Source organism: Nyctereutes procyonoides, unplaced genomic scaffold (assembly GCF_905146905.1).
Source record: "Nyctereutes procyonoides isolate TBG_1078 unplaced genomic scaffold, NYPRO_anot_genome, whole genome shotgun sequence".
Taxonomy (NCBI): domain Eukaryota; kingdom Metazoa; phylum Chordata; class Mammalia; order Carnivora; family Canidae; genus Nyctereutes; species Nyctereutes procyonoides.
The window spans coordinates 14,111,546-14,174,087 of record NW_026575126.1 but is presented as its reverse complement, the minus strand read 5'-3'; the positions used below and the strand labels follow the sequence as shown (position 1 = coordinate 14,174,087).

The 62,542-nt window shown below is 39.7% G+C and overlaps 1 protein-coding gene across 1 annotated transcript; it reads right to left on the bottom strand.

The window, feature by feature from the left end:
* Positions 1-9,197: 9,197 nt before the first annotated feature.
* On the bottom strand, positions 9,198-50,043 carry SAMD13 (sterile alpha motif domain containing 13). Its single transcript, XM_055339770.1, has 6 exons — positions 49,868-50,043; positions 49,224-49,806; positions 48,975-49,152; positions 44,603-44,687; positions 26,643-26,754; positions 9,198-10,302 (listed from the first exon to the last, which is right to left on the bottom strand). The coding sequence occupies exons 1-6, from the start codon at positions 50,041-50,043 to the stop codon at positions 10,159-10,161; spliced, it is 1,278 nt and encodes a 425-aa protein (XP_055195745.1). The 3' UTR covers positions 9,198-10,158.
* Between the last annotated feature and the right edge of the window lie 12,499 nt (positions 50,044-62,542).

Below are 62,542 nucleotides of genomic sequence, written 5' to 3'. Positions count from 1 at the left end.
ACTATATACACTTATGGTCTTGGCAGAGGACTACATTAATCTCCTACTTTTTGTGTGTGGGACCTAGACCATCTAGACACTCCACAGACCATCACATTTGTTCATCATACCAGTGATGTTGTGTTAATGGAATCATAAAAGCAAGAAGTGGTGCTTGTACTTTAGAGAATGGTAGAGAAATATATCAGGAGCCTCCCATGTTAGTGAAGTTTTTACGAGTCCAGTGGTCTAAGGCAGGAATAGGAAAAATCTATCCTACCACCTGTTTTGGTAAGTCAATTTTATCGGAACACAGCCATGCTCATTTGCTTGGATATTGTTTATATATTGAGTTGCTGCAGTCAAGACTATTTGGCCCACAAAGCCTAAAATATTTACTTGCAGGCCTATATAGGAAAAATTTGGTGACCTCTGGTCTAGGGGCTCCAAGATATCCCTTCCAAAGGACAAATTACTGCATCTCAAACTTTCTACCACTAAGAAGAAAGCACAATGCCTGATAGTCTTTCCAAGTTTTGGAGGCATCATATTTCACTGGAATATCTGAGTGGGAATACTGATCCAACCCATTTCCTGGGTGACAAGAAAGCTTTTCAGCTTTGTGTGGGGCCTAGAGCATTAAAAGGCTCTGCAGCAGGTCCCAGCTGGGTGCAAACATTCCTGCTGCTTCAGCCATATGAATTAGGAGACACTATACTTTTAGAAGTGTACCTGATTGAGGAATATGTTATATGGGGTTTATAGAAAGTCCCAATAGGAAAATTACAACAATGACTCCTAGGGTTCTGGAGCATGCCATCTATAGCAGATAATTATTCACTATTTGAAAAATAGCTTCTGGTGTGTTATTGAGTCTTGGTAAAGACAAATGTCTGATTATGGGACATGGAGGGACTTTGTGGCCAGAGCTGTTCATCATGAGCTGGTTTCTACCAAACCCACCAAATATTAGGGTCTAGTGAGCTCAGCAACAATCCACTGTAAGATGGAAATGATAGATCTGGAATCAGGACCAAGTAGGGCTAGAGGACACAAGAAAGGTTTGTGGGTTCTGACCTACATGTCATCCACTAGTGTGTCCCCAGCACCTTTTACATTTATGGTCATTGAAGGAGGGTGGCTCTTATGACAGCATTGAAGGAAAATCCTTTCAATGAGTAAAGTTTTAGGTAAGGCATCAAAGCGTCATCTAAGAAAGAAAAGTATGGAAAGGAAAGTGGACCTAGGTAAGAATATATATAAATTTATGGGCAAATAGCTTGGTTGGTTGGTCAGGCTCCTGGAAAGATAAAGATTGGCAGGTTGGGAAGAAGGAAGGGATCTGTGAATGAATGTATATGTATTAGCCATACTTTTTATTCTCTGTATTTTATGGTGTTTTAACATCTTAGTGGGTCTTATAGACCCAGCAAGATTGCCCCTCCCAGGAGTAGCTAATTCCCAAAGAGAGGAAAGTTACATAGGAGCCTCTCATGTCTGATCCAACCACCTCCTTTATCTAACTCATGCACTAAGCCAATATTCCTTCTGTCCTAAGTCAACCCAGGGCCAGAAACCAGATAGCTAGAGAAGAGACAGCTCCTATGCCCCAAAGCCTGACAGAACTATTCAAACCAGCCAGTCCTAAGCTCTTCCCTGGTTTGCCTTTCTCAGGGAAACCTCAATAAAGGTTCTGTTCTAGGCTTCCCCCTCACTCCTGCTCTTGCTTTCTGACCAAAACCAGAAGCTTCCCTGGTGGCATGTACACTTTTCTCAGGAAACGTAAGCAACAAATTCTTCCTTCAGAGGCATTGGCTTCTCCATTTTATCACTCAGTCATCTTTAAAAATTGAGAATTGGACACAAGTCACTGTGGGAGTGGATATTAAATGTGAGGATCTTTGTATTCCATAATGTCAATCAAAGAGCACCAATCATGGAAGAGGCACTGACCAATGAAGTAGACAGAATGACTTGGCCACTCGATGTCAGCCTTTGTCTCTGGCAATCTCAGTGCTGGTATAATGAGCCCATGAGTAGAGTAGCCATGACAGCAGAGAATGGGGCCATCCATACATGGGCCCTGAAGCATGGGACACTACTTTCCATTACTGATCATAACTATTACTAACAAACATCCAACTTTCCAGCAGTAGAGACCAAAATCAAATGAGAACATGATATGGCACTGATCCTTGAGAACACTAAGCATCTACTTGGCAGTGAGTCGAGTACATTGGACCCCTTTCACTCCGGAAGGGGCAGTGACTTATCTTAACTAGAATTGATATATATTTTGAATGTGGCTTTGCTTTTCCTGCCCATAGGGACTCACTTGGCAGCACTCGCCAAGGGCTTACACAATCCTGCACAAAATTATTCAGATCAAGGGACCATGAGACCTACTTTAAAATAAAGGAGAAATGACAGTCTGTAAATGTATATGATCCACCCATCCTACCACATACCATCTGGAAGTTGCTGACCTGAGAAGAGCGATAGAATGGTCTCTTAAAGGTACAACTGAGGTGCCAGCTTGGAGATGATACTATGTGATGATGGAGTACCATCCTCCAGCATGTGGTATACCCCCTAAATACTTTACTCTTATATGGTGCTATGTCCCCAGAAGATAGAACACATGGATCTGTTAATAAAACGGTAAAAATAAGAATGGCCTCTCTCACCATCATTCCCAGTGACCCAGTTGGGAAATTTGTGCTTTCTCATTCCCTCAACTTTAGGCTCTCATTGCATAGAGGCCCTATTCTTAGGGGAGGATACTTCCACCAGGGGACACAGTGAGAGCAATTTAAACTTAGGGCTGGCTATAGGGTTGTGCAACATGCAAACTTGACAATTTTCAAGAAAAACAGCTGTTCCCTGCCCACTGAACAGCCAAGAGAGAATCAATCAGACTGAAATCTTAGAACGTTTGTGAAGGAGAAAAGGAACTGTAGGACAGGACAATGTTATTTTAACTGAATGGTAGAGAGAGCAGTGACACATACAACTTAAATTATTTGATTCTTAGAAAAATCATAGAAATTGAATGCTGAACTAAACTTCTAGTTGGACTTGTTTATTTTACATAGGAGGCAATTGAACCAACAGAAGTTAAGAGACTTGTACAGGGTCTTACAGGTAAGTCAGTAGCGGATCTGGGATCACAGCCCAGGTCTGCTGACCCCTAGTCCAGTGTTCCCTTCCTCCTCCAATGTGGATTCACAGCTTGTTTTCCTATTTAACTCTGTGTGGCTCAGGCTAACATTAATTTACTCTGCATTCTGCATGCACACCATTCAGAAGGCTGATGAATAACCTACAGACATTAGGGTAGCTGGGAGAAGTCACCTTAGCATTAAAAATTCATTATGAAATCTGCCCAAATAGATAATTAAACAGTCTGATGTCAACCTAATTGGCCCAAATTAATGAATGAAGATCTACTTATATTTTTAAATTAAAAGTTTTTTTTTTGATGTTTGTTATTGACCCACACATGTCTTCATTAAAATCACAAAGGTATCAGAGGTCTCCCTTGTGTTAGTCTCACAAAACCATTTTGAATGTCATTGAATGTTCATTTTGAATTAGGGATGAGATGTATTTAGAATGCACCAAATGCCTCAAACTAAGTTCTCCAGGTCTTTGGGGACCAATAAAAACTTATATGCATTTTGCTCGGCACATTTCCCTTAACTCAGCATAACAATTTTTCACGGAGCTTAAATAATGCAAGTTTTTTTTCTTTTATGTGCTCTTATAAAGTATCTAGAACCACCCAAAATCTAAGGACTTAAGAAAGTAATTGTTTTATCTTTTAGCAATATTAGAATGTATCAGATGAACAGCATTTGGGTTGAGCATGTTGGTTAATTCTGTGGCTGGTCTGGGCTTGAAAAATGGGGTGAGAGCATTGTCATAAAATCATATTTTAATGCACTTTTCCTGTTATACTAACAACTGTGCTATGTATTCTCATTCAATTCCCCATCAATCTTGAGACTGGTATTATGGACGGCTTACTATCTTCCCCACAATATCCACCCTCCTGTCTTTGTTTAGCTGAATACACAGCTGAGAAACAGACTCTACAGCTCCCAATCTACCCTGCGGCTAGGTATGGCCAAATGACTGTTTTTGGTCAAGAAATACAAGTAGAAGTGCTGTATGCAACTTCTTTTGTTTTTTTTTTTAATTTTTTATTTATTTATGACAGTCACAGAGAGAGAGAGAGAGGCAGAGACACAGGCAGAGGGAGAAGCAGACTCCATGCACCGGGAGCCTGACGTGGGATTCGATCCCGGGTCTCTAGGATCACGCCCCGGGCCAAAGACAGGCGCCAAACCACTGCGCCACCCAGGGATCCCTGTATGCAACTTCTGACAACAGGTCCCCTTCTTTCCTTCGTGGCTGGAATACAGTTGTGATAAAAGACACTTAAGCAGCCACCTTGGACCACACAGGAAGCTGTGTGTTGAAGACGCTGGAGGAACACCCTAGAACGCTGGGACCCGACAATTGTGGAGTGGCTATCCTGACCCTGATCCGCTTACCTTTGGACCTCATTGATACAGTGGGGAAATCCTACTCGTCTAAGTCATTGTTACTTAGGTTTTCAACTGAAACTAATATTAAGTAATATACTTGAGCTGTTCTGTCCTAATTGAGATGTGCTATAAGAGTCAGATACATGGTGGCTTTTGAAGATGTATCTTTAAAAGATGGTAAATCATATCAATAGTGTTGATATTATGTATGGAAGTGGTAATATTTTGGGTATATCAGATTACATAGATTATTTAATTTTCCTGTTTTACTTTTAAAAATGTGACTATGAGAAAAATTTTAAATGACTTATTGGCTCACATTCTATATTTATTGGACAGTGCCAGGCTTGTGCTGCTCTGCCCTGCCTCTGTCTCTGCACTAGAGTATAGGTGAGGCCCCTGAGGCCGAGAGGAGCCATAGAGCTACCCAAGTTCCCATGTCATGTAAATGGTGGAGCTGGACTCAAGCTCAGATCTATGTGAAGCAGCCCCAGTGCTCCCACCTACTACAATAGTGTATCTCAACCCAGTGGTGTCATTGGGTTCTGGCACAGGAGAGAACACTGTCCCAAACACTAAGTCTAATTTATTTGTATGTATGTACGTATTTATATTCTAATACCGTTGTAGTTAACATACAGGGCCAAACACTAATTCTTAAAGGCAGGAACTGCTGGTTGCTTGAAGAGTTTTACTGAGTGTCCCTCAAAATATGTTTATAATCTGATGAGTGTTATAGTTTTATTTTTCAAATTTTATATTTCCCAGCATGTAAAAATAGAGCGTAGGCCCTCGCAAAAGGAAACGGAACACAATTTACTGAAAGATTCTGTTATCTTTAATTTAAAAAGAAGACATTTAACTTGCAAATGTTGCCATAGAAGTCTCTGCCCCACAGATGACAGAGCTGGAGAAACTTGTGGAAGATATTTCCTTGGTTGCTTTACCGGACTCTTCTGGAAGTTTCAGGCCTTGAAGCTCTGTGATCTCAGCTGCTTAGATGATAGCACATTCTACCTTGTTTCCTTATTTTGTTATTTGTAAATCTCGCTTCCCCAGCCCATGATCTGCCCCTCCAGGGAACGTAAGTTCAGTATTATTTATACCTTTGCTCACTAACGTCTTTTCCACCTCCACTATGATAAAGGTGGTAGCTCTGCCCAGGCACCTAATCTGTGGAAGTGGGGCACACTTATTTGGAGATTGCCTGGCATGCCCAGCATTCCTGATTTCTCCTTGAAGATAGTGGTAGACAGGAACACTCTGCCTACCTGGAGTAAAAAGACATCAGCCCACCTACCTACTTGTGGGTAGCCAAAGACTTCCCTTGCTTTTACTCATGGGGTCCTCCATTACTCTGTCCCACAGCTAGGCTGGACACAACTCTTTTCTTGAGGTTCTCAAAGATAGAACACAGCAGCGGTCACCAAGTAAACTGAGATGTGATCATTTTAATCTCTTTCCTTCTATGTAGCACTGCCACGACTGGCCAGAAATGGTACCCAGACTACTTAATTGCCTACGGAGCTACAGCATGAAACTAATGAGCTGCTCATTAGTGCGCCCATTGCTTTCTCTTTCCTTCCTGTGGCTTCTGTTCCTGGTTTAGAAGCAGAATTATCAAGTTTTCTCCTAAGAAGCCTATCTGTCCTACAGCAGTCAGCTCTTTGAACATTTAACTTCATCTTCCAAATCATTACAGAAAACACTTAATGGCTCTGTGCCCAGACCTGACCCCTGCAGATCCCATTTGCAATGACCGTCAAAGGCAGATGGATCACCACCAGTAAGTACTCTTTGCATTTGGCTTCCAAATATAGGAGTGGTTGGGCAACTGAGGGTCATTAGACTTTTCCAAATTAAATTCCTTCTAAGATCTATTTCTCTGATGCCACAGAAGGACAGTATGTGCTCCTGACAGTGTATGTTAAGCTTAGAGGGACAAAATCCATGCTCACATAGGGTATTTGTTGAGGAGAGAACAAGAAGACTGCCACCAACTGGGCTCTGAAAATGGAGATTTTCCTATTCATCATGCCCATTAGGAATCAAAAATGATGCTCAAATCTGTTACACAGTCCAATGCAGTATGCCACCTTGTTTTCTTTTCAACTAAATCTACCACTAAGCTGTAGCTGCTGAATTAACTTACTGTAAGGAGGCTCTCCGTGTGGTCTCTGCTTTACATCAGGGGTCTCAACTTCATATACCTTGTAACAACAGTGTAGAAGTGTGCAGTTGCTGGCTCCAAGGTATTAGGGAATTAAAAAGATTATAATAAATTGGAGCTTTCAGCTTCACCCAGAAGAATGCAAATGTAGTCATAAGAACACACACATACTGCACTGGCCAAAGGAAAACATGTCAGCTTAGATTCCCCTGAAAAGAGACCAGTTTGTGACCTTGCCTTCAAATCAATTCATTATATGTCCTTTGCAGAGCATGAATCCAAGGCTGAAACGTGGGGTAGGGAGGAGAAATGGAGTGGCAATTATTTTTTAAAATCTCTCATGATTCTGAAATCCCATCTGCCCCTCTGGTTGAGAATAATCAAATTCAACATTAAACAATTCTCACATAAAACATATTGGCCTCAAGGCATGCTCAATTCCCACTTACACTCATGAAGTGCATCCCCACGTGTGTGTGTACTTGCTACTGGTTGCAGACCCAGATCACATTAATAGAAATCTGGTGTGATCTGAAAAGAATCAGATGTTTCTGGCTTTACGTCTTTTTGGAGATAAAGACTGCCTACCTGCTGAATTTCAAGTACTTCCAGCCTCTCCCAATGGCCTTGTTTTGATAACACTCTTTCCCCAGAATTGGAGATGGGGTGGGGAGAAAGCACCCTCTGTTATTGCCAAAGTATTATTCTGGGTGTAAAGAAAGGCAGATTATCTTTGATTTGCTAATTTTGCCTGAAAGCTGTCTACCGAGGGTGAAGAAACTGATTCTTTTCAGTTTGCTTTTCAATTGAGATATTTTTCTTTCCTTTGCATTTTTCCCCCCTGACAAGCACTTATGGAGCAGCCCAGTTCTAAGGCTTAGTTGAGTCAGGTTGGGGTTGGTGAGCAAGGCTTCCCATAGTTGTGAAAGGTGCTTCCAGAGATGGGAGTATAAGCCCAAATTCAGATATAGAGGAAAATATGACTGAAGATATACTTTCAGTGACATTTCTCCAAGTATTCAATGGCCAGCTGATGGTGGTGACAGGACATTGTCCTCTAATATCTGATCTCCCTTATTTGTAGAAGAATGGGACTTTTGAATTTTAGTTGGGCCCATGGGCTGTAAGGAAAAGAATATTTCAAGCCTCCCTTAGCAGCTTTGGTATGGCAATGTGTCTGAATTCTGGACAGCAAGATATAAGAGGAAGTAATATGTACAATTTCTCGAAAGTGTCCCTAAAGGGAGGAGGTATGTTCCTTTTCCCTTTTCTTCTTCCTGCTGGTTAGAAGTTAAGTGGTGGGGCTGGGGGCGGGGTGGGGAGAGCTGAAGCAGCTAGCTTGGGCCATGAAAGGATTCTGGGAATAAATAGCATGCACCATGGAGCAAAAAGGGAGGAATCCCTAACATCAAGGAGGGCCATGCCGTCTGCAGTCCCCCTGGACATTTACATGAAGACAAATGTCTTGTTTAGGGGGTGAAGGCAGGGAGGCAGTTTTATATTACTCACAGCCAAATCTTTCCTAGACTCGCCCACAAAGTATCGGGTGGATGCGCCGAAGCCAGGCTGGGACGTTCTCCTGCTATCCCTTTGAGGAAGAGAGAGTTCAAGCGTCATCACTATTTCACTTGTGGGAAAGTCTTTCAGAGGGGGAAAATTCAGTTCTTCATCCCATCTTCCTTCTATTGTATCTGTGGCCCTTCTTTCCCACCCACGTCTCTAGCAGGTGCACCTCTCACTTTTTATCACCGCCACTCCCCACGGTACTTAACTGTATTCTTTTAGTTTAGCATGTTCTACAGACTGCAAGAACGTGGGGATGGAGGGCATCTTTTGCAACCCCTTCTCCCACTTTTCATACAAAACAAAGCATTAAATTTCAGTCACTCCATGATCGAATTAATTTGAAATGCATTTTTTTAACCCCACTCATCACACCACGTTCTATGTTATTTTTTTCCCACTCTCTTGAGATTTTCTGTTCTTTAGAGAAATTATCTTCACAGGAGACTGAATTATAACACTCTCTAAAATAGTGGCTCTTAACCTGAGGAAGGGGAAGACAGAAGAACTTTGGGGAGTCCATCAACCCTGCAAAGTTCTGTATGTGGGAATATGAGCTTTTGCCTGGAGGGAAAGTACATAGCTTTCATCAAAATCTCCAGAAAATCATGACCCCCACTGGCCTACGGAAAAGAAAAGAAAAAAAGAAGAAAAATTCTTTGGCTAAAATGACACCTAAAATTGGTTTTTGGATGGGGACAAGAGAAGGAACAAAGCCTACTTGGACAACGCAGTTTATAGAGAAGATAAACCCACAAATAGATCAAAATGTTTTATATATCTAAAGTTGCTTTTTTTCTTTTTCAGGCTTAACTTTCTTTCCAAGGTTTTGAGGAATGACCTCAATCCTTAATCCCAACTGAAGAGGCAACCAAACAGAAAAGATCAAACATACACCGGGAATAAACTGAAGCAATGCTTTATTGCGACCACAAAGCACCAATTCAACAAGGCATCGACACACAGAGATTTGAACAAATGTCTCTTTGAACAGAGATGTAGCGAGCTCACTTTTTTCAAGTTCTTAAAAACAAGTACTCAAACCAGGAATCAAACAAAGCATCAGAGCAATTAAAAAAATACTACACCATCATGAAGGAATATATAAAAATATTCTGTACTAGTAACAAGGCTTCTTGATCTATAACTCTTGGCAAATTCCTTCAGAAACAAATCAGTATAAATACAACCATAAAGTGAAAAAAATGCTTTCTTCTTCAGAAACAAAAAGCCAATTTGAAAGTAAATCTATGCAGAAAATACTATTACCCCCTGTGAAAGAAGCTGAATGTGGATGGAGGTTCCCAAGACACAACAGAGATTCTCTTTTCAGAGGTTCTGCTCCTGTAGGGGCCGTGACACACGTTCATCTCAAACATCGCAGTATATCCCAGTGAAACCTTAATAAGGTCAAGTGGAAGACCCTCTATAAAAGAGGGTGTCGGCAATTCCATCCAAATAACACAAACTCTAAGGAGCAGAGGGATTCAAGGGAGACAGCAATCTCTTTTCTCCCCTTCCCCAAGTTTTCTTGTCTTTAATCTCACTACATCTGTAACCAGAGGATCATTCCATTCAACCCTTTTTCAAGGATTTTGGGAAAGCAACCTGAAGAAAATCCCTTTGGTGGGGAGGGGTGTCCAACCATGTCAAAGATCACTCTGTTTGACAAGCTCCACCAGGAAAACCATGCTGTCCACAAATCATCCTTGCTCCTCCTGGCTGAGTTCAGGTCAGCCGATGGATTGCCTAGTCTATCCCATAGGATAACGTTTCATTTGACTGAAATTCTTTACATATACACATGTATGTATTGTTTACAAAGTTTCATCACATGAAACTAAATTATGTCATAATGTATTTCTTGAGGTCTAAGACCCCAATTTGACTGTACTATGAGGAGTTGTTCTTTAGATGCTTTGTCTGCAGAGGTTTTACGTGATATTCGTAGATTTTTAGAGCAGGCCCCAGTTTTAACTGAAGTCCTGTCAACACGTCATTTCTTGTCATCAATAGCAGGGATTTTCCGTCAATTTCCTATAATGGAAGCAAAGGGTAAAACCAACATTAAGTCCAAAAGCTCAAGGATAATGAAGAACAAAAGAAGTTCAAAGGAAAAAAGACATATTGATTGTCCCCAAGCTAAAAACATTACTTTTTGACTTGGTCCAAATAGAAAAAATGGACTCCTCTATTTTTATGTTCCATCTTCTACTTTTATTTTGGGATTAAATACAATTCATTGCTGATCTCATTTTCAAGATCACGTCCCTAAAGCTGCATCTTAAAAAAATGATGGCAAGTTTGGCACATATACCTGTAAGGATCAGAGATATTGCTTCTAAAAGAAATAATGACACTTTCCACTTATAAAATGTATTGATGTTTATGCAAAATTTCTGTGTACCTAATTCCTAAGACAACTCTATAAATTAGGACAGATAGGGATTATCATCTTAATTTTATAGGCAAACCAAGGAACAAGGCAAGAAGTTAATATGCCTAAGATCAAAAAGTTAGGCAAGGACAAGGAGGATTTGAACTCATCTACCTACATCCAAAGCTGATGTTCTTTCCATAATGCCCTTCTGTTTCTCTTGACACTTGGAAGTAAGTATGTGTGGTATAGATGAACCAATAGGGGTCAGAGCGTCCTAGGTTTTCTGGAATCTTGTCAATCACAACAATGGGCAGTGGAAAAATGATTCATTCTCTGTGAACTTCTTTCCTGTCCTTTAAAAGAGGAACCATCCTGCCTCAACTCGAAAATCAACCTCTCGTGTTGAGGGCCCTATCATACTTCCTCTCAGTGGATCCTCAAGATTCCAAATAAGGTTAGTGAGGGCAGGACACTGCCCCTGCTCTCTCAGAGTCCACTTCCCACACCCTTCAGGTACCCAACCAGAGTGCCCTGGAGACCACAAAGCTTTGGGGGTGAAATATAAACAAGCTTTCCATGAAAGAGATGTAGATCCCAAATACAGAAAGTGGTTTGGAACTTTTGGAAAGGAATCACTGAGAAGGATGCTGAATACACCACCTTATTTTTGTTATTTTTTTTTATTGTGGGGACAAGTGAGCTGGCTCTGAGGGGGTTCGGGGCTTAAGAGATGGACCAGCTGTGCATGTTCAGTAAACCTCGACATGTCTTATGCCTGTACCTACCTCCCCAAGTGATGGACAGACAAGGGGACATGTTGTATAACTGCAACTACACGAAACTTTGACTCCCTCCTATACAGACCCCAAGAAGGCCATCCCTCCAAACTCCCTTGTGTTTTGCCAGGCTATGAAGAAAATGTGCTTCATAGGATTCACTGTGTGGAGAAACAGCACTGGGCTAGTGGGCTTTGTGACCTTAGGTAAATCCCTTCTTTCTCTATCTCCTCAGTTGAGGGGATTTGGGGGTTTCTAACAGGATCCCATGAGATACTACTTTCGCAAATCCTCCCTGTGCTGTGACTTATACAGTCACTTGTCATTATTCCGAAACAGGCCCATGTCCTCATATCATTTGTCAACCCCCTACCATGAATCAGAGCAGAAGGACAAGGAATTACTTCTAACTGCTCTATAGTGTTTTTGAACTCTGAAAACCTTTAGTTTGCTGACTACTAGGAAAAAAGGTCTCACATTAATTTGTGAGAGACGACTATTGAAAAACATGGTGCACAAAAAAGCAGTTGTGCAAGGGCAAGAGTGGAAAATTATTTAAGGATATGGGATTTGATTTTCCATGAAAAAAGATTTTCTTCTCCTTAGGCAGCTAGTAAGCCCAAAAACACCCATCAGTGAAACCTGCTAAAGATGCAAGTTGGCAGAGGAGCTTTTAACATGCGGAGACCACGGTAGCAGTTCTGAAGGCACTATGAGGTCACAGGAATCTGAATCATAGGTCCCTTCAAAACTCACCGTCTATCTCAGTTTGACTGCGATGAAGATAGACTCACTTGGAACACTTTAGACAACAGCAAAGTCCTTCCTGCTTTCCAGCTTCCCTTTGTTGTGGCTTGCTCATACTTAACTTCCTACATATTTTAAATAGGCATCAGGAAGAGATGACACTGCTTTCATTTCTACACAAGAAAACTTCCCTGAAGAACTGAAAGTGAGTTTTGTTTTTTTTTTAATCTTCGCTGGCAAAAAAGTCCTTCTACAACTCAGCATTTCTGTCAAAAGCCAAGTATGTCTGTGAAAAATGCTGAAATTTGGATTTTATTTAAGACAAAATGGAAAATCAAGTTTCATGCTCCAATTTGATTTTCCCTTTGTTCAGTAGCCACACTGCAGTTCACCTCACACTAGGGTTGGTAGAAGAAAGCTCCATCTGGGAATCCTCATTTTAAAAATTTGAAATGAATAGAACTCATATATACAACGAAACTTTCCTCTTCGGTCATGACTATAGTTGCTCAGATGAATGGCAGTGGAACATGAATGATTGAAATGTGAGCTTCCAGGGTCAAGCAAACTGCAGGCTGACCCCAGTTCTCCACAACTTATCATGTAACCTTGTGGAAAGGACTTGACTTTCCTGAGCCTCACTTCCCACTTGCAAAAGGGAAATAAGCCCCTGAAATAATTTCTAGAGATTAGAAATGATTCATTCCTGTGAGGCACCTAGCACAGTGCCTGACAAATAGAAGGTTCTCAATGACTACAAAGTGGCAAGAACAGGATGTGTTCCAATTCCAAATCCATCTACTGCTTCATTTCTGGAAGTGTGCTCCCTGCCCAAATGCTACCCTTTGCCAAAGACATGCAGGCCTATTCCTGTTCAAGTTCAGAAAATTTGGTGAGGTTAAAAAAAGCTCAAAGACTACATAAAAAATTTGTCTCATAAAAATTGCAAACACAGAAAAGTTCCTTGATTAAGGAAGCAAATCATTTGTTACATAACTTCTATAAAAGATTGAGATGCAAATGAAATCCAAATTTTGCCAGTCAGCATGGTATACTAGAATGAGCATGAGATTGGAAACTAGAAGACAGAGTGTCTGATGCGACTCCATCATCAGTAATTTTCCACAAACAACCAGTCCTCTGTACCCTGGTCTATTTATTCGTATAAATGAAGGGGTTGGAGTGTGACCAGAACCATTTAAATAAATAAACATTTAAAAAAATCCCATGATTTTGCATGTACATCATGATTAAAGCCAAAAGGAAAAGACAATTCACATCTTGAGATCGTGTTTACATACCCATGGTAAGGGATACTCATTTGTCAGTTTCGGCGAAACTGTACTTTGCTCTGTCTTCATGGAAGAGTAACCAAGTACCCACTGGACAATAATATTTATGCAAAAAATCTTTGCATACTTAATAAATTCCAGCAAGTACTCATGCATGGATGGTTTAGAGATGATAGGTGTAAATTTCCAATGAGCGCAAGACCCTAGATGTAAAAATAAATGAGTGGGATCCTTACATGTATTAGCTCAGTAGACTGGCATGTATTTTGGAGTAAGACATTATTTTATTGTTTATCAGGTGGGGCCTGGGCAAGTTATTTAAACTCTCTAAGCCTCATTTCCTTATCTATACGATGGAGGAAAAGTAGCTACTGTGCTTCACTGCTTGAAAGGATTATTGCAATAACACACGTGAAGTAGAATGCCTGATATCTACCAAGTACTCAATAAATGCCAGCTGTTAAAAAAAAAGTATATAAAAGAATCTTCACCCATTTACTTTTCGCTCTTTCTCTCTGTGAGCCAATCTACACCTTGGTAGTGCTTACAACCGAGCCTAATTGTGATACGGTCTGTTGGAAATGTATGGGAAGAAAGACGAGGTGGGAAGAGAAGAGAGAGACAGACTAGGAAGAGTAAAAGAGTGGCTGTCAAGAAAGAGGAAACTGGGTAACAGCAAGGAAGGACAGGGAAAGTCAAGGAGAAGTCAATGGCTTTCTGTTGGTAGGGCCCTGCGACTAACCCAGGAGGCCATAGTTGTGTATTTGTGGTGGCCTCTGTTGTCTCAGATATACTGCAGAGGAAAGAGGGCTCAGTTAACACCAGAAGATGGGCTGGAACCAAACTCTGCTGCTTCCTAGTTTCTTGTGTATCATCTGCCTCATTATTTCTTTCCCCTGTGAAATGAGAGGTTTGGACTAAGCTGACTTCTGTCCATTCTAGTTCAATACGTTCCCCAACTCCAATCCTGTTTTTGATGAGCACCAGACTCACCAGCCTTATGGGCAAGTCTCCCCGTGAAAGAACAAAGCACAGACTCCTTACCGATGACCTGGAGGCATCTGACGAAATAGGCTGTCTTTTTCCAGTCCAGTCTTCCCTGTCACATTTTCTAGAACTTTCTTTGTCACAACTCTCTTGCCATTCACTATCTGGCTACAAGTGGTGACCAGTCTGAAGTTTCCCATTCCACGGCTTACAAAGGGAACAAATGTCCCAGAGGAAGGGGGACTTGGTCTGGAGCCTGGGGAAACAAATGTGGAAAATCCTGTGTCCAATACGGGGATCACATCAAAGAAGGAGGAGTGAAATCTCCTGGCCTTACCCACATGATCAGTGGGAAAATAACTGCCTGAGAAGAGGTCTTTGTCTTCAAAGACATCTTGAAAGCCGCAGTGTGGCCTCTCAAACCGTGGTTCCTCTTTCAAGCACTTTTCGTCTCTGCAGTCGCCTGTATTTTCTGTTTTGATGCAGTTCCCTCTGGACTTGTCATAGTTGTTACGTTTCTCAGCATCAGACAACACCTCGTAGGCTTCTGCTACTTGTTTGAATTTCTCCTCAGCTGCCTCCCTGTTTTTTGGGTTCTTGTCTGGATGTACCCGAAGTGCTAACTGATGGTAAGCCGCCTTGATATCAGAGGGGGAGGCATTTTGAGGCACTCCTAGTACTTTGTAGTAATTCACCATGTTTCTTTAAAGGACCTTCCCTTACTAAGACATAGAGTGTATTTTCAGAAGAACTTCCAGGAAAGGAAGATGGTGAACTACTCCAGTCTACGTTGAGACCCTTTAAATCTTATCACATGGTTGTTGGGACACTCTCTTCTGAGGGAGAAATTCCTCTTTGGTGTCCTCTACAGTCCCCCTACCCCCACCTCCCCACAGCTCAATGTGGGGGGAGTGACTATGAGCTCACCATTATCAGCCAATGACTCTCAGCTGATGCTCTGCTTGCCTTGCATTCCTATTGGTGGAAAATTTGAGGTAGACAATACATATTAGGAAGATGTCACCTAGTTCAAAAATCTAACACTGAGATGTTTACAGAAAAAAAAAATCTGCATGGCCCAAAAAGAAGTCTTTACCTCATTTGTTAAAGTAACAGAAGCAAAATGGGTCTTGCCCTTAAATCCGACACAAAATCCATTTTGGCTCATTGTGAGGGCTAATGCCTTCAGTGACTTAATGGGTATCTCTGCGTTATTTAATATTTGCTGCTGGTGCAAAGTCGGTGATAAAGGGGCTCTATTACAAAAACATCTCGTACACATTTCTGATGAAGGAAAAAGAATGAAACTCACTTCATCAAATGAGGAAACTGGGTTACAGAGATGTCTGCCTAGATTAAAAAAACCCCACTAGAATAGATACAAGAAACAGAATTAGAAGTAAAGACTTCCCATGTATGGTCAGATAAGGCTTTTTCACTTCAGCTATCTTTATAAAGTGAGCCTTTTTGAAACTTTACTCTGGACTTAAGAACAAAACTAAGTAGCAGCATCACAACAGCAATGCTTTAAAAAAAGCACTGAAGACTTTGAGGCCCAAATGTAGCAAGGGCTGCTGGTTGCTCTTTTTTTCTGGGACACACAACTACACATTTCTCAGACTTCCTTGCAATTTGGTGTGGCCATGTGACCATGTTCTGCCCAAGGACACATGAGGAGATGAGGTACACCTCTTTCTGTGTGCACCCAGCCCATAAAACCACCTACATGTGCTCCTCCTTGCACATCCTCACCTATGTGCCCAGAGCACCAGAAGGATAGAGGAAGATGTCCCTCTCTTGCTCAGAATTACTTTACTCTTTATGCCAACTGAATGTCAATGTCTGGATATCTTGATTTGACTGAAGATGACCGAGCCTCCATCAACCTGGATTCTTGAATTATAGTAAGAAAAACACTCTCAAGACTACCATGGGCTGTTTACATGAATAAGAAACAAACTTCTACTATAACTAAGCCATTATACACCTTTTCATCTACTTGTGACAGCAATTGCTCCACTCTAATGTGCCATTTCCACGACTTTACCTTCATTTCTAGAACCTTCAATAATGTCATCAACCAGAAGAGTCCTACCCCTTGCAACACTTAAAGTCCAACATCCAATCTTATCTCTCACTTCTCACTCTCATTACACCCACTTTCACATTTCAATTCCACTTTCTCCAGGGTTAGGAGCCTCCTCTTTTGTATCAGTCTGTACCCCTTGGTTGGCCCTGGGAACCGTTCTTTTATATGCCTTCTCAAATTGCTCTCTTAGGACATTAGTCATCCACTGTGCCCATGCCACAAACACCCCATCCAGGAGCAGTATAGCAACCCAGCTTTCCTGACTCCTATGCCTGGTGCATCTGCGGAAGAAAAGCAAGCTGTGAAGATGAAACACTACACAGGAGCCGTGTGCCAGTCTCAGCCGGGTCAGTAAAATTCCTCAGCAGTTCTTCTGCGTATCCTTGCCAGCTGCCTCTCCCATCCCCCTTGGTGGCCACTCTTAGCCTTCACGTTCTCCTCTAGTTCCTTATTAAACCTCTCCCCATCCTGTCTGCTCCAAGTGCAGGAGCTTGCCTCTTGTTTGGCAAAGGGAATAGAAACTGTCAGGAATTCCCTTTAATGTCCCTGGGGACAAGGGAAATTTTAGCTACATCCTCACCTATGCCCCCAGAGCACCAGAAGGATAGAGGAAGATATCCCTGTCTTGCTCAGAATTAATCCCTTCATATTCTTTTTAAAACAAAACAAAAAAAGAGTTGAATATTTTATTGACTCAACTGAATTAACTGAACCATATACATTATGGCCAGCATTTCATTTTATAATGGTTAAAATATATGTAACATAAAACAGGCCATTTTAACGAACTATTTTTAAGTATACAAGTTAGTGGCATTAATTGTATTCACAATGTTGTGAAATAATTACCACCATCTATTTTTTCTGCTTTTCTATCACCCCAAACAGAAACTCTATTAAGCAGTAACTTCCCCCTCCCCTAACCCTTGATAATCTCTAATCTATTTTGTGTTTCTTTGAAGTTGCTTATTTTAGATATTTCATAAAAATGGAATCATACAATATTTAAGTGGTTTACTTCACTTAATGTAGTGTCTTCAAGGTTCATCCACATTGTAGCGCATGTGAGAACTTCATTCCTTTTTCTGGGTGAGTAATAGTCCACCGTATGTATATACCACATTTTGTTTATCCATTCATCTGTTCATAGATGCTTGCGTTGTTTCCACCTTTTGGTAATTGTGAATAATGCTGTGATGAACATTTGTGTACAATTATCTGAGTCCCTCTTTTCAAAGCTTTGTTGGGAAGTGTTGAGCCATATGGTAATTCTATGCTTACCTTTTTGAAGAACAACTAAACTTTCCTACAGCAGCTGCACCATTTTATATTCCCAACCAGCAGTGCATGAGGTTTCCAATTTCTCCATGTCCTCGCCCTTCCATACTCTCTGATCTCATTCTTTTCCTTATCCTCAGGGGGTTTTGCTTTATTTAACTGTCCTCAATTTCATTTCATTCCATTTTAACCTGTCTAATTCTTTTGGCTACTTTCCTGCATGTAAATAAGTTTGAGTGTCTCCTCTCTTAGAAAAGAACCCTCATGCCTACATGACCCTCCAGCTTGTCTGCCTCCCACTTTTCTGCCTCCCACTCATTCCTCAACTTGGACCAAACAGTCCTCCACTTTCCAGTCATCCACCCTCCCCATTCCCAACTCCACTGAAACTCTACCATCACTCAGCCCCCACTGGGGCTTCATCTTTTTGAGGTAATTGACCTTGTTAACCATTTCATTTCTCTTGCAACTTGCTCCTTCATTGGTTTCTGTACAATCTCTCTTTACTGGTTCTCTCCCCACCTCCCTGAGTATTCTTTCTCAGTTGCTTTTGCTAGTTGCTTTTCTTCTTCCAACAATTAAAACCTTGGCATTCCCCAGGGTGCTGACCTTGGCCTTTTTTTAGGCCTTTCTAAATGCCTCTCTCATTCTTACTCCTCCTATGACTGCTGACAACCTCATATCTCTGCCTTGAAGTCTCACTCTCCCCCCAGAACTGTCTGCTAGATATACACACCTGGATGTGCCACAGGTCTTCAAATGCCATGTGCCCCAAACTGTGCCATTATATCCCTTTTACAACTTACCTCCCACAAACATCCTGGTGAATGGCACTACCTCACACCACCCAATCTAGAAATTTGGCAGTAACCCAGGTCCCTCCCTTCCCCACCTGTGGGCGGTGAGATTGGTTTTGGGTTATGGTGGAGAACAGGGATGAAACAAATCTTCAACCTCCATTGACGACGATTCACTGAATTCTTCTGGCCATCTTCCCCAGATTTTCTTACCCATCTTTTCCTTTCCTCGGTAGAATTGTAGCAACTTTCCCATCTTCTATCTCCCTGTCCTCCAATCTACTCTCCACATTGCCACAAGACTGATCTTTCAAAAACACAAATCTCATCCTGACACTCACTTCCCACTTAATATCCTTCTGTGGTTTCCTAGGGCCTTTCAGGTGAAGTCTCTTTTTGGCCGGGCAAATGAAACTATCTGTACTCTGGACCCCTGTTTATCTTTCAGGCTTATCCCTTGATGTTCCCTGCTTCACACCTCTTACTCCAAGGCACTTGGAATTCTCAAGATAAACCACATTTTCTCATGTCTTCATGCCTTTGTATTTGAGCTTCCCCTGCCAGGAATTCTTTGCTTCCTTCAAATGGTTCCCATACGTATAATGGTTTCTGGTAGTTTTGTTAAAGTAAAACAATACTTGTAATAGTGAGCATTATTTACTTCAACAGTTTTGTATTCATTTTAATGAGTGTTAGAAAGAGCTACAACAATTACTGAAACACCTGAATGAGTGAATATGTCACAGAAGCACCATGTATGTTACCTGGCTAAGCGATAATGTCTTATAACTGGTCTCATTTCAAATAAATGACTTAAACAACCATCTGAGATTTGTGTATTTGTTTATCGAAATCTGCTCTATTTCAATAAAAAACTCAAAAGGTCCTTTCACTATCAGCCAATTTTCTTAGCTATTTTCTTATTGTTAGCATCATCCATTTGCTTTTTTAACTATTTCCTAAATATTTATAAACTGGAAGGACATATTAGCAGAGTTTGAGTTACCACTTCTCTTACTGACTATGTTATAAAATATTTTAAGCATTTCAGAAATCTTCAGCTATTAAGGAATATCAGATATCAAAGCACCTTAACTATTTTCAGTAGCTAGTATTATAAAATGCTGATAAAGTAATAAGAATTATTTCCAGTTTGTGGGCTTCTAACTGGTCTCACTCAGAGCTGGATTTACCATGAAGCTAATGAAGCTTAACTTTTGCCTTAGTAATTTTGTATTCATATTTTCGAATTTTTTTCCCCAAAGAGGGCTCTTAAAATTGTAAAAGCTTTAGGCCTCCCAAAACCTGGATTTGTCCTGAGTCTAATTAGAAATATCTAGCAGAGGGATGCCGGGGGGTGGGGGGGCACGTTGGTTAAGTATTGGCCTTTGGTTCAGGTTCTGATCTCAGAGTCCTGGGATCGAGCCCCACATGAGGCTCCCTGCTCAGTGGAGAGTCTGCTTCTCCCTCTCTCACTGCTCCCCACTCCCAGCTTGTGCTCTCTCTCTCTCAAATAAATAAATAATTAAAAAAAATACCCACCAGAATTGGTACAGTTGAAATCCATCTGGTGATGACTTAGGCCACTAGGCTCAGAGTTGCTCTGATTGGCCTCCCCACTTTACTGCTCCGTTTGGAAGTAGTGTTATTTGGCAATTTATAGCAGTGAGAACTTTTACTCACATTTGTGAAGTCAGTGGCTTCAGAAAGTTAGCAAATAGTCATCTGAAAAAAAATGCCAATCTTTGCATTTCAAATGAATGGCTTAAACAACCAGTTGGGCATTTCAGAGTAAAATACTGCTTATATGTAGTTTGGGGAAGTAAGGAGATAATAGAGTAAAACTAGTCACCATGAATTGCATATTACCTAGTGATACATATTGTTTTGTAAATCAAAATCACTGACGTTACTCACTTGTAGGTTTGAGGAATCTGAACAATATGAACTATATGACACTGATTGGCAGATCACTGCCTTCCATCTACTTCATATATAATCTGAGTATGTGAATCAGAGAGATGAAGACATGGAAGTGAAGTGACTACACTCCGAGGGGCAGAGCTGTCTGTGACCTGCATGAGGGTCCAGTCTGAGGGGTGATGGTGCTATACTGGACTGCCAGCATTCCTTAACTGGGAACTAAAAGCATAGTCAGTAGAGAAGCTTTACACCAGAGAATGGTGCTCATTTAGCTTTCAGAGGCTGACACAATAAGCCTTGTCTTAAATGTTCTGTGAGGAAGTTGGAGATGCTTTGGAATGAAGTTAATCACAAGGTTCTCTCTCTCTCTCTTTTTTAAAAAGATTATTTATTCATGAGAGACACAAAGAGAGAGGCAGAGACAGAGAGGCAGAGACAAAGGCAGAGGGTGTGGGACTCGATCCTGGATCCCAGGATCAAGCCCTGAGCCAAAGGCAGATGCTCAACCACTAAGCCACCCAGGTGTCCCCCAAAAGGTTCTCTAAAAAACTAATGCCCTTGGGACACCTGAGTGGCTCAGTGGTTGAGCGTTTGCCTCCAGCTCAGGGTGTGATCCCGAGAGTCCTGTGATTGAGTCCCACACCGGGCTCCCCATGGGGAGCCTACTTCTCCCTCTGCCTGTGTCTCTGCCTCTTTCTCTTTCTGTGTCTCTCATGAATAAATAAATACAATCTTTTAAAAAATTAAAAACAAAAAAACTAACGCTTTTAGGAATGTAACATCCCTGAAGTATCTTTAACTCTTGAAAACCAGGCAACCCATGTCTATGGGGAAGTGCCAATTTTTTATCACCTAGTCACCAAAATTCAACTGTGTATAAATATCATCCCAAGTAGTTTTGTGCTCTGTGCTGTGCATTGCAAGCATACTTCATGAAGGCCAATTCTAAGCTAACATTTTACTATTAAAACAATAGTTTGAGCAATATTTTGTCTGTCTAAATCAACATTCACTTTATAGAAATCGGAGTCCTAGAAAGACAAACACTTCAGGATCCTCCAGTGACCAATGTCAATCAGGAGAAAAGAAACTAGGAATCATGTGCTCTGCACCACAGCATGTGAGATCTGTCCGCCAGAAGACACTTGAGAAAACAGCCACCACCCCATGGGAAAGAGAGTACTGACAGAGTTGTCATTACTGTCTCCTTTAGAAAGAACTCCAACTGCCTCCTGCTCTTACTGGCCAGTGAACCCTCTGGAGCACCATGCTAACGAGGTCAGCCAGCCAAGGAAGAGGGATATCACTGGCCAGAAGAGTAAAACAACTTGAAATACACACACTATTGACACTGGGCCATGGAGGGTGGGGCAAGGGGCTGGGCAGGGGCTTAAACCTTCCCTCTCGACAGTTCTTTTGGCTTATTGTTGTGGCTCACACAGTAGGCTCAAAAGAGGTTTTCCAGAAGAAAACTTGATACAGATCATTACACCAGAAGGAAACTTACTGGAAATCACTGTCATGTGGCAGTGTGCCTGCACAGAGAAAAGGAGATTATGCAAAGATCCCCAGCTTAACCAGATGTTTCATACCAGAGGAACATCGGAACATTCCTGCCCTTTGGACAAACCTCGCTCAGTGGCCTGACATCTTCCAAGGAGGCATGCTACTAGAAAGCCACATCTGTGTCTGGTTGCTACAGCAACAGACTATCCAGTATTGTACTGTGAGACCACACCACAAAGACAGCTATTCTCCTGAAAGTCCGCCCAGCTAAGGGTGGGCATGTCTAGCATCAATGTCACTATCTTAGCTGTAAGTTCTTTTTTTTTTTTTTTTTTTTAAAGGTTTTTTATTTATTTATGATAGTCACAGAGAGAGAGAGAGAGAGGCAGAGACACAGGCAGAGGGAGAAGCAGGCTCCATGCACCGGGAGCCCGACGTGGGATTCGATCCCGGGTCTCCAGGATCGCGCCCTGGGCCAAAGGCAGGCGCCAAACCGCTGCGCCACCCAGGGATCCCTTAGCTGTAAGTTCTGATGACAGTTCTGGAGGCTGGGAAGTCCAAGTTCACAGTGCCAGTGTGGTCAGGCTCTTGGTGAGGCCCTTTCTGGCTGACAGGTGGCTATCTTCTTGCTGCATGCTCACATGGCAGAGAAAGTTCTTTTCAGGGTGCTAGTCCCATCACGAGGGCTCCACACTTACGACCTCATCTAAATCTGACTGATCTCCCAAGGCCCTCATGTTAGTATCATCATATTGGGAGTTAGGGTTTCAACATATGAATTTGGAGGGTGGGGCACAAACACTCTGTCCACTGTGGTTGGCCATGAAACTAAGCTCCCCACAACATTGACAGTTCTACTATCCTTTTTGGACCTGCCCTTTTCCAAGGTGGGGTAGGGGTACCCTCCAGCCCTGTCCTGCTTCTGTCCAATGACAGGCCAAAGCTTTCCCTGAGGAGATTTCAGGTCTTTCTTATTGTTTCTCAGCTACCATGAATTGGAATATGTGCCTGGAAGGGTCACATGTTTAGGCTGGGGGTGGTCTCAGTCCTCCCATCTAGGGTGAACTTGAGGTTTACTGACAGGAAGATCCTTGAAGGTGAAACATGAAGCTTTCTAAGGCATGAGGCAGGGTAACATGGTAAAGGATCCTGCTCCTTAGTCCTCATGGAAATCACAGTGACTACTTGTCTTAACAGGCTGAACCTGACCAGTGGCCCCTTCTTGCCCTTCCTCCACCTCCTTTAAAGAGAAGAGGAAAGACACGGAGAATTACATAGCAGGGGGAAGATTTGGATCACTTTCAGGGAATAATTTAGATGAACTCTCTCCTCCACCCAACCATCTTTCCATGAGAATGAAGGAGCTTGAGATTCTAGACCATGCTTACAAAACACCAGTGCCTTGGGAATTCACTTCTCAGGCTCCTGAGTTGGGCTCAGCACAGTAGCAACATGATGCCCTTTCCCCACTTAAAGGACTTCTGAATGAAATGCTTTTAGAAAGTTTGTTCCCTTTTGCTTCTCAGTATTCTAATGCCAGAGTGATGTCATCCCTGGGAGAAAGGGCCCGCTTCTGGGCCAAGCTCAGAGCTGGCCAGCTCCATTCTGAGGTCCTGCACGGAATCTGGAAGGCCCAAAGGACACCCCCTCCCCTCAATCTGGGACATCTGCCTCAGAGGAGTCTGAGTAAAAGCCCAATCTGAAAAATGCTTTTGGGAAGCTGGGAATTTGGCCAAGAGACCTTTCAGCTAAACCCTTTTTTGTTGTTGTTGTTAACCTTTTACAATATTATTTAAATTTAATTTTAGAAGAGAATTATTCAATTGTAATGACACAAATGGATATTACTCCATTAAAAACTAAGATAAAATATGTTCCAGCTGATAGGCCTTTACCTTTCAACCTGAGCTATTTTCCCCCACGATTTTATTATAAAAATTTTCAAACATAAAGTTGTAAGAACATATAGTGAACACCCACATGACCACCATGAAGAGTCCACAATTAGCATTTTCCTTAGTTGCTTTATCATGTCTATCCCTCTACTCATTCCTCCTCCAATTACCAAACCATATTTTGATATTTCAAAATAAGTTGTATAAATCAGTATATTCCCCTAAACACGTTTATTTGCATACTACTAATTGCTTAATAGTTTTTATAGTTCTTTTGAGTTAAAATGTAGAGACTGTGTAACACACAAATCTGCAACATCGGTATAAACCAGTGCATATGCAGTGCATCTACTGATGCATATACATATAGCCCAAATCCTCACCAAGACACAGAATGCTATCATCACCCAGAAAGTTCCTTCATGCTGCTTTCCAGCCATCCTCCACTCCCACCTACCCAGAGGCAACCACCGTTTTAATTCTCACTACCTATGATGCATTTTCCTGCTCTCAACCTTCATCTAAATGAAACTGCTATGGTCTGAATGTTAGTGTCTCCTCAAAATTCGTATGTTGAAAAGTATTCTCCAGGGGGTATTAGAGGTAATTGGTAATGGTGTTAGGAGGTCTTAGGAGGTGATTATACAGATTAGTGCCCTTACGAAAGGAGCCCCAGAGAACTCTCTCACCCCTTCCTCCATGTGAAGACACAGCAAAGAGACAGCTGTCTAGGAGGCAGGCCCTCACCAGACACCCAGACCAGACACCCAGTCTGCAGTCTTCTTTATCTTGGAATCCCCAGCCTCTGGAACTGTAAGAAATAAATGTTTGTTGCTTATAAGCCACCCAGTTTATAGAATATTTGTTATAGCAGTTCAAATGGATTAAGACAGAAAGTGTTCAGTCTGAACTCCTGTGTAAGGGGTTCTCTCACTCAGTGTGATATTTTGAGATGCATCAAACTGCTTTATGTATTACTAGTTTGTTCCTGTGTATGTGTGTGTGTGTGTGTGTTTAAAGATTTTATTTATTTATTTGAGACAGAGAGCACAAGCAGGGGAAGTAGCAGAGGGAAAAGCAGGGGGCCTGATACAGGACTCGAGCTCCCAGCCCTGGGATCATGACCTGAGCCAAAGGCAGATGCTGAACTGACTAAGATGCCCCTAGTTTGTTCCTTTGTATTACTGGGTGGTATTCCATTGTGTGACTATACCACATTCTCCCAGGGATGGACACTGGGCTTCCAGTCTGGACTATTATGAATAAAGCCACTAAGAATAATTTTGTACAAATCTTTAGCAGACATATGTTTTCATTTCCCTTGGGTAAATACTCAGGAATGAAACTTCTGGATCATGGGGTAGATGTGTGAGTATCTGACATCCCCCACCAATAATATAGAAGAATGTGTTTGTTTCACATTCTCACAAACATTTAAATTTATCAATCTTTCTAATTTCAGCTATTCTGGTGGGTGTGAAGTGATTTAAGCTGCTATTTCCATAAATTTTCCAAAGAAACAACAGCAACAACTATATATATATAAAGAGAGGGAGAGAGAAAGAGAGATCAGGTTTGAAGAAAATATTGAAGGTGGTTTAGAGATTGAGATATATATGTCTCTCCCTCTCTCTCTCTCTCTCTCTATTTATGTATGTATGTATTAATTAATTAATTAATTAATTAATTTAAAAATCTCTGCTAGCCAAACCCAGTTTAAGAGAATCAGAGATGGCTAAACTGATATGGGAGAAACAGTCAGATACATTCTTCAATTTACAATTCTATCAATTATATTACAATACTGGAAAAGTAAATTTAATGCTTAGAAAACTACAGCCTTTGGGATAGGGAGATAGGATCTCTGTTTTCCTACAGAGCTGGTCTGGTGTGGATCACAACATGCTCCCTCAGTTTGCTTCCTCATGGTGAAGGTCCTTGAGCACCAACCCTATAGAGCTGGCCCAGTCTAAAAAAATAGGAGTCAGGAATCCCCTAGACAATGGAGAGGGACCCCACTACTCCTCCCTCTCTCTTTCCAATACTAACCCTGGACCTGAGGAAAGGGAATTAACACTTTGAGGGCATCAATACTGTGTCAGGACCTAGCCCAGGCACTATACATACAAAGTCCCTTAATCCTCACAACACCACCCTATCAAGTTGGCATTGATAGCCTCGTGTTATGGAGGTGAAAGCAAGACTCAGAGAGATAAAGTAACTTGCCCAGGGTCACACAGAGTTAGAAGAACCAGGATTTGACTGTACTTTGTCCACCCTACCTGGCTAAGCACCTGGAACTCAAATTGGAGGGGCTTCCTAGCTTGGTTGGTGCTGGGGCCAGTAGCAGATGGTGCTGCATGTTTCTAGTCAGACCTGTTCCTCATTTCCCTTTCTCCTCTGTTTCTGCTTTCCAGTGTGTCTGTGGTGAAGGCAGGGCTGTCCTATCTCTCAGAAGATGCAGATGTAAATGAGCTTTTGCCCTCCTCCTTGCAGCTGTAACTGTATCCCAGGGTGTGGGTTTCCCTCTCTCAGGAAAGAGCCATTAGTTTTCTTCCCTTCCCCGTATGATTGGAGTGTGATGTGGAGGACATGCAGAGTCTCACAGATCCCTCACTGCTCTCTGGTCTTCTTCCTCCTCATTCCCTCTGCATGCTGGGGGGAAGAGGTAACTGTGTTCATCATGTGTTTCTCTAGACTGACTTACCTGCTCCTGAAAAGCACTAGCTTGCTCCTCAAATCCTGCTGTTCGGAAATAGTTGACGACATCCATCACTGCCCAGTCTGCAGGATCTGGAGGCCTCCCATTCTCCATGGAACTGCAAAACACAAACCCAGACACTTGTGGCAGAGCATGCAAGAGTATGGCCTGGCTCAGCACTCAGTCTCCTTGGGGCAGGCCCTGGCCAGCCTGCTCTGGCCCTCTTTTCCCTTAGAACCATGGCCCTCTCTTCCCTTAGAGGCCCAGATCCCAGTTTACCTCTCTCAGGACCATAATCATTCCTGTGTTTCTTGGGTTCAGGACATCATTACTCTTACTGGTTCTTACTCTTACTGTTTTCCTAATAAACCATCAGACCCTTCATATGAAGTACTCCCTTATGAATTGGTTTTTAACCCAGAGATATTAGGAATGGTTCTGTGATTCTTGGCAACTCATAGGATAATACTCATATTGAATTAAGAACACCAGGCCCCTGTACAATATGGCCCCCATGTACCTGTCTTTTCCCATCTCCTACCACCTTCCCCATCCCCATACATCCTCTCTACAGCTGTGAATCTACAGAGCTAAAGCTATTCCCCAATATGCTGTGCTTTTTTCACAGCTCTGGGCCTTTGCACATACTGTTCCAGTCACTTACAATGCCCCTTCATTTGTCTCTACTTGACACAATCCACCATTCCTACCTACTTCATCCTAGTTCCCATGCCACCTCCTCTGTGAGGCATTTTCTGGCCTCACCAGGGAACCGTTTTAGTTATACCTTCCTCTGCATTTGAGAACTCATCATTCAAACTCATTGCAGCACTTTCCACGCTGGATTATATATTCTACTTATTGGACAGTCTTTCCCATTAGTGTGGAAGATGTGGGCTAGGGATATACATCTGGTCTGAAGTATTTTATTATTCCTAGTGTCAAGCATATATTTAGGAACTCAACCAATATTCACATGACTAGATGATGATCAAGAATCTGAGAGGTACTACGGATAATCTATCTCACTGGATTTAGAAAGGAAGGATAGGAAAAGTAGAATAGAGCAAGGACCCACCATTACTATGACTTTGCCTCAGTTCTGTTTCAGGAGTATTTGTCTGGGTTTCTCTACACCTCATCCAAAGTGATTCTTCCAGAGTGTACATGTAATCACATTGCTCCCCTGCTTAAAATCCATCAAAAGCTTTCCATTGCCTTTAAGATGAATTCCAAATAGCTTAACTTGGCTTAGGAAATCCTTCAGAACAAAGCTCTTGCTATCTCTCCTGCTAAGAATACACTAGTGAGCAAACAGATATGGTCCTTACTCTTGTGGATCTACAGTCCTATGAGGATTGACAATGAGCAGTAATCGTACAACTAAATGCACAGCTGCACATTGTGGTAAGTGCTATGAGGGATAGGTATACTGTACTATGGCAGTTTAAGGGGCTAGGGGATGGATTCTGGTGGAAGTTTCTCTTGGGGTAAGGTCTAGGAAGCAGCCAGAAGTTAACTGTATGAAATCAGGAAAAGATTATTACAGGCTCTTCATCTGGAATATATACATCTGGGCAGCCCCATTGGCACAGCAGTTTAGCGCCGCCTGCAGTCCAGGGTGTGATCCTGGAGACCCGGGATCGAGTCCCACGTCAGGCTCCCTGCATGGAGCCTGCTTCTCCCTCTGCCTGTGTCTCTGCCTCTCTCTCTCTAGCTGTGTCTCTATGAATAACTAAATAAAATCTTTAAAAAAAAAGGAATATATACATCTAAGGGGCCATGAAGGTCTTAGAAACCACATTGAGGAGTCTGGATTTTTGTCTATGAGCAATGAAACTTGCTAAATGGTCTTATGTAAAGGGGGTAACCTGATCAGATATGCATTTTGAAAAAGAGAATTGGAAATGAGCCAGAGGGGAGGAAGGGGTGGTCTACTGCAGTCATCCATGCAAAAGATCATGGTGATACAGTCTAGAGTGGTAGCTATGGACAAGGAGAGGGAGCGTGTGGATTTAAAAGAATTTTAACAAAGAAAATCAGCATGACATAATGGCGGACTAGATGTAGAGAATGAAGGAGAGGGAAGTATCATGGAACTGGATGGATAGTGGTAACTTCATTTAGATGGCACTGCCAGGTTTAGTTGAACCCACTGAATTTTAGGTACCATCTACATCCAAGCAGAGATTCAATGTGGGACATGAGTCTGGTGATCAAAGCAGATGAGTGGTTTGGAGGTATACATTTGGGAGACAGAATTTTTAGATAGTAAGTGAAATCTTGGGAGAAGAGAAGAAAATTGGGCCTAGAACTAAGCTTGGCGGGGCGGGGGGGGGGCAGTTCAGCATGCTGTGAAAGTTGAAAGGATTCATGTTACTTCTAATAGAAATGAAATTGCCCAGACTTTGAGGATTCCTGAAAACCTTCAAACATCCAAAAGTCAAGACTAGCTGCACCTCTGCCTCATCCTCAGCATAATGTTTTTCTCATAGTAGGAACTTAAAATATTTGATTAAATAACAAACTTCTGTCTTAACTCAAGACAAGAGAGCCTTTAATCAATGGCACATAGGATCAATGATTTACCAACACAATACTTAATTGAGAAACAATGCTTACTAGTTAGTAGTGTTTTCCCTTTTGTGCTTAGAAATTGTGAATCTATAAACACTGCATGCCCATGAACACATGTACTCATATATATGCATGCTCACTAGACACACACACACACACACACACACACACACCTACCTTCCTACCATTTAACAGATAATATACATGGGGGAAAAATGCTTGCACCCTAACACTGCCAAATATTAACTATGTATGTTGAAGTCAAAGTTAAATGGGTTTTTAAAAACTACCCAAATGCTAGGATTTTTCCATCATCTCATTAACATAGGCAATCATGAGCTTGACACTGGGCACTCCCTTTAAGAAAAGTACCACTTTCCCTCCCTCACTTGCTTAATGTAGGTTTGAAGAATATTTAGAAAGGAGTTGATTGTTCTAACAAATCTTTGGGTTTGCTAATCAGCTCACTTCTCACAGTGAGCAGAGAGTCCCATCGGATATACTTTTCAGTGCCCTAGAAAACATCTGAATTCACTCTCCCTGTGGCTGACTTCAATTAACTGCCTTTCCTCATAAAGAATAGTTATCTAATTGTAAAAACAAAGTATGCTACATTGTAATTTTAGGATGGAAGGCTTTGCTGATTCTTATTCCGCTGGGGGGTATGACATCATCACTTCCATAATTGTGAAATATTCCTGAGTATTAGCAATGCGGGAGAGAACAAAGACTTTACAATACTGCTGACAGTGTACCCAGAAGAAGAGGAGCACTGGACAACCAGGCACTCTCTCTTATTTAGGGTAAGGAGGCCCATGCAGAGGAAACAAGGGGCATGAAACCAATCCGTGCATTCAGTGATCCACCCTAAGTTTAGGCCTGATAACAAAAATCCCCCAAATAACTTAGAAGACCAATCACAGTGTTCGACTACTCACATCCCGAGGGGAGAAACCTGTCTCTCTTCATCTCTTCAGCTCTCCTGCACCTAGCGCAGGTCTGAGGTGCAGCATTGATGCAAAGCAAAGCTCTGTTATGTTAATGGACAAAGAACCAGAGAGTACATAGAGTCTACAATACGCTTTTCATACATTTCCTATCATCAGCCTCCTAACTCGTCAACTGGCTATGGTAACCTGTTTTAGGAAACTAAGGCTCAGAAAAGTTCAGAAACTCACCCAAAACCACACAGTAGATAAAGCCAGAATTGGATTCCATGTATGCTTGCTTCCAAATCGATGCTTTTCCACTCAACTCCTTGATGCAACAAATATTTACTCTAAGCCTACTGATTTCTCAGTCCATGGCTAGACACAGGGTTACAAGGCTAGGAACCATAGTCCCTGCCCTCAGAGAGCTAGCAATCTGGTGGGGGAAGCAGACATATAACAGCTAACTCTAAGTAATACTAGAATTGAGAGCTGACAAACACTATACCGAGGACTCACTCACTGGAGGGCCCAGAAGGTCCTGCCTGATTCGGACACCTTAGGATCTTCAACAGCAATTTTGAAGGGCATCTATTGCTCCAAACACATCCTAAGTTGGGCCTTGAGAGGGGATGGCTTGCAAAGGCAGGGACATGCAGGCACCTATTGTCACTTCAAGGTTGTTTATGCTGCTTCCAGTGGTTTTGGTAACAGGTTTTTTTTTTTTTTTTTTAAGATTTTATTTATTTATTCCTGAGAGACAAGAGAGAGAGAGAAGCAGAGATACAGGCAGAGGGAGAAGCAGGCTCCATGCAGGGAGCCCAATGTGGGACTCCATCCCGGGACTCCAGGATCACGCCCTGGCCCAAGGCAGGCGCTAAACCACTGAGCCACCCAGGAATCCCCTTGATAACAGTTTTAAAGAGAAAACTGGAGATCAAGGTCAACATGAAGGTGGGACTTGGAGAGGGTGGAGTGCCAAGCCTACATGAAATTTATGAGTACATTACAGAAGTTGGATTTAAGTGTCACCCTTCCCCACTGGGAATGCCAGATATCTCCTAAAGGACTGCTAGTTGTGCCCAAACTGAGACACTTTGTTCCCTTTTAAATGGACCATTCTCTCCAAACCTTTTCTTATAATTTGCGCATGTCAAATTCCAGAAGGCATTTAAATGGCACTGTTTAAAACACCTCCCAGATGGTGGTTCCCATTGTGGCTGCTAATTTTGCACAGATGAAATAAGACGGCAGATATAAAAGTTCCATTATCGTTTGATATTTATTATTCACCATCATCATAGCAAAATGTTTCTTAAAATACAATGTATAAAGATGATAAATTCATGAATATTTTTCCAGGCATGGGATCTTTAAAATATATACATATATGTGTATATATTTTAATTTATTACAAAAACTTAGCAGGAAACGAAAGACAGAATTTATCTATGATCCCATCACTTAATCATACCAATGTTTCCATTTAACCCAGTCACCATTGAGTCCCTGTGCATATGGGTCAAGTACATCGTATGTTGATAAAAATTATATCATGCATGGATAATTCACACCGGGAAATAATTATCCCTTAATTAAACAATCACTTCACTTTTAAAGAGAGCTAGAGACACAATCATTGGGACAAAAATGCAATAAATAACAAATTTGGCAGATACATACAGATAGAGACTTTATTGTTTTTCATATTGGTACATTATAATTTTAAGCGCTAGCAGCATAAGTCTCCATTTTCCCTTTACACCTTAGTGAAGGCAGGTGGAACATAGCTGAAACCCTTTTTCAGAATCTAGCACGTGTATAGTTTTTAGTACTCATGATATGCTAGATTCTGAGGATTGATCAGACCAAAAGGAAACTGTGGATAAATATAATCCATGTGAGATTTCAAAACTCCATTACACTCATTAATTGCATTTCTGCTTTAATGTTCAGAGCAAAAGTTATTTTAGACACTAGTTAATATTATAGTGATATATTTACCACATTACTCCTTTTATAAAAGTAATTCTCAATGTTACTTATGTTTCCATTCAGAAATGCATTCTAACTTTGTACTGCCTTAATCTTTGTAATTTATTTTCAAAATTAAATTAAACTACTCTTTGCCCATATCTTAAAACAGCCTTTGGCTAAAAGCAACATAATTCTGATCGTAATAAATTAATATTGATTTTTTTTTGCCTATGACATATCTAATAATGAAGGAACTAATTGAGCTTTAGTTTTATCTCTCCTCCTTTCTTCCTTTCCCTTCAACCAAACTAGCAGGGATCTGGCTAAAAGGCTGGCCTAAAAAGAGAAAGGATGATTCAAAGGTTCTTGACAGGACATTTTTCATTTTTTAATACTCTGATAAATAAGAGTTGACTGCATTTAGCTGCAGCATACTCAAGCAATGGAAGCACTGAAAAAGTAAATAATTCTTCAAGCCTTCCGTACATTTCAAATTCTTTAGCTTGGCATTCAGAAATTTGATTCAAACATAACTTTCCAGGCTTATTTCCCATTCTAAGTTTGTACTGAAATTCAACTGGGCAACATCCTGATTTTCCCAAATCCACAGTGTGGTTATGCTGTTCAGAGTTCAGCTTCCAAAGATGAGAACCTTACCCATTTTTAAAAGGTACTGGTTGAAAGTTCTGTTCCTAATATACCCAATCTTTTATTCCAATCATTAATTAATTGTAATCTGCCTCCTATAAACCAGACACTTGATGAGCCTTGGAAACTCATTGTCTGGCAAGGGGAGATTTTTGGATGAAAAAGGTTATGTGTGTCCTCTGCTTTATTCCAAAAAGTGGTTAAGGAACAGAAGGAATTGAGAGATAGAGGAAGGAAAGCAGAGAAGTAAAAGCCATCATGATAAGGTGAGTCAGGCTGTGCTAGGTATGTAGAGAGGCTTTGGAGCCCTGAATCAGAAGAAATACCAAGAGCAGGTTCCAGGGACAGACAGGGCACCTTCCAGCATTTCTTTCCTCTGTACTAGATATCTTCCTTCAGGCTCATGGCTCTCCTCTGAAATCACAGGGCACTCCGTCTTTGACATAACTCTGCAGGGAATGTCTCCCCAGCACTCCACCCTATCTTTCTGAAAACAAGGGATTCTATAACTGCCTCTTTCCCTACCTGTTCTCAACTTTGTAGTACAAAAACAAAAAACAAAACAAACAACAACAAAAAAGAAACCCCCAGACCTCTGAATAAGTGTAAATAAGGACACTCTTCTCAAGAGGAGGCAATGAATTTTTTATTCACTATCAGATACAATTTGTGCCAAAACTCATGCTAAACACAAACATGTGTAGGTTTCATATTCCAGTCAATATTAAGACAACTGTGCAAGCACCGCCCGAAGAGCTTTCCCCTCCCTGCTCTGAGCCACAGCACAGTGGTCACTGTTCCAAAGGACTTAGGTGTGGCTTTATTGCTTAGACAAACCCGGTTTTCCTTCTGTAGGGATGTTGGTAGCATGCCAGAAACTGTAGAAAACAGCAACCCTTCAGGGCTGATTGTGTATAAAACCTATATAATAAATGTTTGTGAATTTTGCTGGATTTGATGAAACTCTTGTTGTTTTCATGCTTTAAGTGATGATATGCTTGGCTGACTCTATGGTTTTATGCATTTTATTCTTTTGAAATATACACTTCTTTAAAAAGGGTAGTCATTTGCAATGGACATAATGGTACAAATCAAAACAATAAACAGACTCCATTTTTAATTCAAGTTATCACTTAAAGGAATAATTACATATTTATCATAAGACCATATGATAAAATTGAATTGTGTGGACCTACCCCAGCCCCCGCCCTCTGCAGTCAATTCATATGTTGAAGTTCTAACCCACGATGTGATTGCATTTGGAGATAGGGCTTTTAGGAGACAGGACAATTAAGGCTAAATGAGGTCAAAAGGGTGGGATCCTAATCCAATATGACTGGTGGCTTTATAAGAGTCAGAATGCACATAACTGCGGAAGTCCATGTAAAGACCTAGCAAGAAGGTACCATCTACAAGCCAGAAAGACAGCTCTTATCAGAAACTGAATCTGCACATACCTTGATCTTAGACTTTCCCATTTCCAGAACTGTGAGTGATAAATTTCTGTTGTTTAAACTACCCAGTCTATGGTATTTTGTTATGGCTGCCTGAGCCAATAAACTATGTATCAGTGAGCAGACCACCATAAAATCTTAAGGAATGAATTTTAGCTTCGCTAAGAAAAAAAATGCTGTACCAGTTACAAGTGTCACCATTAATTCCCATGTATCCTCTATATTCAAGAAACCATATAGCACCCTAACTTATCCCACCAAACATATCTGCAGAAGAGTTCATAACATCAGATCCTGATTAGAAAGGTTATTTTTCAAGTTTGAATTATCGGCTCAGTTTATCTTCCCTCCCCTACTCTTTTTTCTTCTTCCCTCCTTCCCTCCCTTCCTACCTAACAAACCATTAAGAGGCATTTGGTAATTAGCCACTTAAAATGTTTTGGGAGTTTTATTTCCCTTGCTTTTAGTATAAAGGTATCTAACCATTATGATCACCCCCTGTTCCAGATTGCTGTTCCCTGGAAAGAACACAATGGTGGGAACCATGACTCACTGCATTTAGGTAGACAAGCATAGTGGTTGTGAGTCTGGGAAAGGTGGACAGAACAGATGGGAGGGGCCTGTTGGGGAAAGAGGACCCAGGAACTACCTAGCAGCTGGTACAATTCCCTCCTTGCTTTCAAAGAACAAACATCTAAGGACTGTTGATTATTTATGTGGCACCACTAAAGAACAGGATTAGGAGTAAATGAACAAAAGGTGAAACCAGTGATCAGACATACAATTATTTCTATCAGTTTCCTCTTTCTCCTTCACTAAGCAGCCAGGTAAAGAAGGCTTCCAGGCAAATAACCAAGTATCCTATATCCCATGAGGTTCTTAATTTAACCCTAGATGTGACTGCTTCCCTTAGACGTGGAGACCTGACTGGTGGATTGTCGTACATGTAAGCATTGTTAGATTTTTAAAATGAAGTTAAGTAATGGTAGCTATTGTTATTACTATTATATGAAAGTCTCTTTGGTAATTCTACAATGAAGTCAGAGTTTTGAAATTCTAACAATGTTAATAATAATTTCTAACTCTACCCTAATATTTTACTTCTATCATTTACCTGCTAACCTCTAATTCACATGGGCAAAAACTTAACGCTTAATAGTTACTACAGTTAACAGCCTCTCAGAAGTTAGTATTACGCTATTAAAGCAAGTTTAAAACTTTGCAGCACCCATTACAAAGTATCACATTAATAATTACAAAATTTTTAGTTCCAAAATAAAAAAAAAATCTTTCTTCAAAATGAAACCATACATTGGAATGCCTGGGTGGCTCAGTGGTTAAGCATCTGCCTTCAGCTCAGGGCATGATCCTGGAGTTCCAGGATTGAGTCCCATATCGGGTTCCCTGCATGGAGCCTGCTTCTCCCTCTGTATATGTCCCTGCCTCTCTATCTCTCTGTGTCTCCATGAATAAATAAATAAAACCTTAAAAAAAAAGAAACCATACACTAACTGAAAAGGCAGAGGATATGGTAAGATATGCATGCAAGAAAAGGCATGACATTAATAAGAAATAGCTTCTCTTGCAAGTCCTTGCTAAACTTTGTTACTGAGTTTTCTATTGCAGCAGAGCTTTCCCACTGAGGAGTGAGGGGCATGGTGTTGGTAGGGAAATAAACTGCTTCCTGTTGAAAAGCTGCTAACTTATTATAAGGATCAATTATGTGGGACATTGGTTCCTCCTCTATCCTAGAAAAAAATGGAAGAAGGGACAAAGGCCCACTGTTGAAAGAGGAAGTAAGACTAGATGGCAAAAAAAAAAAAATGACGTTGAATACTTGTGATTTGTATAGTTAAGCATATAAATGTAAAATACCTAGAATTTTTTTCTAGAGTTTAGTAAAAATTCTAACATGGATCTAACATGTCCAAACATAGATCAATGATGAGCATCATTTACCAAGCCTTATGATTAATTCAAAATCTGTGCATCTATAGTCCACGAAAACAGAATACTATAATCCCACTTGTTCAATAAAAGCTTATTTTGTGTGTCCTTTGAATGCATGTGTACGTTCTTATATGGGTATGTGTATATTTTTTTTAAAGATTTTATTTATTTATTGAGAGAAAGAGAGAGAAGCAGGCTACCTGCTCGATCATGGGGCTTGATCCCAGACCCCAAGATCATGGCCAAGTCAAAGGCAGATACTCAACCGACTGAGCCACTCAGGTACCCTATATGTGTATATTTTTGAATACATGTGCATACAGGTGTACATTCTTGTATGACTATGTGTATACATATGGATATAGAAAGTATTTGTATACAAACTGTCTAGAAGGATATAGTCCAAACTATTAAAATGGCTCCCTCTTATTCAGTTATTTTTCAACTTAATAAATAGCCATGAACCCACTAGGTAAAATAAAAGCTAGGATCTTGACAATTACTACATCTATCCCCTCTTACTCCCCTGGCCTGAGGTAATCATTATCCTCAGTTTCATATTTGTGTAATTTTTCTCCTGGTGCATGTGTGCAAGAGCTTCACCTGGCTATATACCTGTGCAACATGGTAGCCACTAGCTACTAGATTTTAATATTTGACTGAAGAACTGAATTATTTTTTTAAAAGATTTTATTTATTTATTCATGAGAGACACATACAGAGAGAGAGAGAGAGGCAGAGACACAGGCAGAGGGAGAAGCAGGCTCCACGCAGGGAGCCCAATACGGGACTCGATCCCTGGACTTCGGGATCACACCCTGAGCCAAAGGCAGATGTCCAACCGCTGAGCCACCCAGGTGTCCCTAAGGAACTGAGTTATTAATTGTATTTATTATTAGTTTAAATTTATATGTGAAAACATGAACAGGTATAGAATAGGTTTCTGTTCATCACAACTTCATTGTTTTGGTGTGACATTTCACTTTTACTGCTGCATCACCTAGGCTAATTTGTTGAAGTTGTGCTTTCAGATGCATATGTCCTCTCTAGTATTTTACATAAACACATGACCAATCTAGTTGGTATCAACTGATTGATTCAGTTCAAATGATTTCTTCCTTCATACCTATTTAACACTCTAACGTGTTTGAAGCAAACAGCTCAAGTTATAAGAATCTCTTTGTTATAATTAAGTTGACATTCTTAATTATTTTAATTATAATAAATATTTTTTGGTTAAAAAAAGTATAGATAAATTTTAAAGTTTAAAAAGGTAGCATACTGCTGATGCAGAATTGAGAGGAGATGCAGACACTAACACTAGAACCAGAACAGTAAAGAAAAAAGGAGGCAGGCTGAAAGTATATTGGAAATTTCACGATGAATAGCAATTGCAATTTGCTGGAGCAGAGCAAAAGGAGAAAAGCTGTTTGTTGTATAAAAGAATGGTAAAGAAAATAAAATAAAAAGAAAGTACAAAGAGACATCTTCAGTCAATAGTAAATTTGGTAACTTTCTTCTCAACAATTAAAAAAGAATTAATGATGTTAGCCACTTGAATTCAAAATTAAATGTCCAACAAAATGTTTTGAAGTGATTTCAACCACAATCTGAGCTTATAAATTTGTAGAGCTATAAATGGCTTGGATTCTTGCACAAAAAAGAAAACAATTTTTCCATAGACATCTGTTTATATTCAGTTTTCTTAGAATATTATGAGAAAAGACTAAAAAGGTACTTCACAAAAAGTGAAAAATTTTTCAGTCAAGCCACCCAACAACTGCCTGAAGAAGACAAAAATTTTTAAACAATATCTAAGATCAACTGGTTCAAAATCTGAAAAACACAATTACTTTCCTTTAGCTTTAGATGAATAGTGCAACATAAAAGGCACTGCCTAATTAATACTTATGTGAAATATATTTTATCTCAAAAAGCTTCCAAATTTATCAGAAATACTGTCAATTTATAACCTGAAAAATTGAACTCACATTTAAAATATTTTTAAATCTTTTACATCTGTCAAGAATTTCAGCTAGATATGAAAATATTAAATTCTATTCTGATGAATGGTACTTCAGCCATGTTAACTAAAAAAAAAAATCTGGATTTAATGTAATTCTGAAACAAATGACTGATGTTTCCCGTATTGCTTTATTCCACTGTATGATAGTCATGTTCAGTTTTCTAAAGCAGACTCTTGAAATGCCATGGATACCATTGTTAAATCATTCATTATATTTTTGAAAATGTTATGGATCAATGCCAGCTAGTGGAACTGTAAAAAAAAATAGAACACAAGGAATATAATGATGTGTGTTCTTTGCCAATGCTTGTTGGATAAGTCCTAGAAGAATTTTACAAAGATTATTGTATTGTTCCAATTTAAGATTTTATTAAAGAAAATGAGTGCTTGCCAAATTTTCAATGAAAACCAAAACATGGCACAGGATATTATATTTTTTCATTGATATCACACTACATGTGAATGAACTAAATTTGGATCTCCAAAAAAAAGGAAAAGCTGATTTGTGACCCAGCTAAATAGGCATAAAATCTGAAATTGAAACTTTTCAGAGTATAGTAGAGCAATAGTAGTATACAATAATTTTACATTTTTCTAATTAATCAATTATTGGTTTCTAATAAATCAATTTTAGGAAAAATTTTTTAAAATGACATATTAACACTGATAAACTTACAGTTACCTATAAATTTATACACCACTTTGAATTCAATGTTAACTATATTGAGTTGGCATAAGTTTTAGTAAATTTATTTAACTTGGACAGACATTTTGAAACTGATATGCATTTGTTTTAAAGTCAAATCAGATCCTCTAAGAAAGAAGAACCAGTTGTATATGCATATAATACAAAAATCATTTTTTGGTACTTGATTCATTTATTGGAAATTTTAACTATATTTGGAATTATCTGGGTATATGATTCTATTTTTTCAGCTGTAAATCTTATGAAATCAGATCAAATATTTCCAATGAAAATTTTGCACCCAAATTGAGATATAAAGCATAAAATACATAATAGATTTAGAAAATTTAGTACAAAATATGTAAAATACCTCTTTAATATGTTTTTAACCTACTGAAGCTTTAGTTTTCTCATCTGTAAAATGGGAATAATAATATATCCCTTAAAATATGGTCGTGAGGATTGACAAGTCTCATATAAAGTACTAGACATATGAAGGGACTTCATAAATATTAGCTTTGCAAAACTAAAGCTCTGATCAGAAGCATGTGGCTAGTGAACAAGGGCTATTAACTTAGAATATAACATTTGGAAATGACCCTTTGTGACAATACTTTCCCCAGGAAAGCAACTATATTTTCCAAGTCTGGAAATAAAATGAAAGCAAAACAAGTGCCAGTCTTAGCAGATCTCAGAAATATCCATAAGAGCCTGTGTTTTGTGCCTTTTGGGATCCTAATTATAATCTAACTCTACACTGTCCATTAGATTACCTACTAGTCACAAAGGGCTGTATTAATTAACTGGAACTTCCATTTCTGGTCAAGAGGGAGTAATAAGGCCCAGATTTATCCTTCTGCCTAAATAACTAAAAAAAGTAGAATAAAATATATGAAAGAATGGCACACCAGACATTGGACATTGATAATAAACGACACTGAGTCCCGAAGGATGGAAAACAAGCAAGGTAAACTCTATTCACTTACTGCCTGAAGAAAGAGTTTAGACTGTGCACAGAAGAGAATCCTAAAGACTATGGAGGAAAGAGCTCTCAGCACGAGAACTCTGGAGATCTGCAGAGGCTTCCCTCAAGCACTCAACTGAGTAGTGATTATCATATACATGTGAGGAAACTAATGGAGTCTGGGGAAAGAACCACCCAAAACAATTAGAGAGCACAGTCCTTGGGGATCATGCAGGGATGGGAAAACTGCTTGTCTCCATCTGAGCACTGGCTAGAGTACAAAGATGGGTCTTGCCTTAGAAAGTGGGGAAAAATACCCTTAGACAAAATGCAGCCCTGGTCCTTTTTAAGTCCTTTTAAGTTTTAACAAAACTTAAAAGCAAGACTTAATGTGATCAAATTGTCTCCAGGTAACCTAACTGCATCCAAGACAGAAATCAGGTATATTTATAATTCCTATAAAATATCTAGCACCCAAAAAGCTAAAATTCACAATATCTGACACTCAATCAAAAATTACCAGGTATGCAAAGGTAGAAAAATACAACCCATTCTCACTGAGAAATCAATGGAAATGGACTGAGAAATGATAGAATTGGTAGTAGACAGGGACACTAAAACAGTTATAATAACTATACTTCATATGTTCAGGAGCAAGAGGAAAGATTGAATATGTTAAGTATAGATATCAAGGTATAAAAATAAGACCCAAGTTAAACCTCTAGAGATGAAAACTATATTGTCTGAAATGAAAAACACACTGAGTGGGATTAACAATAGATTATACACTTCAGAAGAAAAGATTAGTGAACTTGAAGGCAGAACAATAGAAACTATCCAAAATGAAATACATAGAAAAAAGAATGAAAAAAATAATCTAGGGCATTAGTGAATTGTGGCACAGTATTACATGATCAAATATTCCATAACTGGAGTTACCAAAGGAGGGGTGAGGGAAACCAATAAATAATGCCTGGAAAATTTCCAAATTTGATGAAAACTAAACCTATAGAGTCAAAAAACAAAACAAAACTCCAATCACAAGAAAGCTGAAGAAAACTATATACCAAGTTTCATAATCAAATTGCTTTAAAATCAATGATAAAAACATCTTACAAGCAGACAAGAGACACATTTTATGTAGAAAATCAAAGATTGGAAAAAGACTAAATGTTTTCCCTTACAGAAACAAAACTAGTCTGTCTAATCTCACCACTTCTTTGCAACTTTTTGTTGGAGGTCCTATTCAGCGCAAAAGGCCATTAAAAGAAACAAAATATATTTACATCGAGAAGGAAAAAGATTGCTTTTACTCACACAACATAATTATCTGTGTTAAATAGATGTAAAATAGCTAATGTACCAAAAAGCTACTAGAACAAATGAGTGTATCAAAATTGCAGAATATGAGGTCAATATGCAAAAATCAATTGTATTTCTATATACTATCAACAAACAATTGGATATTAAAATTTAAAAGGCAATACCATGGTATTATACCATTAATACTATGTTAATAGCATGAAATTATAAAATTTTGTAGGGATATATCTCACAAAAGATGTGCAGGACCTACAAATATCTGGAAAACTACAAAACCTTGAGAGAAATTACAGAAAGACAAAGTGAATGGAGAATAATACTGTGTTAATGGGTGGGAAGACACAATATTGTTAAGAGATCAATTCTCCCTAAGTTGATCTATAAGTCAACGCAATGCCACCAAACCACCAGCAGGTGTTTTTTTTTTTTTTTTTTTTTTTTAGAAACTGACAAACTGATTCTAAAAATCATTTGGAAATGCAAAGAACCTAGTAGAGACAAAACAAGTCTGAAAAAGAACAAAGTTAAATAGATAACATTACTTGATTTCAAGATTTGTTATACAGCTATAGTTATCAAAAGTTATGTTAGCATAAATAGATACAAAATTATGAACAGAATAAAAAATTCCAGAAATAGATACACACATATATAATCAATTATTTTTCAGCAAAATTCAGGAACATTTCAAAAATGGTGCTGGAACAATTGGATATTCATAGGCAAGAAGCCCACCACCACCACCCTCATCAACAGAAATGAATTTAATCCTTATCTCACAACATATACAAAAATTTACTCAAGAATCACTGTCCCAAGTCAAGAAAATATAAAAACATCTTTGTGACCTTAAGTCAGGCAAATATTTCTTAGACATGACACTAAAAGCACTATTCATAGAGTGCCTGGGTGGCTCAGTTGGTTAAGCATCCGACTCCTGATTTTGGCTCAGGTCATGATATCAAGCCCCATGTCAGGCTATCCTGGGCATGGAGGCTGCTTAAGATTTTCTCTCCCTCTCCCTCTGCCCCTCCCCCCTTGAGGTTCTCATGCACATGTGCATACTCCCAGATAAATAAATAAATCTTTAAGGAAATAAAAAGATAAACACTATTCATAAAAGAAAAACTGATAAATTGGAGTTCATTGAAATTAAAAACCCCCACATTTCAAAAAAACACTGTAGTAAGAATGAAAAGACAAGTCATGTACTACTAGAAAATATTTTCAAATCATGTATATAAGGGACTTGTATCCAGAACATATAAAAATTCTCTACAAAATAACACATAAGTAATTAGCCAACAAAAAGATGGGCAAAAGATTTAGATATTTTACTTAAGAAAGATGTATGGATGGCAAATAAGCACATGAAGAGATGCTCAACATCTTTAGTCATTAAGGAAATGAGAATGAAAATTACACCTCATAGACTATCAAATATGAAAAAGACTGATCATACTGAGTTCATGAGAATATAGAAACTGGAACACTTACACACTGCTGGTGGGAATGTAGAAAGACACTCAGTTTAGAAGAGAGCTTGGAAATTTCTTAAAAAGAATAATATACCCCTAATAATATAACTGTGCCAGATAGCCCAGAAATTCCATTCCTATATATCCAAGAGAAATGAAAGTATATGTCCACACATAATTCTGTATGCAAATGGACAAAGTATCTTTATTTGTGATACCTGAAATATAGAAACAACCCAAATGTCTATCAACAAATAGATGAATAAACAGTGAATACACTGTTGTATATCCATACAATGAAATATTACTCAGGAATAAAAAGTAATGAACTATTGATAGACACTATAACATGGGTAAATCCCAAATTAATTATCTTGGGTAAAAGAAACCATACCCCAACAATCCTCTCAAAAAAGTACATTCTGAATAATTCCATTTATATAAAAGTCTAAAATAAGTCTAAACTAATCTAATAATAATAAGTCTAAACTAAAAAAGTCTAATCTATAGTGACAGCGTATCAGTGGTTGCCTGGGTATATGGTGACAAGGACAGGAGAGAAATTATAAAGGGTTATGAGAAAATTTGGGGAGCTATCTTAATTGGGGTGATGGTTCCATGGGATGTATACAAATATCAAAACTTACAAATTTTATACTTTAAACACATGCAGTTTGTTATATGTCGGTTATATTTCAGGAAAGCTGTTAACTTTTAAAATTTCTTAAAATTAATAGTTCAGTTAATCAGTTACACTAGTCACATTTCAAATTTTAAAACAGCCACATGTAGCCAGTGGCTACCATTTTGGAAAATGCAAGTGTAGAACATCTCCATCACTGTTCACAGGACTACTTCCTGGGCAGCACTGATCTAACTCATACAGAAAGAAAAAGAAAGCACATCTGTTTCTTTTATTTCTCCTACATTTACCTACCCTAAATAAACTCCAAGAATGGGATGAGCATGCCAGCATGGCATTGGGATATACATTACCCGAGAATCTTTAAAAGCAGATTTTATTAAGTTTATTTTAATGTAACTTTGCTGTGAAGCAAAATATACCCTCTACTCACAAACATGTAGCACACTGTTCCCTCATATCCTAACTTCTACAGATTATATTTAATTAGTTTTCTCCAAAGCTCAAGTTGGGGGCAATTTTAAAATAAATGACACGGAAAAATGGAACAGACAACACTCTCTTGGAACTTACTTTCCTCCTTGTAGTCAAAGTGGTTATAGCTTCAGAATAACATCTAAGTAGAGACATACATATTTTTCATATATTCACAGATAACTTATGAGTTACCTTGAAATATGCAGCATGTTTCAGAATATGCTATATAATACAACTGAATTTTCCTTTTTAAAAGAATCAAGCATATAACAACAAAGTTTCAAATGTGAGAAGAGACATGAAAACAGAACACTGTTATGTACTGAAATGTTTCACATTCAAGAATCCGTTCATAAAATTAGTAGGACAGAGTTGTTCAACTTCACAGTCTAACCAAAGCTTTTTTTTTCCTTTACTATAGGTCTCGATTTTGATAGAGGTGATTTTATTTAAAAAGACTCGAATCCTCTGTTCTGCCCCCACCCTTGTAGTCTATGGACTTGGAAGGCAGAGCCTGTTTGCTCAGTGTTTTGTTTCAATATACAGAATGCGGGGCTGAGATCCTCCACCGTCCCTGTTCCAAAGCCTGATACGCTAACCCTTTATGCACAGTTGGATGCCTGAGTCATCTCTGTCATCGAAATGGAATAAAGAATACGGCAACTGGGGTTGGAACGGGGTGGGGGGGGGGGAGAAGGGAGTCTGATGGCCAGTGTAGACCCAGCAAAATAACCCCCAAACAGTGTATCGTAGTAGATAAGCAAGAAGTATAAAAATAGAAACCAAGTCCCTCTGTTGTTTGCAGAAGCAGAACTCACAAGCCAGTTTCACTTACTTTTTTACACCGACAGAGCCATTTTCCTTGTTTTCCATGTCAACAGAGAGCATGGGAAGGCTGCAGGGTTCCTTTACTTCAGCAACTAATCAATAAGGGAGAAAAGCTCGTGTTTAATTCTTAGAAAGTGAGAGAAGAATATATATTCTGAATCGGAAACATAATGGTCCCTTTTACAGCTTCACACCAGTTCACGTATGTTTGTTTAAACCTCCAGTTCCCTCAGCGGTTGGAGAGATGTGATTAAACCTAAAGAACTGGAGGAGACGGAGTGGGGTGCTTTCATCTGTACTGGCACTCCCTGCCTTGACAATAAGCATTTGCAAATGAAATTGAATCCTCCTTCAAAACAAGTGCTGTGTGAACTGGCACAGCTTCCCCTGGGTGCCAAGCTCTCACTTAAGACATTGCAACTCACAAATGAGTCAAAGTCGAGAAAAACAATCCCCCCTTTTCCTGCCCCTTCAGACCGCGGGCTATGATTTCTTTCTTTCTTTTTTCTTTTTTCTTTTTTAATTGCTTTTTTTTTTTTTTTTGGTCCACTCACAAACCTTCTATTTTTTCCATTGCAATGCAAAAGAACACTTAAAGCTTTTGTCAGTTAAGTATTCCCCTACCTCACAAATTCTGAAAGAAAGCCTCAAAAACCTGTGAGATGGCCATGCTGTGGTAAAGCTGGAAGCTCACAAAAATGTCAGATAGCCCTGAGCACAGAAAGGTGGTGCTGATGTGTGTGTGTGTGTGTGTGTGTGTGTGTGTGTGCAAGAGAGGGGAAGCAGCTCATTAGATTCATGTAAAAAACAAAACAAAACAAAACAAAAAAAAAAAACACCAAAACATCCAACCAAGGAGATCTATAGTAGCATCCGTCACTTTGTCTTTTTGTTCAGTAGGATGAGGACTGTGGAAAAATAAATAAATGAATGAAGACCCTCCACAATTAATATGCAATCAGCAAGATGAAAAAGCTACGAACAAAACTGCTTTAAAAGAACTAGTTCTGAAACGTGCTTGTTCTACAGCTGAAGCCATAAATTAAATACATTTCCCCTCAAATTACTTTCTACTTCGGCGCTCCTTTCCCCAGGGATTACTCTGACATGACAAGTGCATCATTTAGTAACATTCACAAGATTTTTTTTTTTTTATCACTGTTAGAGAAGTAGATGATTAACAAATAATACTGTTAAGTGTGGGATAATCTTCACTCCTGAGACACACACACACACACACACACACAACTTCCAGCTGCTAAGCCACTTCGATCATTCACAGAGAAATCCCACATTTAATATACATAGAGATATTAACATACATTCACACACCGTCACAGTGTAGACAGGAGATAGTGCTGCTGCTCCAAAGCCAAAAGAATGATTTCACTTCAGTTGGACACTGTGACACATTTCACCATTTTCCTAAGCATCTCAGATAAAACAAAACACAACACAACACAATGACTCTGTAGCACCAGACTACATTGTCTTAGTATTATTATTAATCATTATTATCATTCTTTTTTTTTTTTTTGTGCAAGAGTAAAAAGAAAACCTACCTAGAAGCAACTAACACATGTCATTTTTTTTAATAGGCTTATCAAGAACAGCCAAAGAAACCCCAATGTTTTCTTTCACAAAGTAGGCTGGCAAAGGAATTCAATAAGGAGGTACAATTTGACACAGTGAAATAAAACCAGGCTGGCTCTCAGCCAACATGACGTGAGGAATCACACACAAGCTGCACCAACTGCCTTCTGGTTCATGGCTGACTTTTTAAAGCTACAGTGTGCCCGTTCACTTTTGCTAACTACCTGCAGCACAATTAGTGCAAAGGCAATCATCAATCAGGAGTCCAAGCACTGCAGAAGGCTCCCTGCACCTGGCTTGTAGGGAAAAACGAGTGGCATCCATAGCCTCTTACTTTCTCCCTCCCCTTCATTGTTGCTGCAGGACAGGTTCTGGCTGTGGTTCTGAGCGACGAATGTCGGGTTTCAAAAACTATTTTCACCCCCCCCCCCACACACACACCCCATGGGAGGGAAACAAAAAAAAACAAAAAACAAAAAAACAACAACAACAAAAAAAACACAAGAGAAAATAAGAGAAAGAACCTAGTGCTATTACTGGCTATAACCAGTGAATATTCAGGAGCTGCAGTCCTGTGTTACTCTTTCTCCCTGAGAGACACTCATCGGACAAAGTTTCCAGGGCTGGCTTTTAAAATAATCTCTGTAAGAATAAGGAAAGCACCGCCCCGCAGAAAATTCTTTTCTTCTTTCTACAGGAAGTCCCATATTTCAGAGGATGCAAAGTGGATGACCAGATCTTTGGAAAACACCTACGTTCTTTTATTTTGGCATTCAACCTAGCAGATGAAGTCGGCCAAAACTCAGAATGAAGCAAACCTCCTTCTACAAAACAATTAGTTCTGGGGCGGGTTTAATCTTAAAAGTTCATCCCGGTCACCCAGGAAGCATAATTCAACAAATTTAACTAATGTTTACTATCTATGAGCGCTGGGTACTATATTTGCTACGTATGAAAAAGAAGATGCTATGCCAACCCCCATATACATAGTTGTCTCCTACCATTCAGGAAAATTGGAAGGTGGTGTTGAGAGACTTAGGCATGATCTTTTAAATTACCCTGGTCAATCTCATGGATCCTTTGTTTGGCCGGGACCACTGCTGAAGAGAAACATTCCCATTGCACAAATATGCCGCAGATGAATAGGAAGTATGCATAGCTGTCATCGAAATAAACACCAGTGGATATTTGGACACTTTTAGCTCATGATGTCAACTAAACCACTCAAGATAAAGGCAGACAATACAGGTTCCCAAGAAGGATCCTAGAAAAAGTCATTTGTGCTACATGACTGTGTAGAATTCAGGAAGAATTGAGGAGAAAGTGGCAGGTCTCCGTTTTCTTTAGTAAATTTTGAGGGCCCCAGAAGAAGATTAATCTGAATGTGCAACCTGAATTTCAAAGTCCAGTATTTCTGCCCTTACTTATTCCAAGAGTGGTATTAGAAATGCTCAACTTCTTGAAAGATCATCACTGAGAACTATTTCAAGTGCTCTCTGCCCATCTTTACCACTGCTCCCTTGAAAAAGCCAACAATAATTTAGGGACACATTCTAAAAATAACAATAATTATTAGCAGTAATAATTTAAGGGCACATTCTATGTGTTGAGTCGGGTCAAACAGTTGAGTCTTATCACCACTGATTAAGGTGATGGAACTCTTCTGGAGATAGAGAACCCTTTCACTCTGGATGAAAACTGATGGGACTGGATCTGAAATTCCTGAAATGTGCTCCAACTAAATTCAAATGGACTGGGCTGTGAGTCCTGGGGGCAAAGCAGGGGGAGGAAGGTGTTTCAACGGCACCCTCACGCCATGGCTCAGAACAAAATCTGTCCAGCTCTCCAACTCTTGAAAGGAGGCAAAGAAGATGTCTTTACACCTATATTTTCCTTAGACACACCGCATGGGAGGAAGGTTTCTGTGAAGTTTCCCCATGATTTTCTTCCTACACCTACAGGACATCTGCTTCTCTCTCCTGTGCTGTGATCAAGTTTGCCTATTAGAGAGGGTTAAGGCTTTCAGAGGGTGATGTAGGAAATCAATCCCATTTAAAGAAAAAAAAAAAAAAGAGGGGGGGGGTAGGTGGGAGCCAAGAAAGCATCCTAAATTCTAACCACAGCAGGTCAGCAGGTTTCACTTTATGTGCTATTTTTTTTAAAGATTGATTGATTGATTCATTTATTATCAGCTAGTTTCTAACTTTGGAATAAATTGGCATTTGTGGGTATGAGCATCTATACTAGTACTCACCCACTTCCTCCTCACTCTCTCCAACAAACGGACTCAATTAACCCTCTTTCCTGCTAATAAAAATGATGTGTACGTTGTGCGTATGGTATGTGTACGGAGCCTGCGGAATGGATGGAGTGCGTGTATCCAATGCATGCTGCTGTGATGAGTGTGTCGAGCGTGTAGCGTGCACGGTGGGTTTTGTGCAGGGTGCAAGCGTGGGAGGGGGCCGGGGGGGGGAGATGCGAACAAGATCTTCTGATCCAGGACATGGTGGGCCCTGCTAGGTAACTCGGGCGGGAGATGCTCATGTTGGGATTGAGGCAGAACTTTCGGGCACACTCGGGGAATGGGCTCAGGACGGGAGCTGGGTCTGCAAAGGCGGGAAACTGGTGCCTCCGAGGGGGTTTCCTTTATTGCTCAGCGCCCATCCCCCCGCCCCCCGGGCCCCGACCCCGGCGACCAGCGCTGTGTCCCAAAGCAAGCGCTCGCCCTGCCTGCCGCCACCGGGTCGGCCCTCCGCGGTGTCCAGCCCACATCGCGGGGCGCAGACCTGGCTCCACGTGGCCGCAGACGGAATCTCGAGAAGTCTCCGGAGGGCAGGGCGTCCCGGGGCAGCGGGAGGAGCGCCCCGGAGGGCGAGCGGCGGGGCCGCGCGGAGGGCCGGAGGGGGGGCGCCGTCCGACAGGCAGACGACTCGCGGCGGCACCGGCGACACGAGGGGAAAGTTTCTAGGACTTGCAAGAAGCAGCCGTCCGTCCTCGAGTCGGGGCGGGGGGGCTCCCCGGGGAGCCGGGAGTGCCCGCAGCGAGGGGGCGTGCCGCCCGCCGGGCCCCGGCTCCCGTGCTGCGAGCCCCGCCCCGCAGCCCCCGGCGGCCGCAGCTCTCTCGGCGGAGCCCAGGTCCGCTCCGGGGTGACAGGCTCCACGCTCGTGGGCGCGACACGCTGCAGGAGCGCCGGACGCACAGCAGAGACGAGGGCGGGCAGCGCGGGCAGCGCGGGCAGGGCGGGCTTTACGGCGGCTTTCTTCGGGGCCTTTCGCTCCTGCAGGGGGAGAGGGTGGCCGCGCTCCCGGGCCCGGGCTGCACGGGCGTGCATCACTTACCTCCCCGCAGGGCCGGCGCCGGGAGGCTCGCCCCGCGCAGAGCTCGGCGGCCGCCACGCGCCCAGCGCCGGTGCGGCCCGCGGGGCGGGCGCGGGGCACGCCGGGACTTGTAGTCCTCCGCCGGCGCGCGGGCGGGGGCGGGGGGCGGGGGTCCGAGGGCGGCGGGTGCGGGGAAGCCGAGAGGTCACGCGGGGCGGGGGCGCGCCCAGTGCAAGTCGGCGAGGACTGGTGCGAGAGCTTGAAACCTCCAGGGAGCTGGGGAGGGTGGAGGGGAGCGCTCCTAGAGGGAGTTGTAAATGGGGGTTTTCAGGCTGACACCACCCTCGCCCGGTCTTACTCGCCCCTGTGAACTTTTAAGCTGGGTTTGGGCAGCAGTGGCAAGTGGACCTTTCCCCGAGCCAAACTCCTCTATCATTTGGGCCTCCCTCTTCCTTCCCTCGGAGCGCAAACGTGGCGTTCTCTGCGTGGAGCACCTCTGCGGCCGTTCGCAGAGTAGCTCAGTTGAAGCCCCGGGCATGCCAAGGTAGGGGGAGTGAATTGCGCTTTACGTTTGCAGAGCGCTCTACAGTTTACAGAGCTCCTTTTATTTGGCTTATTATGTGGGAACCATAAGCCAACACTGAGTTAGAGAAAAAGAAAAACTTAAGATGCCTGCAGGGAGTTGTTTTTTTTTTTTTTTTTTTTTTTTGCATCCGCTCTATTCATTTCCTTTTCTAACCCTGCTCTTAGCAGCTGGGAGGAGAGTGGGGAGAAGGAGAGAGCAGGGTGAAAGGAGAGGAGCCTGCTGTGAAGGACTCTCTTCCGAGTAGCTGATGAATAAATCCGAGCTAAAGAAGGAGATAAAGTAAAACCACAGAACCTATGGATTTGGAAGAATGGCCTGGGAAGGACAGAGACAGAATGGAAGCTTGTGGTCAGGCTAGGGGCACTATGGAAAAATGGTAGATGGATAATGGATGGAGGAGGAAGAAAATGGCAGATGCAATAAATGTGGAGACTAAATAGAAGGTTGTGATTAGACAGAGGCAATATCTCCAATTAAAAAAAAAAGAAAAAAAAAGGTCGAGGCAATATGAAAAAGTTGTGTCAGAAAATAAATTAATAAATAAAAGGCAAAACCAACAGGGATTTTAGAAGCTAGATAGAGCTGGGATCCTGGCGTCACTTTGGAGCTAGCTCTATGTGATCTTAGGTGTTACTTAACTTCCCCAAACCTCTTTTTCCTCATCTTTAAAATTTCGATAATAACAACTCCTACGTTATGATGTGGTTGTGCAGATTGAAAGAGATGGGAAGCATTTATGTATAGTGGCTGGAGTATAATGAGCCCTAGATCACCACTATACTAATTATTATTTATAAATACAAATGAATACTATTATTATCTCCTTTTATAGAAATATCAAAAGATAAATTGGAGTAGAAATACCAGTTAGGAGGCTGTGACAGTATTCTCAGTCACAGGTAATGATAACTTGAACTACAGTAACAGAAAGGAAGCAGATAAGAAACACTTCCAAGGCAAAATGGACAGAACAGTGCAATCAACTGGATGTGGGAGTGAGGACTAGTGAACAAAGATGACTGTCACTTCTAGATGGACTAAGTGGATGATGTTGTCATTCACATAAATAAGTACGACTGGTGGAATAATAGGTTTTAGCAGATGATGACTAGTTTGATTTTGGACATGTATAACTTGAGGCTTTCTGTGTATGAATGGCAGAGTGTCCGTTGGAAGTGTGGGTTTGAATATCCTGTGTAGAAACAGAACTTTGAGAGTCAATTACTTAGGAGAGGGAGTTGAAGTGGAGTGGAAAAAGGAAGGGCAGGAGCACCTGGTTGGCTCAGTCGGTGAGGCATCAGACTCTTGATTTCAGCTCAGGTCATGATCTCAGAGTTCTGAGATCCACCCCTACATGGGGCTGTGTACTCAGTGAGGAGTCGGCTGGAGATTCTCTATCTTCCTCTGCCTCTCCTCCTGCTCTCTCTCTCTCAAATAAATAAATCTAAAAAAAAAAAAAAAAGGAAGGACAGCGGACAGCGGAGGTGAGCAAGGGTTGATGAGGAGTCGGGCAATGATACCTGGCAGGAACTGTGAAAGTAAAATTCGGAAAGCTCCAGGAACGCAGTGAAGCAGAAGCCAAGGAAGGAGAGAAGTGAAGACGGGCTCATTGACAAGTCAAACGGTATAGAGAGGTAGCCAATGATAACAGAAAAGTAGGCCACTGGATTCACAAATCCAGTCTGTTGGGTAGATCCACTTCCGGGAGTTATTTTGGGAATTTTTACCAGACTGATACTGCTTGTCCCAGAGACTGGAGAGGGAGAACTACTGGAATGTAGTTGGCAGAACCAAAGATACTAGATACCTTGCAGTGCCCAGACTAGTACTGCACAGCAAAGAATTTCCTGCATTTGTGTGTGACTTGACTGTTCTACTGTCCATTTGTGTAAATGAAAAACCTGTTTATGTTTACCTGAGCCTAGAATCTATTTTCTATATAAACAGAAAGTATTTTTCACACAGTTTTAAGATGTATTGAGTTTTCCTGCAATGTAGTTTATTGAATGGGAATACAGTGTCTGGAATTTGAATCAGCAATAGAGTTCATTTTATGGCTGTCCGTTTTTGATGGTGATTCTACAGATGAATGCAAGCATCATTACTTCATTGTGTCCTTTAGCTTAGGGATGCCTGAACAGTTCCATAATGAATCACACATTTACTTTTTTCTTTATATTACAGTTAAGGCATCTCTTGGAATTTTTTTAAAAAAAATTATATGTGTAGGTAGCTTATGGCTTTCACAATGTTGAAGAGCTGATTGCCTCATATTTGTTACGAGAAGGGTCGACAAATATCTTTTGAGTGCCCATTATGTACTAATCACCTTTCTAGATACTTGAGCTGCATATATGAATGAAACTGAAAAAATTGACTGCCCCTATGCAGCTTCTACTCTAATGTGAGTGTGGAAGAGGCAGACAATAACTAATAAGCATAAACTAAATAAGTAAGTTACATGGTATATTAGCAAATGTTTTGAATAAAGCAGGATAAAGGAGCTTGGGAAGACAGGAGAATATGGGTTGAAATGTTAAATATAGTGATCAAGATAAATTTTATTGAGAAGGTAACATTCCAGATTTGGATTTGGTAAGGGAATGATCTTGTGGGTTTCTGAGAAAAGGACACTCCAGGGAGAGAACAGTTAGGCATAGGCCACAAGGCAAATGTGTGGCTGGAGCTTTCAAGAAACAGCAGGCATGCCAGTGTGGCTGGATTGGAGAGAGCCAGGAGGAGAAGTGGGAGGACTGAGGGTAACCACTGCGTTGGAACAGGTGTAGGGCTTGTAGTGTGTTGTAGGACCTTTGGCTTATATGCTGAATGAAATGGGCGACTGCCAGAGAGTTTCATATGGAAATGAAGAGTGATGTGGTCAGGCATATTTTTGAAGGCTTATTCTGGCTGCTTTATCTAGAAGAGATCATCGAGAGCAATGGTGGTATCTGAATAGGTGAGGAGCTCTTGCAGTAACCAAGGTAAGAAATAATAGTGGCTTGAATCAGTGTAGTAGCAGCAAAAACTGATGTGGGAGAGGAAATCACAAATTCCAGAGGGCTCAGTGAAAGAGTTTCAGGGGTTGGGGTGGGCTGGAAGATAGAGACAGATTAGGGGATGTTTGGAGATTTATGGGAAGGAGACTGGGAGAAGTCTCCTAACATTTATTCATTTTTTTATTTCTTGAAGTTTTCCTTTACATGTTTTAATGCTGCATTATTTGATATATGAAGATTCATACTAGCAATAATAACTTCATTGTGAGTTGTGTATCTTTTGCCATTATAAAGTGTCTCTCTTTGTTTCATTTAATAGTTTTTTAAAAATAGTTTATTCTATCTTACTTGAAATTGTTTTAGATATATTTGACCTTACCTGTTTTATTTGTTCACATTTTGAATGCTTATTGTTTTCTCTTTTTGCTTTATGATCTGTTTTCTTTGTTTTGTTCTGTTGTGTTTGTATTTTTATTTTCCTCTGTGTATGAGTTATCTTTTGCTGTGTAACAAACTACCACCAACCCTAGCAGCTTGAAACAGCAGACACATGTACTTTGTACTTTCTGTGGGCCAGGAATCCTGGCATGCCTCAGCTGAGTCCTCTGCTTCAGGGTTTTCATTGTTCAGTTTTCACAGGGCACCATTCTCAGCTGAAGGTTCTAGTTGTTGACAGAGTTCAGTTGCTCAGGGGCCCTAGAGAGCCTCAGTTTCCTGTCACATGTGCCTCTCCATTGGGCAGCTCACAACATGGCAGCTGGCTTAATCAAAGCAAGCATGGGAGAAGAGGCAGAGAAAGAGTGTAAGCAAGACAGAAATCGTAGTCAACTTCAGAAGTGAAATCCCATCACTTTGCCACATTCTCTTTGTTAGAGACAAGTCATTATGTGTAGCCTACTAATAATGGCATGATACCAGGAGTTGGGGCTCATCGGGAGCCACTTTACAAGGCCACCTCCCACACGCAAGCAATTTGGAAGTTGTAAAGTGTATTAAGTAATATGTTTACATTTGTATTTTTCAATTTACCTAAGAAATGAAATGATGATGAAAGATGATGAAATTAATCTACTTAGAATATTTTCTTCTCCTCTCCCCTCTTTTCTGTTAGTTTAGAGAGCAAATATGATTCTTGTTCCTATTATCATCAAAATACTATTATATTGTGTAATTTTCTTTTAAGCATTATAACAATTATATTTTACTTTATGACTTAGAATCCTAGTTACTTAAAGATAACTTTGTGTACAAAGAGAGTTAAAGCTCATCACCAAACCTTTCCTACCTCATGACTTTCTCATTCGTGAATTCATTATTGTTACTCATCTCTTCATTGTCTTGATTTTTTTTCTGACAGATTTTTCAGAAGTTGATAAATGTTATGTTTCTTGAGTTCTAATGTATTTGAGAATTTCTTTTTCTGATCATTACATATTAAAGATTAGACCAGGCATAGAAAATGTTTTCTCCTTTATTATTCATTAACCACTGTTCCATTTTCTTGTAGGATCTAATTTTGTCTGATTTCTTCATTTTTGAGGATGACATTTTTCCTTGTGCCTAGGTGACCATAGTTTTTTTTTAAGTCCTTTAAGTTCTAGAAAAAAAGCTTTTATTAAATTTCCTTGGAATGTGGTGAGCCCTTTCAAAATGTAATTTTAAGATCTGCTTTATTTCAAAAAATTCTTCTATTATGTAAATTTTTTCGTTCCATTTATTCATTCACATCTTCAAAGATAGCAGTCATTCATGTCACTTCTCTATTGTTGTTTTCTGCTTCATTCATCTTCCCCCTCGTCACTTTCATTTTGTGTCACTTTCCACTAAATTCTATGTGATTTTTTTTTCAATAGCTTGCCCTCTATGTCCAGTTTTCTTCAGTTTAAATTCTACTCCTTGATGCTCTTAGTGTGATTTTCAGGGATTTAATTTTTTCTGCTTATTTCCTCTGCTTTTCCAGATTTCTTTTATTTTTACTATTGTTTGAGTCCCATGCTATTTTTTTCTAACTATTTTTTTTTAAATTTCTGAAGGAAGTCAGTGATAACCATTGATTTGTTCAAGAATAAAGTTAGTATCTTGCCCCCTGTCCGTTTTTACCTGCCAACTGTTTGAATCATCCATCTAAAATGTAAACCAGAGTACTGAGTGTTGATAGCTCATAGTCTTTGGTCAGTCATTCAGTGATGGATGAGCTGGGACAGGAGGAAAATCTGCTGTGAATGAAGAGAGACAGGGAGAAAGAAAGTGGGGGAGGGGTGATGGAGGGAAAGAGAGAGATTTGCTTATTTCTTTGGGTTCCCCCCCTGTTTATTTTTAAACAAAGTATTCAACTGACTCATAATAATATAAGAAGCAATTTTAAAAGACTACTCAACATCCAAATGAAAATAAAATCATACCAAAGGAGAAAAAAAATGAAGATATGTAGCTGCAGCATCCTACAAAGTTGTTAAAATTAACTTATGGCTGAATTTTTAACCTTCCTGGCAAACAAAGCAAGAAAAAACACATAATTAAAAGAAAAACACATAATTAGATATATGGTTTTCATTGATTCTAAATGAAAACCTATGGGTTATTCAGGGGGAAAATTTTTGTAATGTTTGGTTCTGGGAAAAAAATCAAAGGGGGCAGGGATCTTAATAAATTTGAGTAGTAAATACAATAGTGTCATTCATTAAGCTATTTTTTATATCATTGTTTAATGAAAGGTGGAAACCTGGCATCTAAACATAATCCAGAGAAGGCAAATTCCTGTGGTTCAAAGATAGTGGGATCCAAGCCCATTTGGAGGATAATATCTTCTCTTTGGAGGAATAAATAGTGTTACTGGGTTGAAATGTGTCCTCCAAAAAGGTATGTCGAAGTCCTAATCCCCAGTACCTTAGAATGTAACCTTATTTGGAAATAGAGTCAAAGCAGATGTAATTAGTTGGGTCGCAGTAGAGTAGGAGGTATTCTTGTAAGAAGAAGTGAGACACAGAGGAAGGTGCTACATGAAGATAGAGTCACAGAGGGAAGATGAAGGGAAAGATTGGAGTTATGCTGCCTCAAGATGAGGAACACCTGGGGCTGCAAGAAGCTAGAGGAGGCAAGGAAGGACCCCTCCCTAAATGTGTCAGAGGGAGGTTGGTTCTACCAAAACCTTAATTCAGACTCTGGCTTCCAGACTATAAGAGCATACATTTCTGTTGTTTTAAGGCATCCAATTTGTGGTACTTCATTATAGCAGTCTTAGGACATTAATACAGATAGGCAGCATTTCATTCAACAGTGTTTTATAAACATTAATTCTCCCAACTAATATTCAGTATTGGTCACTTTGATAATGGATAGTAGAAAGTTTGTTAACGGACTAAAGGAGGTTTTATGTGCTTATGTTGAAGATGGACCCATATGCTTTAAATGAAAAACCTGTGAATACTGGTAAGATAAACATTCCTTGTGAACATTGTTATACTTAAAATTCACACCTGGAATGCTGGTAATCACACCTACATGTATACACCTGAAAACAAATACAGGGTTTTTTTTTTTGTATTTTTTTTTAACAATGTGGGATCTGTTTTATCACATGAAATAGATAAAACATTACTGAGATTATTTAGTTTAGAAAGTTTACAAAATACGTAATACCTGTACCTTACTGCAAGAATTGGACCAACACATGATTACAAGCCATAGATCAGTTAGAAAATATAAGGTAATTATAGTATAATTAATAAGCCAGGATTTACAACAATAAATAGATAGTAGACAAATTGTTGTTGAAACTACCCATAATTATTGAAAACTCATCATTGAAATACAGGATACTTGCCCTCACGTTCTCCTAAGTGGGAAAGATGTATATATAGACTTCCCCAAAATTGTCATCCTTCCTTTCTTATTTGTTTCTGCCCAGAGATTTTAATTCCCAGGCAGATGGTACTAAGAAGCAAAAGTTTGTGCAGTCTCATCCCCTTACCAAAGGTCAAACTTTTGGACAGTCTCCAAAACACAGCAGCAGTCTAAAGATATGGAAAGGAAGTGGTAGATCTTGAGAGTTCAAAATAATCATAAACTCCTGAAATAAAATCATGAAGTTTGCAGTAGAGATATGGCCAATTGGAGGCAGACTCCGTGACAAGAGAAAGATACACTGAAAAGCAGATGTAGAGTGATTGGTTTACCTACCAGAATGGATGTTATATTGTGAGATTTGTGCTAATAGTGATAGCTGGACATAGAATTAGATATCTAGGAACAGGAAGGATTGAATATTAAATTTCTTATGTCCTAAGGTATAAGAATTTGAAGTAATAAAAATATTAAGTAAAAATATATGGAGCACTTTTCTTACTCTGAAGCACTTAACATAAGTGATAAAATACATAAATCATTTGTTAAATGCATGGATAAATTTAAAAGTAAAACGAGTGTTTAATATGGTAAAATAAATTATAAAGGCAATAAAAAGGTGAGGAAGGAGAAAGAGACTATAAGAAGATCCAACATTTGAAAAAGAGCAAAATAGAACTTCTAGAAACGAAAGATGAAAATGTTGAAATTAATAACCCAGTGGAAGAATTAAGAGTCAAGGAAACCATAGCTGACAGAGAATTAGGGAGTGGGAAGCATAAATTGGAAAACCTTACACAGAATGCAGCACAGAGAGACAATCGCTGGAAAATATGACAGAGAGGTTGAATAATGGGGGATAGAATGAGAAGGCTCAGTATGCCTCTAATCAGAATTTCAAGAGGAGACAATATAGGAGAGGACAAAGCAATATTTGAGGACCCAATGAATGAGGCATTTTTAGAACTGATGAAAGATAGTAACCTTAGATTCTAAAACCCAAAATACCCTCAGTGAGATAAATTTAAACAGACACAGACATATACTCACCTAAACACATTGTTGTAAAACTTCAGAAAGCCAAAAACAAAGAGAAGATACTAAAATTATCCGAAAACTGAAAATACAATTTACTAACAAAGTAATGACAATGAGACAAGTGAACTCTGAGCAGCAAAAATGGAAGACAAAAGATTGTGGGAAAATATTTTAAATGTGCTGAGGGATAGTAACTGAAATAATTATTTACCCACTAAAACTGATCATTAGAATAAGTTAGATTCCGCTGTGGTAACAAATTAACTCTGAAACCTCTGTGGCTTAACATAACAAAAGTTTATCTCTTGTGTTATGCCTTAAGGATAGGTTGCAGTGTACCCTGCTCCACATAGTCGCTCAGGGACCCAGGCTGACGGAAGCTATGCACTTTCTAGCTGCATCACTCAGAGTTACAAGAGTTATGAAGTCATTTCAGAAGGGAAAGAGGGACACAGAGGAACACAGATTCCAAGTACCTTTTTCTGGAAGAGAAACATGTTACTTCTAGTCACAATCCTTTGACCAGAACAAGTCACAAAGTCCCACACAAATTGCAAGAGAGAGTGAGAAATGAAGAGAATCACAAGAATCACATGGATATTTAGTAAATATGAACTTTCTCTACCACAGCTGTTTTTCAAAATGGGGATAAAATAGAGGTGGTTGAGATAAACACTGAGAAAATTTAACAACAATAAGCTCTTAATAAAAGAACTTCTAAGGATATCTTCAAGAAGAAGGAAAATGAGGAGTGCCTGGCTGGCTCAGTCAGTGGAGCATGTGACTCCTGATCTTGGGGTTGTAAGTTTGAGCTCCACATTGGGTGTAGAGATTGCTTAAAAAAAAAAAAAGAACTTTAAAAAAATTTTTTAAAGAAGAAGGAAAATTATCTAGAAGGAAAGTTTGAATGACAGACATGTTGAGTAATAGAAAAAGCAAATACAAAAATACAAATGATGCAAAATACAAAAAATACAAATAATAAATAATAAAGTACAACTCATAGAATTAAAAAATAATAGCTTTTAAGGTAGATTGATGATAGGAGTTAAAACATTCTCAGATCCTTACGTATTTGGAAAGGCTATAAGGATAATAAGTACAGACTCTGTTAGGTTAAGTATGCATATTTTGATTTCAAAGGAACCTGTTAACAAATAAAAATAAAACTTAAAATTCCAAAACTAGAGAGGGAAAATTTTGGAATTAAGAAATTGAATCAATTAAAACAAGGCAAGCAGGAAACAAAAACAATAGGAAAGTCAGAACAAATAGTTTAAAAATTGATGGGAGAGATAAAATATATCAATGAAAGTAAGTGGACTAAACTTCCAGCTGAAAGTGGGATTGTGACATTGGATTAAAAAAAATCAAAATCTATATATGTGCTGGTTATAAGAGACATTCCTAAAATATAAGTAAAGAATAATTGAAAATAAAAGGATATAAAAAGATATTTTTAGGCAAATATTTTTAAAAAAGAGTTGGAGTATATATATCATATAAAATAGATTTTAGGGCAAAAAATAGACAAAGGAGATCCTTCAGTAATGATAAACTAAATTCACCAGGAGGATAAAATGACTCAATTTTTATGTACCTGATAACATAGCTTCAATGTCATAAAAGAAAATGTGACACAATTACAAAGAGAAATTGTCAAATTCTCCACTATAGGGAATCATTTAAATGTATTTCTCTTAGTAATTGATAGATAAAATATTCCAAAAAGCGTTAAAGATATGATTAGACAATACAGAAATTGAGTTTATCCTTAGAACACAGAATAGTTTAACTTCAGAAAATCAATTAATGAAATTCACCAAATTATGGGTTAATAAAGAATAAGCACATGCTCATCTGAATAGTTGCAGGCAAATCATTATATAAAATTTAGTCTTTATTCATGTTAAGACAAGCAAATAAACAAAAACTGTTAGCCAACTAAGAACAGTAATTATATATAAAAAAAAGAACAGTAATTATATTCCTTGAGTTGATAAAAAAAATATTTGCCAAAGACTCACAACAATTTTATTCACTGGTGAACGGTTAGAAGCGTTCCCTTAGAAATCAGTAAGAGGGCAAGAATGCCTGCTAATGCATGTCTTGCCAACATATACTGGAAGTCCTAGCCACACGGTTAGAAAAGAAAAGGAATAACAAATTTCTTTCTTTAATTGCCATTACTTAATAGATGATGTGATTTGCCACATAGAAAAATAAAACACTGGGATGCCTGGGTGGCTCAGTGGTTTAGCGCCTGCCTTCAGCCCAGAGTGTGATCCTGGAGTACCAGGATCAAGTCCCACATCGGGCTCCCTGCATGGAGCCTGCTTCTCCCTCTGCCTGTGTCTCTGCCTCTTTCTGTGTCTCTCATGAAAAAATAAATAAAATCTTTAAAAAAATAAACAAAACACTTATGGAAAATTATTAAAATTAATTATACAATTTGATAGAGATGAGATTATCAATTACCATAAAAAAGAGTAAGGACAATGTACTTTGAAGAATATATCATTTACAAGTACAACAAAAATACAGTATACCTGGGAATAATCAAATGTTTAAATAAAGATATATCGTGTTCATGAATGGGGATATTCATTATTTTAAAGATTTCAACTCTACCACAAATAGTTATAATCAGAGTGAAGTTATAATAAAAATCTCAACAGGATGTTTTGAAGAAATTGAGCTGAGTCTAAAATATATGGGAACACAAAGGGTAAAGAATATCTAAGATAGTCTCAAAGAAGAACAAGGGTAGTAGAGATTTGTCTTATCAGATGTTAAGATATATTACAAACATAATACATGAAGAAGCTGGTATTGGCAGAAGAAGAAATAAATTGACTAATTAGAATATAAGAGAAAGCCCCAAAACAGATGTGGTATATGAGGAATTTGCTATCTGATGTAAATGGGACAAAATAACTATAACTGGCCTTGGAACAACTGGTTATCTAGGTGACAGAAAATAAAATACCATCGGATCTTTACCCAGCATCATACCCAAACCATCAATTCCAGGTGGATTGAAAACATAAATATGAAAGGAAAAACTTTAAATTTTTTGGAAGAAAATATAGGAGACCTTCCTTATGCCCATAGGATCAGAAAGAATTTTCTAAGCACCAAATATATGATTTGTAAAGAAAAATATTGAAGGAATTCAAGCACAGAGTAGAAACTTTGGTTCATCAGAACAGAGCGTAAATGGGGAGAAAATATTTGTAGTACATTTAATTGACAAAATACTCATATCCAGATGAAGAAAGAATCCCTATAAATTTTAAGAAAAAAAAAAAAAACCCCTAGCAACCAAATGGAAAAGCAGGCATTTCACAGAAGAGGAAACCCATGTGACCAATCAACATATTAAAATATTCAATCTCAATATTAGCAAAAGAGAAATCCAAACTCTGAGATATGGTTTTACACCCACCAGACTGGCAAAATTTTAGAAGTCTGAGCAGACTGTGTTGATGAAGTGTGGAGCAATCAGAGCTCTTACTTTGCTAGGCTGAGTGTAAATTGACATGATTAATTGGGAAATAATTTGGCATTCTGAAGTAAAATTGAAAATCCATCTACCCTATTATTCAGCAGCTCTACACCTAGGTTTATACCTATGACATACAGAATAATTCATGCCCTCCCATGCCCACATCCTACCCTCCAGAACCTGTGGATGTGATGGGTTACATGGCAAAGGGCTATGAAGCTTGCAGATGGAATTAAGATTGCTAATCAGTTGATAGGAAAAAAGAAAAACAAAGCCCAACTTGAAATCAGGCTGAGAACACTCATGCTTGGGTTTTGCATTTGCCTCTCTCTGGCTGCTAGAACAGGAGAGCTCTCGAACAACAAGTGTGTCCAGAGGTGATTAGTCTGGCAACTGGGCTTTTGGGTGGAGGAAGAACTTGGAACTGTAGGTCGCCAATCAGCGGGGAGGCCAGAAAGAGTCTTAACTCAGAGGTGGGGTGACCACTGGTGCAGATTTTCTTTGCGGAAGAACTATGTTGTCATGCAATCTTTATCTTAGCTCCCCAGATAGGGAGATAGCACTTTGCTATCTCTGTGTGCAGCTGTGACCAGAGATTGATGTGGGCTTGGTTTCAGTGCATACACACCGCCTACTTTTTTGGTTTGTGTCCAAACTGGCTGTTTTCTGAAAATAGAAGCTGATACTGACTCTGACTCAATCCCTTTCACCTCATGTTCTTTCTGGTACATTTGTCCTAAAGTATCAACTCATCACAGATTCCTTGCTACATGCCAGATTTGCAAAATCTGTGAAATTTGTGAGTAATTACCAAGAGATTTAAACTTTCTTATATTAATCCCTAGAAATTGATGTCCTGTGAATCAGAAGAAATATATATAGATTTTTTTTTTTTTAATGTTGCTTCCTTAATGACATACAAAGGTCATTGGGTCTCCTTTACTCTGAGTCTCTTGAATGAGGTAACAATTCATTAACGCCACTCCCTTGGGGTCCATCCCACCTCTGTTGGCAGGGAGAGTTTCTGCTTCTGGATTAATTTCTTTAATTCCCTGTGACTTGATGA

Bases quoted from the DNA above. Each gene is read 5' to 3' on its own strand.
- SAMD13 (XM_055339770.1), bottom strand. From the start codon at position 50,043: ATGCCCGGGGCTTCAACTGAGCTACTCTGCGAACGGCCGCAGAGGTGC. The intron at 26,755-44,602 runs GTAAGTGAAACT...TGTGTTTTGCAG, and splicing joins GGCTCTGTCGGTGTAAAAAA to TTCCATGGAGAATGGGAGGC. The intron at 10,303-26,642 runs GTAAGTCAGTCT...CTTCCATTATAG, and splicing joins CTAGTGCTTTTCAGGAGCAG to GAAATTGACGGAAAATCCCT.